The following is a 70,820-nucleotide window of genomic DNA, read 5'->3' as shown; positions in this document are numbered from 1 at the left end:
TTTCACACATACACGCACTCTACCATCTTAATGTGATTTTGTTTTCATTATATTTACATCCTTTCTTTCAGAGGATAAACTGGCCTCCTGCCACATTATAAAGATAACTGCAGAATTTCTTCTGGCCAAAACTCTACTGAGAGATCTTGAGGTCATATTTGTGATATACCAGGACCTGTATATCTTTTGTACCCACTTTTTTAAAAAGGTGCTTCAAAGGGCCAACACACTGCGAAGCTGCTCTAAAAAAATGTATTTCCAGTTAGTCTGCATTGTAAGTGACCTAACATCTAAACCAAATGCCACAAAAAGAACCAAACAAAAAACGAAAAGCCTCAGCTGCTCAGGGGGAACCGAACCGGGACTTTTTTCCTCGGGGCAGGAGTAGTGCTAACCATCGATCCACCGGCTTTGGTCCTGTTGACTCTCTCAACAGGTTCTGACTTGGATGAGTTTGTGCTAGTGTCTGCTTCTTCGTTGAGTGGCTGAAACCACGGCCAAATACACTCTTTACTCCCCTCGAATCCACCTCATCATCTTGTCTTTGTGTATGTGTGCTAGTGTGGTTGCTGGGGTGATGGCAGGGATGGGTAGGCACTCCTCTTTAAGCAGGCCTGTGCGCCCGTGTGTGTGTGAGAGGCTGCGATCTATGCTAAACTGATTTCACCATGGCCGCGCCAGAGAGGCTAACACAATTACCGCTGGCTAATGGCCCCACTGACTGAGGGGGGAGGAGAGGCATCGTGGGTAGTTTTCTGGAGGTCTCTCATCTTGCTCTCTTGCTCTGTTTTCTCTCTTCTTCCTCTTTTTATTTCTTTTTCTTTTTTTTTCCTCCACCAACCGTCTCTGACCTTTTCTTCATCCCTGCTCTCTCACACTTTTATCATAGTTTCTGGGATGCCCGTCGTCCCCGGGGCAGCTTGGTTCAGATGGGTTAAACTTAGCACAAAAGCAAAGTCAACAAATGCAAATAACTGAAATAATGGGCTCCCTTTGTTTCTCTCCCTGTCTCTGTGCTCTGTAGCCATCAGGAGAAAGGAGAACGGCTGGTACGATGAAGAACATCCCCTCGTATTCCTCTTCCTGGGCTCATCGGGAATCGGTAATTCATTGTCTCTTCTGTCACACCCAACCCAACGCTTCAGTTCTCAAAGCGTGTGAAAGAAAAACTCTTCAGCCTCCTCGAAGCAGCAGCCAAAATAAACAGACTGCTTGAATACGTTAAGTTTGTTGACGCATGTAGAGTGTACTCAAACAAATTAATTCAGCAGTTTAATTTAATTACGCTGAAAAGAAACAGAGTACAGTGAACTGCGGAAGCACTCGTCACTTTGTAAACTGTAAACACAGATCAGAGCTAGCTTGTATGCAGTAAATGTGTTTGTCATCAGTGTGTCAAGAATGATGCTCAGGAGGATTCATCTGATGGTAAATGTTTAAAATGCCCTGTACAACAGGTTTAATATAAAGGAACAAAGAGAAAGCAATCATTGATTAACAAATATCTCAGTCATAAACTTCTGTTGAAAGTTGCTCAACAGAGCTAGTTTGTCACCTAAAGGTCGTCCTGTTCAGGTTTTAAGCCACGTTAAGGATGTAAGGATTGGTGGGTCTGTAGGTTTGCTAGTCCAGGCTCAAATTTATATAGCGCTTTTCGGGGCCCTCAAAGCGCTGTACAATTCCACTATTCATTCACTCTCACATTCACACACTGGTGGAGGCAAGCTACAGTTGTAGCCACAGCTGCCCTGGGGCAGACTGACAGAAGTGAGGCTGCCATATTGTGCCATCGGCCCCTCTGGCCAACACCAGTAGGTGAAGTGTCTTACCCAAGGACACAACGACCGAGACTGTCAGAGCCGGGGCTCGAACCGGCAACCTTCCGGTTACAAGACGAACCGCCAACTCTTTGAGCCACGATCGCCGCATAAATATAATTTTAAGCACGTGCGGTAACGATATATATCGCAATATATTATTTTCTTCTGTATAACGTATTTTCCACACTATAAGGCACACTTAAAATTCTTTAATTTTCTCAAAAATCGAGTGTGCCTTATGTATGAATTCTGGTTGTGCTTACTGACCTCGAACCGATTTGGGCGTGCAGAAATCTGTTAAAAATGTTTTGATGGATTGTCAGAGCATTACGGCTGCCATAGTGAGGAGCTTCGCGGAGTAATCTGGGTCCAAAACTCCGTCCGCTTCAGGTCCCAAAGTCAAACGAACACTGAGAGTTAAAAACGGTCTAAATTCTTTCATCTTCAGCGTTCAGCGTAAAATCATCAGCGTTGCTGCTTTACCAGGTGTAACAATTAAGTTTAACATCCAGGCATCCATGAAAACAGAATTTATTAAATTTAACGGAGTTAGAAGTTAACAGGAAGTGAGCTCGCTAGTTTCCTCCTAAACATGACATAGCATGTTCTGACTGAGAGATTAACACGTACAGCTCTGCTACCACTTCCAACATAAATGAAGACAGAAAACTAAACAGCAGTGGCATTTGCAGGGTTACTGAAGTTGGACTACCTGGTATATAATGTTGTGCTACGTGATTGCTAGCGACACAGCTATGTTAGCATAACATTAGCACTGTGAAGCTGGAGGATGAACGCCAACTTTTTTTCCACTCGATAAAAGTTAACGTGAGGGATTCTGGTGGTCAGGGACAAATGCAATCGCATAGCAGGATGCTATACACGGGCCAAACTTCAGTCAGGAGAACAACTGAGATTATTCATCCACAATACAAGGTTAGTTATTAATATACTGCAACAACATGGGAATAGAACAGCTACGAGAGAATTCAACATTAATGAATCAATGTTACAGAAGTGAAGCGGAGTTTTTGGTTTTCCCCATATTTCAAAAGTGCTTCATCTCTTTGCTATGACTGTCGCCCGGCATAATTTGCAGATGATAATGGTTGTAACCACTGCGATGCTTTCGAACAAAACAGGCGCAGCTTGATGACATCATCAACATGCGCTATCGCGATAGAGCGGTATAGTCAAAATCTCTATCGTTGGCCAAATTTATATCGTTTCTATCATATATCGTTTCTATCGCCCACCCCTAATTGACACATACTTCTCAATCTTTGAATTCTGGCGCGCTCTGTCGTAATGCCTAAGGTTTATAAAATCACACACCTAGCCATGAAGGCTGCCTTTACAAACATTTGTGAAAGAATGAAAGAGCTCACTGAATTCCAGTGTAGTCCTGTAAAAGGATGCCACTTGAGCTCTAAGTGATTTTACTGCAGAGTGGAAGTGTTTAGGAACCACAGCAACTCAGCCATGAAGTGTCAGAGAACATAAAGTTATAGAGCAGAGTTTCAGAATGCTTAAAAGTCACAGACACTCTGCTGACTCAGTAACGGCAGAGCTCCATTAACATCAGCACAAGAACCACACCTTGAAGCACCAGCAGCTTCAAGGTGTGGGCTTCTATGGACCAGCAGCTCCTCTATTGTAATGTGCAGGTTGTCCAGTACTGGGGTGGCTGTTGGTCAAGAGGTGAAGCAGGTCATCTACTAACTAGAGATGGGCCGATCCGATATTACGTATCGGTATCGGTCCGATACTGACGTAAATTACTGGATCAGATATCGGAGAAAAATAAAAAAATGTAATCCGATCCATTAAATATCAAAAAAGCACCGCGCAAAACTTGCGACATGGCGTAACTCGGCCCATAACCGTAGCACATCGCAGCAGTACGGGTCACGTGATAGAGCGGCTGTGTGTATTTGTAGCCTCGCTAGCAATCCAGCATTTCATCTCCGAGGAAGTGATCCCAGAGAGAAGTAAAGGAAGTGTGTAAGTTCATCTCTGAATGTTTATAAAGCATTCCTGCGTTAAGCTTAACAACCGATATATGGAGCGACTGCCTTTTCTCTCCCCCTCCCTCTCCTGCTGCTACTTCAATCATGAAACTGATAAATGATCAGCTGATCGGCTTTTCTGTCGCGAGTCCAGAAACCAGCGGCTGAACAACAGCAGCACGTTTAAGCTTGATAAGCTGTTGTTAGAATTAATTTAATATTACTTTCTACACCAGGATCCTTTTCTACCTAGCTGACGGCTGGTAACTGTGCAGGGGCGGATCTAGCAAAGTTTAGCCAGGGGGGCCGATAGGGCATGAACAGGGAAAAGGGGGGCACAAAGACATACTTTTCTTTCTTATTCTCATTTAAAATGTCTAGCTTTTAATAAATAATTATACGAATCTTACACCCAAAGTTTTAATCTGATGTAAAATGTATAGAAGTCCATTACTGTATATAGTAACTATTAAGTCTAATATACCCTAGTAAGCTATAGTACTTTTTCCTTTGGGAAGATACCATCTGTGCAGTCTGCAATTCTGTTGAAGAAAGATGTTGAATCTATTTAATTATTCTTGAAAAATAACTGATTTCTGTGTATTTTTTTTTCACACTGCATCAAATTATAGTTGATTACGTCAATTAAGCATCATGGGGTGGGGGGTGCTTCCCTATTTTTTTATTTTTATTTTTATTTTTTTTTTGCTGGGAGTTTTAGAACCCTATTAGTTAGGTTGCTTAATATTTCTGCTAAGTACTCTTTAAAATACCAGAATAGGGAGGATGGAGTAGGTTTCATTAGATTGATCAGTATTGCTGAATTATGAAATATTTTGGGTGCAGTGTATTTTTTGCATACAGGTATAACAGAATAGCTTTAGTGTTTGTTTTTTTTAACTTGAGTATGAACTTATACAAAAAGCAGCAAGTTATTTAAAAAAAAATGTTTTATTGATTAAAAAACACACTATATCGGATTCATATCGGTATCGGCAGATATCCAAATTTATGATATCGTTATCAGTATCGGACATAAAAAAGTGGTATCATGCCATCTCTACTACTAACTGGACGTTTGGTGGCTTGATCCCCTGGCTGCTCCAGTCTGCAGTTTATCATATCGTGGGCTGTTGTCATGAAACTGACTGATTTGTTTGGAAGTGTGACAGGAAACAGCAGTTCGACAGTTTAAAACACAATCAGCTTGATGAGCACCACAGCTGGCAAATTAGTGCATGGGTGGGACTAACGGTGTCATCAGGCTGTGTGTGATTGGTTAGGGAAAACTGAATCCCCCTGATGAAGAGGAAGAAACGTTAGACTGAAGATGGAAACGCAGTATGGTACTGTTTAGCTAACAAACTCATTTTGAGTTGGGCAGTTTTGATATGTGGATGGCAACTTTGAGCTCCTGAATAGGGATGGTGAGGAGATTTGGTAGTAATATAAATATTCATGCGAAGTAATAGACTCCACCAACTGTACTAGTACCACAGTGTTTATCAGTTAGTACCTGTCTTTGCATGTTAAAGTTTCATTAGCACTGGGATGCCAGGACATTTTTATATCGGCATAATAAAGTCCCATCAAATTTCCAGTCCTTTGTTTACTGTAACCCATTGAACTCTGCATCCACCTGCTTGCAAAACACAGCTGGAACCTCTGTGTGTGTGTGTGATCAAATCAACAATAGCGAGTCGTGTCAGTTAACCGTATTCACTGGGGATGGTGGGTTGAACTGAGACTGACTGTCTGGACATTTCTGCTGCAGCAGATCCACCCCACTGCTCCTCTATCCATGAACGTCTTGAAATATCCTAGAGGATAGATATTAAAGCAAACCTGTGATGCAGAGTGTTGTGTTTGAGCGGGCCAAAGTATCAAAAAGGGGTTCTGCTAATTACAGTTTTGGTGTTAAAGCAGAAAACCTGAGGAGGACATAAGTGGTTAAATGTCCTCAATCATCAGCAAGATTTGGAAGTGTTTGTGTGTTGGAGTGAAGGCAGTGGGAAGAGAGGGGAAATATTAAGGGCCAGATAGATGGCTAAAAAGAGGGAGATGGTGAAATGACAGGGCAGAGAGATAGATGAGGGAGAGACGGTGTTCATATTCTCTGTTCCCTTCAGCGACAAACAGTGGCCATGAGACATCAATATTAAACACAGCAACAAGACAAACACACAGACACACACAGCCTCGTTCACACACACAATCATCATACCCATATGCATAGCAAACACAAGACATCAATATCACATATGAGCATTTATATGCAGAATATTTTACTGGCAAGCATAATGTGTGCTTCTGGAGAGCTGGAGATGATTGAAAGCTTTGTGGAGGGAGGCACTGGGATTTAGGCCAGCACTTAGCGAAGGAGAGAGATTGTCTTTCTGTCTGAAATGAGTAAGCTTGTTTTCCTGAATTCCTGAAATCTCTGCATGCTGATGTAAAGGCGGAGACTGTATTTTTTTTATTTATTGAGAACAAAGTAATTAAATGGTGAGGGGGAGGGACTGTTCCTGTTGCCTAATGACCAATTAAATGATGCATTTGTTGTGTGTGACGGGTTCAATGATGTGTCTCACAGGAAAGACGGAGTTGGCTAAACAGGTGGCTCGTTACATGCACAAGGACATTAAAAAGGTATGTGACGTAGCAGCGTTTGTATAGATACAAAATGCATGTCAAGAGTCTTAATTTGGTGGAATGAGTTTGATTACAGTGTATGCAGTAGTGCTTCTTTTGGAAGTTAACCCGTCCTGTGATTGCAGGGTTTCATCCGCATGGACATGTCGGAGTTTCAGGAAAAGCACGAGGTAAGGCCTCGTTACACACACGCGAAAACACAAAGTATGCACTGAATAAGCTGCTCCACACAAGTTCATTTATTTCAGATGAGAGCAGCTGCTAGCAGCGTCTTCCTGCTGCAGATGCATGGCAGTGATGCATTGGATTAATTCTGTTTATGTAATCGTAATAGATTCATAAACCAAAATTAATGATGTTGGGGGTTTTTTGTTCTTCCCTTTGTGAAACTTTTTGTGATGAATACATTTAATCAGTTTTTCAGAGTTGCATTGTTTTACAGTGTCGTGTTGTCACAGTCACCACAGTGTTTGGACTTTCTCTGCATAGTTTGTGGCAATGAGGAGCTTTATAGATGCTAGAAATCGAAGGTCTGTTGTTATTCAGAAAAGCTGCGTCAGATGCATAAGTGAAACACTGAACACAGCAAGCTGGTGATTACAGCTGCAAAGATTATTATGAACATCTTCAGATAATTTGTAATCAGTAAAATGTTTGAGATTTTCATGGCTAGGATTGGAGCTTGGGGGCTGACATGGACTCTACCATGAAAGGCCCTCTGAGATTAAAGGCAGCAGCTCTGCTTTACCTCATTTGAGATAAGTCTATACATTTTCCTGTCATTTGAAATAATGTTCAACAAAATTGGTTATTGAAGTGCTTCAGAAAACCTCTTTTGGATGCACTGAAAACGTTCCCGATGCAGCAAACAGGATCATGGTGTGAAGCGTGTGGAAATATTGAATTCTCTGTTGCAGAGGGTGGCTGAGCATACTTATTTAGTGTGATCCTGATAAAACGAATCAGCTTGTTGTGTTATTTAGACTTATTGTGCATCTTTTCTCTGTCCGCGCTCAGGTGGCAAAGTTCATTGGCTCTCCACCGGGATATGTGGGACATGAAGAAGGCGGTCAGCTGACCAAGCTGTTGAGGGCGTGTCCTAACGCTGTTGTCTTGTTTGATGAAGTGGATAAGGCCCACCCCGATGTCCTCACCATCATGCTGCAGCTCTTTGATGAGGCGAGCACACAGCTTCTTACGTCCATCGTGTGCGTGTATGTCCGTCTTTGATAAAACAGAAATAAACTGAAACTTTATTTGATTGGTGGTGTTCTTCTTTCAGGGTCGTCTTACAGACGGTAAAGGAAAGACAATCGAATGCAAAGATGCCATCTTCATCATGACGTCGAACGTCGCAAGTGATGAGATAGCCCAGCATGCATTGCAGCTCCGCCAGGAAGCCGAGCAGGTCAGCCGCAGGAAGCTGGCCGATAACCTCGGTGAGAGAAACGCCCTAACGTGTATATGCAGCCTGGCTAATGTGCTCCGGTCTTCACACTGATGACACTGTACAATGTGATTATACATTTCCATCTGATGTTGTGTTAAACGGACACAGAAATTAAATTATCTACAAATTAACTTTGTCATGTTGCAGTTAATTTTCTCATTCTTGCAAAATAAAGGAACATTGTAGCACTGTGATAACAGCTTTCAGATGATTAAAAACCAGAAAGGACATTATTGCTCATCTCCTCCTTTTCCTCCAGAGGATGTACAGAAAAGTGATGACATTAAAATCTCCAGACAGTTTAAAGAATCTGTGATTCGACCAATCCTGAAGGTAAAACACATGATGCACACAAATACGTAAAAACCATCTTGTTTGGTGTAGCTACAGACAGGCTGCAGGGTCTGAGAGGCTCATGGGCCTTTTGTTCCTCTGTAGGCTCATTTCCGGAGGGACGAGTTCCTGGGCCGTATCAATGAAATCGTCTACTTCCTGCCATTCTGTCACTCAGAGCTGCTACAGCTGGTCAGCAAAGAGCTGAACTTCTGGGCCAAAAAGGTACGAGAGCCCAATCTTTACAGTCATTTTTAGTCTCTCTGCTTCTGAGGTTATAAATAAAGAAATTATGCAAGATCAAGTCCTGCTGAGTCTTAATGCAGAAAACGTTACACAGCTTTAAAAATCCTGCCTCGCGAGTCCTTTTATGATTTCTATTTTAACTGATATTAACAGAGGTTGCTGGCAGCACTGATGGGTTGTTTAAGTGCGCCAGAGGAATGCACAAATTTGTTCCAGCTTCCATATTGCTGTTTGGATGCCCACTTTAACAACAAGTGGGCCGATCAGCTGTGTGTGGATCTGAGAGGAGCAGAGGTGGAGTCTCCTCTGGACGCCCGTCTTCACAGCACCACATTTCTAACACAGGTGTCCTCCTGTGGGGACCTGCAAGGCCTCACCCACTTCATCAGTCGCTGCTGAGCTGCGCAGAAACACACACGGATCAATACTGTGTGCCACTGTTACTCCCTGTAATGTGATTACAGTGTTTAACATGTGGAGCCTTCATCAATATTTAATTATTAATATTACAGCTGGTGTCCTGACAGCAAACATGGGCCCTGCAGGCAACAGATAGGGACCCGACTCATTTCAGTTTCTCTGTTTTGAGTGGTGTTGTAGCTCTTGTGGGTCTGATATTTGGGTCTTCATGTCTGATAATGAGTTGTCTCAGTCTACATCTTGAAGCGATGCAAACAGCAGAAATCTCATTATTACTGAATAATCCCACAAGGCTTTTGTTTGTGGCTTGTTTATATTAGACAAATTAAATGTTTAGAGCTTTTATTATTATTGCCTCGCTACATATCGATAGAAAAACATGGCGTCTTATTTACTGATTGAAGTGTTAACATCTGAAGCTAAATGAGCTGCTCTGATCACTACTATTGACCGGCGTTTGATTAAAATGTATTAAGGGCCTGTTGATTAGCGTCAGCAGACATGCTGCTTGACACAGTCTCCTCTCTGCTGCTGTGTCTCTCGCTCGCTCTCTCTTTCCACCCATTTTGACTCTGTTCTTTGTCCTCTCTGACAGATTTGTGTTTTCCTGATATTCTGCAGGTCTCACCCTCGGCCCTATTGTAACATTGCGCTCTCTCTCTCTCTCTCTCTCTCTCTCTCTCTCTCTCTCTCTCTCTCTCTCTCTCTCTCTCTCTCTCTCTCTCTCTCTCTCTCTCTCTCTCTCTCTCTCTCTCTCTCTCTCTCTCTCTCTCTCTCTCTCTCTCTCTCTCTCTCTCTCTCTCTCTCTCTCTCTCTCTCGTCAGGCTAAACAGCGGCATGATATCACTCTTCAGTGGGATCGCCCAGTACTGGACCTGTTAGCAGGCGGCTACAACATGCATTATGGAGCTCGTTCCATCAAGCATGAGGTGTGCAGGCACTGTAACATACGCATTGGTTTTTAGGAGTAACCCTTGAAGTGGTTTATGTCATATTTAAGGCCTCCTTATAGAACAAAATCACAACGTGATTCCTTTATACAGGAAAAATCCTGCACATAAAGACAGCAGTCATATGTTGGAACAGCTTTAGATTGCACCTCAAAAAATTCTTGAATGTGATATTTAAAAAGCCTGACTTATAAATCTGATCTCCACCTGACCTCTGACTCTGTCACTGATCCATCAGGTTGAGAGGAGAGTCGTCAACCAGTTAGCCGCAGCGTACGAGCAGGAGCTGCTGCCCAAAGGCTGCACGCTGCGTCTGTCTGTCCAATCAGAAGGCCAGAAAGAGTACGGCACGCCCAGCCTGCGCCTCGAAGTGGTTGGAGAGGACAGCTCATCCAGAACGCTGGACATCCGTCCACCACTCAGCCCTGAACACTAACAACAAAGGATTAAAAATGCGAGCATACACTGAACAAAAGAACGTGTTGGATTTACTTCATTCAGTAGTGGACATTAGATGCACACAGATGTTTTGCTATGGCAGCAACTTAAACAGAGTTAAATTAACACTAGTTATTCGTATTTAATAAACCTGTGCAATGTGTGTTGATCAAATGTGATTGAAACATTGAAATGTTTTGATGAAGTTTTTCAATTCAATTCAATTCAATTCAATTTTATTTATATAGCGCCAAATCACAACAAATGTCGCCTCAAGGCGCTTCATAGATACAGAGAAAAGCCCAACAATCATATGACCCCCTATGAGCAAGCACTTTGGCGACAGTGGGAAGGAAAAACTCCCTTTTAACAGGAAGAAACCTCCGGCAGAACCAGGCTCAGGGAGGGGCGGCCATCTGCTGCGACCGGTTGGGGTGAGAGAAGGAAGACAGGATAAAGACATGCTGTGGAAGAGAGACAGAGATTAATAACAGATACGATTCAATACAGAGAGGTCTGTTAATACATAGTGAGTGAGAAAGGTGACTGGAAAGGAAAAACTCAATGCATCATGGGAATCCCCCGGCAGCCTACATCTATTGCAGCATAACTAAGGGAGGATTCAGGGTCACCTGGTCCAGCCCTAACTATATGCTTTAGCAAAAAGGAAAGTTTTAAGCCTAATCTTAAAAGTAGAGATAGTGTCTGTCTCCCGAATCCAAACTGGAAGCTGGTTCCACAGAAGAGGGGCCTGAAAACTGAAGGCTCTCCCTCCCATTCTACTTTTAAATACTCTAGGAACAACAAGTAGGCCTGCAGAGCGAGAGCGAAGTGCTCTAATAGGGTGATATGGTACTACAAGGTCATTAAGATAAGATGGGGCCTGATTATTTAAGACCTTGTATGTGAGGAGCAGGATTTTGAATTCAATTCTGGATTTAACAGGAAGCCAATGAAGGGAAGCCAAAACAGGAGAAATATGCTCTCTCTTTCTAGTCCCTGTCAGTACTCTTGCTGCAGCATTTTGAATTAACTGAAGGCTTTTCAGTGAGTTTTTTGGACATCCTGATAATAATGAATTGCAGTAGTCCAGCCTGGAAGTAATAAATGCATGAACTAGTTTTTCAGCGTCACTCTGAGACAGGATATTTCTAATTTTAGAGATGTTGCGCAAATGGAAGAACGCAGTCTTACATATTTGTTTAATATGTGCGTTGAAGGACATATCCTGGTCAAAAATGACTCCAAGGTTCCTCACAGTGTTACTGGAGGCCAAGGTAATGCCATCCAGAGTAAGAATCTGGTTAGATACCATATTTCTAAGCTTTTCAGCGCCGAGTACAATGACCTCAGTTTTATCTGAGTTGAGAAGCAGAAAGTTAGTGGCCATCCAAGTTTTTATGTCTTTAAGACATTCCTGCAGTTTAACTAATTGGTGTGTGTTATCTGGCTTCATGGACAGATAGAGCTGGGTGTCATCTGCATAGCAGTGAAAATGTATGCTATGTCTTCTAATGATGCTGCCTAGGGGAAGCATGTATAATGTAAACAGAATTGGTCCTAGCACTGAACCCTGTGGAACTCCATAAGTAATTTGAGCTCTTGGAATATTTTAATCCTTCACAATTTTCTCACTTTATTCAAACACTATTCAATAACTTTAACCAAATACTACATGTTGGTATTATATTCTAGTATGAAATATACAATTTTCCAATGGAGGCCTTATAACAGATTGTATTTTTCTCTTCCAAGTTGCCAGTATCCACTAGTAACCTTTCAAAACAAAATGTTTAATTTCACTGCAGGTAAAGCAGGGGTCTCAAACTCGTGGCCCGGGGACCACTTGCAGCCCACATCACCCCTACTTGCAGCCCGTATATTGACATGAAGAAATAAATGCAATTTGGTCCTTGAAGTTACTTTTGTTAGGGAGGATTTGTTTGTTGTTGAGTGCAATGTTAAAATAAGTTCTTTAAAAGCAAAAACTTACTTAATATGAAGGCAATATGAGCAGAGAGCACAAACATGTTTACCGATTGACTGTTAGTTCAGTGAGAGAGTAAATTGCAAAGAAAACAATTTTCACTGGCAGTCAAAAACTAATGTGTACACTTATGTCAGCATTTTTATTTTGTTTGTATTTAACAAAATAATAGCAGAAGTGCTGCCACGGGTCTGGCCAGAAAGAGAGTACCAATTTGTTTATTTGGTAGTTCAATGAAAGGCTTCAGTTAAGAGTGAGAAGGAAAAAAATGCGTTCACATTTGCAGTTTTGTCTTTTTATACAATATTTGAAATTTAAAAACACAAAACACTGCATTTTCAGAAATATTTGTGGGGGGTTTTATACTACTTGAACACTAATGTGGCCCTCCAATGAGATGACATTGCCCACAGCTCATTTAAGTTTGAGACCCCTGAGGTAAAGAATTGAACTGACATTACTCCTCTACCGAAATACGTCAGTTTTTCAGTGTTTTGTCGAATCAGTCATGGCACAGGAATTAGGCCTTTTCATTTGAAAAATGTTACAAGTAACCATCTTGGAAGAGAACAATACAAAAAATTCTGCTTAAGGCCTCTGATGTCAAGATTCAGTTAAACAACAATTATAACTAAACAATTTGACGTAATGTTAGTTTCCATTAACTTTAAAATAAGTTACTGGATTGGCAAACAGCTTCCTGTTAACATTCCCCGTTTACCCTAATTACTAAATATATATATATATATACACACACACACACACACACACCCCACTTGCATGTCAAAACCTTTATTCTATAGCCACAAAATAACAGTGATTGTCAAAGAATTCCAGCACTGATCATATTGTGACATCTTGGTTCAAAACTGCATTCTTAGTAGGATTCAACCTTCTTTACTCCAACTGAATTAAACTGAAAATGCTGTTCCACACAGCCCAGATGGGACTATTTAGACTGTACTACTCTACATCTCTTCACTTGTTTTTTAAAAAAAATACAAACAAAAATTGAAAAATGCTGCCAATCACAGAATAACAACAAAGTTTTGGGCTTTTCTCAAGAGTTGAGGTGCATCCAACTCCATGACCACCCTTTGAATCAACCTAAAAGTGTAAGAGAGCTGTGATGGGTAACTCATGTTCAAGGAGTAAAAAAGGCCAAACAGCATGGCTACTGCAAGGGCCACGTTATCCAGATCCTGAAGAACCACCGCACCCTCGATGACGATGCTAACATCAGAAAAGTCATTACCTGTCGTATCTCTGGAGACCTAGATGCCCACTGTTGTTTTCACTCAGTCAGTGGCCACAGTCATGTCCTGGATAAAGATGAAACATTTCTTTAAGATTACCTTTTAAACTAATCTCTTTTGAATGCACCAATTCTAATGCTATAGTTATTTAAACCCATGCCAGCCGCATAGTAAATGGCTGTAGCTAAAGAGTGCCCTGCGAAGCTGCCATTCATGTTCTGTTTCTAAGAGGAAAAAAATAGACAACTTATATTTCAAATGAAGAGCCCTTAAGCTTTACATTAGTTTTTGTTAGAAAGACATTGGCCCACCAGAAAGCCAGGTTATGTCACTCAGAAGATTTCAGATTTTCTGTCAGCCTCACAATTTGGATAGAGCAAGTCTGACTCAGTTTGGCCATTCTTGACTGCCTTGACTGCAAAGGCATGGTTGTGATGTGCTTGAACACTGCATTTTATCTAAAACGACATAAAATTATTTTTAAAATAACAACAGGCACTGTGTGTGGTTGGTCAGTAATCTTTTGGTGAATAAGACCTGTGTTTCCTGCTCTTGTGGGATTTAAAAGATCCTAAGAATTTTGCAATCCAACAACATACAAGTTACAACCTCATTTTTTTTCAAGTGTGCATTAATGCAAGTCTAGTAATCATCTTTCTGACAATATATATAGGTTCAAGTTAAACGTATGGCAGATTTTGGATTTCACATATGTATAAATAAGGTAGCTGGGCAGTGTGTGTATGTGCCAAATGATTAAAATAAAATCTGTATTATAATAATTAAGTTACAGAAACCTTAAGAGAAAACACAACATCCTGTTCTCACCACAACTTGAACCCACGATCCATCAGCTGACTCCAGATGAAATGCGGAATAAAGTTTGTCTCTCAATCTGCAGCAAAAATAAATAAATACAAAACAAGGAGGTGGGGGGGAGGGGGTAAGCTACCTTAATGCCTCCAAAGACAGCTGAGGCTGTTCAATCTCCAAAATCTCACTAACACCACGGTGCAGGTGCAGTTAACACATAATGTAACTGAGCAGTCAGTTGGCAAACCAATTCACACAGAAGATCAAAATATGTTAGGAGCGCCTTGGAGTTAAGTTAAATGTGACATTACGGCTTGCACCAAAAACAAATTAAAATGAAAAAGCGCCAATTCTTTGACAAGAGAGCAAATAAGCTAACGGCACTTATTTAACGTTAACGTTACATAGTGACACTCTAGACATTAAACTAAATTTGACTGAGATTTGGACAATATTCATTCAGAAATTAGGACAGACCAATAAAAGTACCAGTGGGCGGAGATGGCTGCCATCCTCAAGCCACGATCCAAAGTGCAAGAAACGAAATTCCGTGCGGTATCACGAGATTTAACATTGCTACATTATTGAGTTACTTTTTTTCAGTGTACAGGTGACTTCCACTTCCACATATTTTTTTTTTAGCTTTTCAGAACACTGAAAACTAAAATATTTCGAGATATTGTATGACTGCAAATAGAAACGTGGTTTCAGTCCGGTGTGACGGCGTAACAAGACACATGCCAGGTAAAAAAAAACTTTACCCACTAAAATCTTGTTCATTGATTTTTCTAGAGTTAAACAGACGATTGAGTGGGGAAGGAATCACAGGAGGCTGACAAAACGCAAATATGCCTAAAATACAAGATAAAAACAACTCGGCGGGAAAAGCTAACAATGTCGCAGTGCAAGCTAACGCTAACACTGGAGCTGACATATCTCCAAACAATTTGCTGAGAGCTATAGAATCACTCAAGTCGGAACTACAGTTGTCTTCAGCCTTTGATCTGGTGGACCACAGCATTCTGCTAAACAAGACTAGAATATTTAGTAGGCATTAAAGGGAATGTCCTTTTCTGTTACCCCTTTTCGTTGTGGTGTGCCCCAAGGGTCTGTTCTTGGTCTTCTGTTGTTCTCATTGTACATGCTACCCTTGGGCTCTATATTTGACAAATATAACATTTCTTTTTTTTTTTTATGCTGATGATATTCAAATCTATTTTTGTCTGACTGATGGTACCCCCTCTTCACTACACTGCTTTCTTGATTGTATGAGGGAGGTCAAAAGCTTTTTATCGAGTAACTCCCTTTTTCTAAATGAAAAGAAAACGGAAATTATTGTCTTTGATAGCCACATCCCTCGGGGACAACATCCCTCGGGCACAATTAGCCAATATATTTGGGCCCTTTGCTACCTCCCTCTCTGATACAGTACGTAACTTAGGTGTTCTTTAGGACAGCTCCTTTAAACTTGATAAACAAGTGTCCTCTGTAGTACAGTCTAGCTTTTAAAAACTACGTCAAATCTCTTAGGCTAGGCATTGCATACCGCGAGTGGATCTTGAAAAACTTATACATGCCTTTGTTACTTCAAGATTAGACTACTGTAACTCCCTTTACCTGGGCCTCCAATCTGCCCTTCTTCATAAACAACAACTTGTCCAAAATGCAGCGGCAGCTGGTACTAGAAGGTTTGATTCTATTACCCCTATCCTTGCTGACCTACATTGGCTGCCCATCAAATATCGTAAATAATGTTGCGCCTTGCTATTTAACTAAACTTCTCAACCTGTATACTCCTAGGAGAGCACTTCGATCATCGAGTCAAATGCTCTTAGTGCAACCTAGGTCCTTATTTGAGTAAATAAAGTAAATAAAGTATTGATTGAATTTGGCACCTGCGGCCCGGCTCACCAGAGAGAGTTTCAGCCTCTCTCCATACTTTCAGGAGATTGAGGCAATAAATCTGCGTGGCCCCTCCCCTGTCTGACCATGCAATTTCATAGTCAACGTCCCCCACTCACCGTGTGAGGTGGGGGGTCCTTGCCACTTGGCGAGTAACTTTAAACTAGAAGAAGGGAGTAATACAAGCACTTTGTCTCCCGGTGAAAATTGCTTGAGTCTAGCCCCTCTGTTATACAGGTGTTCCTCCCAGTTTTCTTTAATTAGGTCGAGCACCCAAGGCGTTTTAAAGGGAGGAAATCCTGTGGAGAACTGGGGCACCTCCCACACTGCAAGTAACAGAGGGTCTAGCCAGTGATCCCGATTGCGTTCACCCTCATGTATGAACTTCCAAATCATCGACTTTAAAGTCTTATTCAGCCGCTCCACCAGGCCGTCAGTCTGAAGGTGGTAGATCCTGGTGTGAACAGATTTAATGCCCAGTAATTCATACAATTCCTTCAGTGTGGGAGACATGAACGACGTGCCCTGGTCAGTCAGTATTTCTTTCGGAACACTTACTCAGGAGATAACCTAAAACAGTGCCTGCTCCACACTATTTGCAGAGATGGTACGCAGTGGCACTGCTTCCGGGTATTGCATTGCGTGATCCACCAGCACTAATACAAAGCGATAGCCGCGTGCACTCCGGTGAAATGGCTCAATGAGGTGCATGCCAATGCGCTCAAACGGGACCTCCATCAATGTTAGCAGGCGCAAAGGCGCTTTTGGAATGGCTGGCTGGTTAACAAGTTGGCATTCCGGACAGGATGCACACCAGCGGTGCACATCCGCTCGGATGCCCAGCTAATAAAAGTGCGCCTTAATTCGCTCCAGATTCTTATCATATCCCATATGCCCTCCCATGGGTTTTATAGTGAGCCACCTGGAAAATCATTTTCCAGCAGCTTTATGGCACCAACTGGGTGTGTGTATCCTCCGTGCGAGCTCTGGTGCAAAAGGGTCTGTGTAGAGCCCGTGTCCACCAAAGCATGGCGTATACCCCCTTGAGTCCTTACCGGAATGCTATACATCCCTCCCAGACTTGGGAAGGGTGCCGGAGCACTGGTGACACGGAACACCTGTCCCACTTCCATTGGCGGACAGTCCCGCCTCAGGTGTCCTGGCTGCCCGCACTTCTAGCACCCTTGCCCCAGTGTCTCTGCTACTCTCCATGGCTCTGGAGCAGTGCTGATTGCCTCCCCAGGGACCGGAAGCAAAGTGGGAAAAAATGGGTTAGTGGGACTCAGCGCAGGGGCCCGCCCTACCGGTGCGGGCGTGAGGACCCTGCACCTAGGCACTGGCACCTGGGCCTGCCTTCCCTGGGCTCCTTCACTCTAGCAGCCAGGTGGTGTTCTGCCAACGTGACCGCTGCCTCCAAGCTCATAGGCCAGTGGCACCGGACCCACCTCGCTGTTTCCACCAGCCTCCAATGGTCCAAGCGGCAGCCATCGCGCCGCTGTGTCGTGTAATTTCTGGGCCCACACGAACGGGCGGTCCTCCCCTGTCAGCCTGCAGATCCGGAACCACCGAGGATGATCCTCTGGGGAGAGGCCCATACAGTCCAGCACGGCCCAGCAGATGTCTGGGAAGCTGCTCTGTGAGGTCGGTGGCAGACTTAGGGCAGCCGTCTGAGCCTCCCCTGACAGCAGTGGAAGCAGCACCCACTCTGCAGGAGGCCACTGGAATGCTTTTGCCATGGCCCGGAAGGTCTCCAAGAAGATCTGGGGGTCATCACCGTCCCCAAATACAGAGCATTGCCACCGACAGTGGACATTTGTGCTAAGATTTGCAAAGGCTGGGTGGGCGGCGCAGCGTGTGGCTCTGGCATCCCAATTCCTGGGTTTTGACAAAACTTGTAAAGACAGACTCAACACACTGTCAGATTTATGAGTTTTATTGCCACTTTTCACAGGTAGCGTCTCTCCGTTCACAGCCAGTCTCGGGACACACCCCCTCCTCCAGTGTCCAGCTTCACTATAAGAAAAGAAACACCCGATTAACCAGATCATCACCACCTGTGGCCTCATCTGCTTCCACTGGCACCGCCTCCTTGAGCTCACTGCACCATCCCTCCCCTGCAGCTGAGCCAGGGACCACACCTCCACCACACCCACTTTAACAGAAAGTGGGCCGATCAGCTGTGTGTGGATCTGAGAGGAGCAGAGGTGGAGTCTCCTCTGGACGCCCGTCTTCACAGCACCACATTTCTAACACAGGTGTCCTCCTGTGGGGACCTGCAAGGCCTCACCCACTTCATCGGCCGCTGCTGAGCTGCGCAGAAACACACACGGATCAATACTGTGTGCCACTGTTACTCCCTGTAATGTGATTACAGTGTTTAACATGAGGAGCCTTCATCAATATTTAATTATTAATATTACAGCTGGTGTCCTGACAGCAAACATGGGCCCTGCAGGCAACTGATAGGGACCCGACTCATTTCAGTTTCTGTGTTTTGAGTGGTGTGGTAGCTCTTGTGGGTCTGATATTTGGGTCTTCAGTTTTTGAAAGTCTGCATCTCTGGTAATGACTTGTCTCAGTTTGCATCTTGAAGCGATACAAACAGCAGAAATCTCATTATTACTGAATAATCCCACAAGGCTTTTGTTTGTCGCTCGTTTATATTAGACAAATTAAATGTTTAGAGCTTTTATTATTATTGCCTCACTACATATCGATAGAAATACATGGTGTCTTATTTATTGAATGAAGTGTTAACATCTGAAGCTAAATGAGCTGCTCTGATCACTACTATTGACCCACGTTTGATTAAAATGTATTAAGGGCCTGTTGATTAGCGTCAGCAGACATGCCGCTGTGTCTCTCGCTCGCTCTCTCTTTCCACCCATTTGACTCTGTTCTTCATCCTCTCTGACAGATTTGTGTTTTCCTGATATTTTGCAGCTCTCACCCTCGGCCCTATTGTAACATTACTTCCACTCTCTCTCTCTATTGTCAGGCTAAACAGCGGCATGATATCACTCTTCAGTGGGATCGTCCAGTACTGGACCTGTTAGCAGGCAGATACAACATGCATTATGGAGCTTGTGATTTATGCCATATTTCAGGGCTACTTGTAGAACAAAATCACAATGATGTGTTAGGGCCACATTAAGAAAAAAAATTAAGCAGACCTACTTCTAGGCCTGTTACCCGCAGAAGTAATTGACATTGAGGGCATTTACCTGTTTAATGTGACGATAATAGCCTGCGAGAAAGTTATTACAAGGAACTGGCTTCAAATGGATCTTTTGAGATTGAAGCCATGGCGAGATGTCATGGAGGAAATTTCCACGATGGAAAAAATAACTTATTACTTAAGACTTGAAGCACATCGATTCGAACAACGATGGAAGACATGGAATCTTTATAAGGCTCGACCAAACACAGAGTTTCTTTGATGTTTAGGTAGCACCACACAAGTTGTTTACTCTTTCTTTTTTTTGCCATTTGTTCTCCCTCACCCCTTAATTTTTTTCTTTTATTCCCTCCATTTATTGTAAATGTCTGAGGAAAATGAAAAAATAAAGTTAAAAAAAAGCAGCAGTTTTGGAGCCTGTTATCGAATCTTTATGGAGGGGAGGAAAAAATAGGGGAAAAAAGGTATTTTTTACATATTAACAAATGTGTGTCTGTCCAATCGGAAGGCCAGAAAGATGGCACGACAGCCTGTCCTTTGAGGTGGTTGGAGAGGACAGCCAGTGTAAAACACTGGATATTGTATGACTGTTATCGAATCTGTGTGAAAAATAAAAATAAAAAAAAAACAAACTTATATTTATGGGACACATTAATAACAGCAACTTTCTTATTTTCCTGTGAAGGATAATCAAAGATGATTTGACTGTCTTTTAGCACACTATTCACATCAGCAGAGGCACGCTGATGAAAATGTAAACACAACCTGCGTAATCTGTTCTCTCCAGTGAAGAATGTGTTAGTGGAGAGAGTGCATTTGAAGCATGGTTGATATAACTGGCTTGTAAGTAGTTTCTGTTGATGCATGTTAATGTAAAGAAGTCTATCATAGCTGCGAGCGAGCTCTGGTGCTTTCGTTTGTGTCCCTCTGACATTAAGAGGAATTTAGTCATAAAGAGAAAATATTCAAAGTGTTGCATCATAAATGTTTGAACAGCACGCTGCCAAGGCGCCAAATGTAATCGAGCGACGTTTGTCATTCTTGTATCCGAGTCTCCGCTGTGTAAATAAAGTCATCACAATCAAAAGGGAATTCCTTGCTTTTGTTGTTGTTGTTGTTCCGTTTGTGTCGCACTGACACCCCTGATGGATAGATGTGTGTGAGAACCTGGGTGGGAATTCTGCAACAATAATACTCATCCGCCACGTAAAACGACATGACATAGGAATTTCCTTGGAATTCTGATTCTGTGTGGGGGTCTGCGTCGGACGCTGGGAGGGAATGCAGAAAGAATCTCTCACACATGCACGCAGCCTGCAGGAATGTCTTCTCCATAGGGAGGAATTAGCATTGCAGGGAAAAGACACATTCACTCTTACTGTGCTCCGCCTGGACCCCCCAACAACACACACACACACTCACTCTCTTTTAGTTACACACAGAGTCACAGCTGTCTGTGAGGAGGAAGTACCTGTGCTGTTTATAAATCAATCCCCTTTAGCCGCATCTGTACTGCAGTCATTTTCTTGATTTAAGTGAATTTTCAACACGAATAACAGAATATTTGCAGCTTCCAGCACTTTTTGTAATCTGTCATACTGGTGCACAAAGATGGAAAGGTGAAGATGTCTCTCTGCGTTTATGCTAAAAATGCACTTATCAAAATATTTTTTTTCATTTTGTACATTTGTTAAAATCGCCACAGTTTAAAGGCTAAAATGTCTCTTAGAAGCTCTCTGAACTGCCTCCCTGTATACTTTAGGATAGAAGAAATCAAAAGGGCATACAAATTTTAGCTGAAAATTTGGTTGCCACAATTTGGTTGCTTTGAGTCCTCAAAAGATTTCGTATGTGCCTCCTCTGAGCTGAAATAAGGGGGAATATTCTCTCCTCTCTTTGATGCCTTCTTTACCACCCACCTCCCAGTCATTCATCAGTGTGAAGCATGTGGGTTGGTGGGGGAGATACCACTCACGAATCTAAGATTACTCTGTGGTTGTATAAACTGTGGGTTGTGCTAAAAATGAACTGCCAAATGCCTCAAATGTCATCTGCATGAAGCTGATGCCTTTAAACTGTTGACACCCACAGACAAAACAGCAACAGGCCAGCAGAGGTTTTTTTGTATTTTTTTAAGTGAGACTTAAAGTGGCTTCATCTGGACTGTAGATCAGGTTTTGCTGCTGTGATACCTCCAGGCTTTTTCTCATCTCTTATAACCCTCAAACACATCTACACTTTATGGTTTTAGGAAGGGGGAAAGTGTGTGTGTGTGTGTGTGTGTGTGTGTGTGTGTGTGTGTGTGCGTGTGTGTGTGTGTGCGCGTGTGTGTGTGTGTGCGTGTGTGTGTGTGTGTGTGTATCCATTTACCCTCCCCGGAGGAAGACAAGAATAAGAAGAGGAGGAGAAAGAGAAGACGCTCTTAGTCTGTCTGTCAGGCTATTTCTGACTGCTGCCATTTCTCTGATTAGATTATGGAGAAACAGAAACCTGGCCCTCCATCGTCCTAACCTCCCTCTCTCGCAATCTCGCTGCATTTCCCTCACTCAACCCTTCCTCTGCCTCCAGCTTCTCCACCGTCCTCTCTCTCTCTCCCCCCCTTCCTTCTTCCTTGTCTGTCCCATCTGTCCATCTCTCCCACTTCCTGCTGCTCATAAAGATGGACGTAAGTCCAAGATGCAGGCGAGATACAAAAGGTAAACCTGTGGGGGAGGGGTTACAAGGGAAGATGTGCATGTGGAGGGGCTCCTGGTAGCTCTGGGGTTAAAACAAACAAACAAACAAAAAACAACAACAAGAACCCACCAGCATGGACTACACGTTGCTGTCCAGGATAAAGCTTTTACACAGAGAGTTTCTAATTCACTGAAGCTCAGCCAGCAGCAGCCAGGTGGAGGTGGTGAATGATAAACGACTACTAGCGGCTCTCCAATTATCATATCTGTCCCTGCTCTTAACGGGGGATTTTCATCCGTGTCCCTCCGCGCTTCTCTCATCTCTGCCTCTCCTGCCCTCGCTCATTGTGCTCCCCTAGGAAAGCGATCGATTTCACCTCCATTAGGCTACCTCAGTCCACTCAGCTCTTAGTCTGAAGATGCTCCCCATTCATGCAAAGCAGCGCAGTTACCACTGCCAGCACAGCACCGGACCTCGCATGTTCGTTAAAGTAACACTGCCGGGTCTCTTCCTGTTAACCCCTGACGCCGCGGAGGGTTCGGTGGAAGGGATGCTCGCACCGGCCCGTTACCGTAAAGTAATCACGTGACAGTCCCCTGGGAGAATTAGCATAAAAGACAAATAAAGGACCCCACCAAAAAAAAAACCCTCTCTGACACACACACACACACACACACCAGTCTGTCCTCCTTTCTTTTAAAGAAAAGGAACAAATCCATTCCGCCTAATTCGAACCTTGCTCAGGGACAGCTCGCGTGGCAGATTGCAGCCTAATTAGTTTAGAGGGAATTTAATTCAATTAACTTTCCACAGCTCCGCGCGCCCCGCCGCTGGGCTGCTTTCAGAGCGCGGGGCCAGAGCTCGAGATCTAATTAGCGTGTTTGGAGAAGCTCTCCTGCGCGCGGCCATCCCTCGCCGCTCCAGCTGTGGTGTGCTTGTATCTGTGTGTATGTGTGTGTATGTGTGTGTGCGGTCTCCCGGGACCTGGTTTTTATCCTAAAAAGCTTCTTTTTTAAGTAACATGCCGTTATCCATTAGGATAATACAGGTCTGGTGCTGCAGCAGAGGTGTACGCAGCTTGTGAATAACCGCAGCTGCTCTGCGTCATATTCTGCCTGATGAATGCGCGTTCACTTCAGGTTAGAGCGGACTTAAATAATAATGAGCGTAATGTGATGGGTTAAAATTAATGGCCATGTTTCGAGGCAATTTTTTGGCAACTCCATCCTGATGAGCCTTTGTGCCGGACAGTCATTTTTTGGCTCATAAAGGTTTGTCTCAATCTGTCCCAGTCGGACTAGAACCTGACAAGAACGTGGATTTCTGACTGTGCTGCGCCAAATTCCACCGGGTATCTAAACGAATATGCTGCTTTTTTAGTGCACTTAGCACCCTGTGGTTTTTCCACCTGTGCGCACATTTTATGCGCAAAAAATTCAGATTTTATGAAGCCATTTTCCGTCATATAAAGACAAAGCTCAGATCTTTGTCAGTAGCGGTGCAGTTAATTAAGGAGCCATGTCTTTTACTTCTCCTCTCTCGGTCTGTTTACTCACTGCACTCGCCACATAAATGGGACAATGCGCACTGAAAATTAGCTCGATTTAATATTTCAAAACTATTTGACTATATTCTTATTAGATCTATTTTCTCCTCTAGAGTAGACTCCACACCAGACTGTGATTGTGATCTAGCACACAAGCACCGGCTGACTGAGGACTTAGCCGTAACTTGCTGCCTCTCTAACGCAGTTAGACGCGCGCTATCTTCTCTCGCCGGAGCGTCACGGTATATTCGGGTAATTGGGGACTGATATGCGGAGACAGCCTGCACCGACGGGACCCCCACCCGGGGGGGCCCACCAACCCCCTCCCATCCAGCTCCGTCTCTCATCCATCACCTTGCAAATCAAATGTGCACACCGCCAGCCTCGATTGCGGCCGTGAAGACGCAGGCCGATGTTAACGGCAGGATCCGCGAGCTCTGATTTTATTTTATCCGCAATCAAATCGACCTCCGAGGGAAGAGGATCTTAAGAGGGGCGATGACACGACACATTTTAGTCACACTGCAGGTAGCAGGCCAGCTGCTCGGCTGTTTTGACTACACAGTCACATTATGAGCAAATGGGGGAAAAATACAAAAGTAAATAACAATAATCACGAATCCTTAAAATCCTAGAAGTACGGGCTCTTTAACAAAGGCAAAACAATGCATTGATCGATTGATTATCAGTTACATAAATCACTGTTGGGACATTTAGAATTATAGGGACAAAGAGCTACAGACAGATGATTGCTCAGTTAGCAGCTGAGTATTTAAAAATATGGAGACACTTGGTGATACAACGCGCGTAGACTTCTGTCCAAAGAACCCACGCACGTTTTAAATCACACTAACTTTTACTTTACAGATAAGTGTTCATATTAAAAACAACGATTTACTGCAACACATTCCTTTAAAAGCAGAATTGTGAATATTTGTTGAAACGATTACATTAATCCGCGTGTAATTTCCCATTAAATCAGGTCAGCGTGACCAGATCCCAACAAACTAAATGTGGGACCCGTTAGTAATCAAATATTTACCATTTACCAACTCTCTTGCTAAGTAAAAACAAGAAGAATAGAAAAAGAAGCTGAAGTTTGCTCTCATGGTATCATGTAATGGTTTTATATACTCCTGTATATCGTGGGTTTCAGTGGGGATGCAGCCATAGATTGGCAGAACGTATTTGACTCATATCTGACAATTTCAGCCATTTTCAGCCAGTTATCACACGCATGCTGCTTCATTCACACCAAATTTTCTACTTTGCAAAATAAAGATAAAGAAATATCTTGACAATGAAGATAAAAAGCTAAAACAAAGGGGGAAAACGGTAAAACTCTAGTGGCCAGTTGGCTCTTTTTCTTTCTTTCTGATAGTTCGGGGTAAAATCCAGACTTCGGAAAACCGCATGTCCTGCAGAGCCGGTCAAACAGGAGGAGGAGGACTAAAAATGCTGTGCAGTAAAACCTAAAGACGGGCACCTGGTCACCCTAAACCAGGCAGCGAAGGAGGGTTATCGCCTGCCTAAAAAAGCATTTCTCTTGGTGCACAGCCATCAGCTGGATGTAGCTATGCTCACATCATGTAGTGTAATATTTATTGTACTCTAGACCTTGGCACTGACTTCAGTTAAGTCGATGAAATAGTGTAATCTCTGCTTTTATTTGAGCATTACAGCTCTTTTTCAAAGCTCGACAAAGAGGAGGTTAATATCCAGCCCTGCGAATCAATAGCTGCCTGAGTCTGGAGCAAGAAAACTGCTTTGAGCACATGGGACATGTTCTTCTTTGAGCTTCGGTGATGGATGGATGGACCTGGCAGTCTCCCTCTCTGACTGACAGCCTCGCTTGGATGTCAGACCCACCGCCTGTCACAGAGACAGAAACCGGACTGGGCCTCCCGGGTGGCTTTTCATCACGCCAGTGTCGCCGCTGTCCCATCCTTCACTCACCCCGTCTCCCCCGTCTCTACCCACACACCTCTCCATCTCTCCTTCAAAACTATCCATCCATCCATCACACAGGCCGCCCTTTTCATCCGTGCGCCATCACCGCCAACAAGGCGCACACACGAGTTTCCGACCGCCCTCTTCGTTAAGGCCAATCTGCATGCAGCCCTGCAGATCTCCAGTCGGTGTCGTTAGGGCAGGAAGACCATCACAAGGAATTAGAGCAGCAGGAAAGACGGGAGCAGAAAAAAGAAACGCCGAGAATTTAATTTCTCTGCGGATCATCCCCCTTTAGCGGGCAGACAGGACAATTAATGTGGCCTGAATTTTAAAAAAAAGAAGAAGCAAGCAAAACAAAAGAAAACATGCAGGTTAATGCGCTCTGGGTAATTTTGTGACCTCAGTAAGTCCCTCACTGAGAACATGAAGTGATTGGGTTAGACTTTAAAACTTCTCCCATGAAACCTTGAAATACAATAATTGCGATTTTATTATTATTATTATTATTATTATTATTATTATTATTATTGTTATAGACTTCGAGGTTAGCGCATTAAAAATGATAGCTTTAGCTTCAGCAATAAATGCAATTCTATTTAATTCTATTTTATTTTGTAGAGCTGTCATTTACAGTTTTATCATCGGTAATTTGAATGTTTATTACCAGATAATGTTACCAATCAGTCGCTGAAAGGAGTCAGTCATACTCTGATTACAAACAGACAGCACGCTACGGGCCTTCATTCGCTTTTCCCTAATAACCCACGGGCCTATAATCCTTATAGTCGGGGTTCCTCTCTCAGGGGCTCTCAGGAGCCTCTAGGGGACCATTGTGTGCCCCCTCTGTTGACTCAGACGCCATGAATGCCAAAGCTCCCCGTTACTGTTTCCTAAAAATCGCCCCATGAATGTAAAAGTCCAAAGTTAAAGCCTTCGCAGCAGAGAAGTCTCCCCCTGCGCCGGAGCACTATAGGGCGGATTAGCGGCCTGGAAGAGACCGGTCCCTTCTTTGAAGGGATTAAAGTTTAAATGGTTTAAAAGCGGGAGAGCTAGGGTCGTTCCTGGCTGCGCTTTTTTTTTTGGAAGGCAGAAACGACCCTGGAGAGTTTAACTTTGAAACTGTTTAAGTTTCTCGGTAAACTCACCTCTGAACCCAGCAAAGAGAAAAGCGGACATACAACAGACGGAAGGCCTGGGAGCTGACCGGTTAATGTGGAAATCCAACAGAGGAAAGAAAAACTCACACAATGTAGGGCTGTATTTATTTAAGTGCCTTAAATGTTATAAGAGTTGATGCAGGTTATCCCTGTTAGTTCACGCGTTAAGGAGGTTCGCTGTGATTTTGTTTAAGGATTTGAAAATCGTGTAAAGTGTCGTGAAGCACACACGAAGCAATAAATGAAGTGGTCCATAATTAACTTTTTTTCTTTATTAATATCATGTGTATAGTCTTTCTCCTGAAGTCAAAAAGACCTTCGTGTACCAGCTGCACTGAGCTGTAACGAATGCGTAACGATACTTTGTGACGGCGATGCCCCAAATATTTTCAAATGTGCATTAAATCGGTGGTTTTGATAAGTAGCGTATTGTAAAACGAAGTCTTTGAGTTTAACAATTTCTAGAAAAAATCGTAAATAAAATAAAATCGTATTATACAAAAGAAGAAAAAAAAGAGTTGGGTCCCTGTAATGACAAATCAGCGGCCTCAGACTTGTTTGTCTCGTGCGAGCCTCATCTGTGATGTTCAGGCAGCATCTAGCATCTGAACACAACTAGCCCCGCGCGCCGCCCCGCCTCGAACTCCATCACACGATAAACACCGTAAACAAATCTGATTATTGTCGCTTATTTGTAGTTTAAGCGAACGCGGAGAGGCGAATGCGCGCATGCGCGCGTGTGCAGCGGGTTAATGTCATTAAGGAGCATCAACAGCATCATCATCAGGAGCAGCTGCAGCGTGTGCAGCCTGTGGTCAAAGGAAGGCAGGGCGCGCACGTTGAGCCATTTTTATGCGTGCACGCAGGCCAAACTTAATAAATTCCTCGCGTACACGCAAAACCTAATTTTGGTTTGTGGATTTTATTATTTGCTAGAACTAATGAAATGCGTGTTAATTTCACGAAAAGCAGCGAGAAACCCCCTCTTTTTTAAAATGGCACCACATTTGGCAGCTACGTGGAGCGCGCCCGCGTCTGCCTGCCTGCCGGTTTCAAAGCCTCCCCGTTTGTGCGCGCGCGTGTCTGTGTAATGGGGGCCGTGTGGGATATGACTTATCACATTGTATGACACCGAACAATAAACTTAAACCAATTTATGAAGCTTCAATGCGTTTATGGTTAGCCTGTCGTGGTTGCTCGGTTGTCTCCGCAGCCAGCTCCCTCTCTAGTCCTATACATCAAACTGACGCTCACTCTGGTGACATCTCCGTAAAAGTGATCGGAATCAAATCAAAGCTTTTAATCTCACCAATCACCGTCACATCTGGACGTTTCCCCTCACATAAAGACTTCTGTGGCTGAGCCGCGGATGGTTCCAGGAGCTCACAGGGACACTATTGACCGGTTATGGAGCATTATTATTATTATTATTATTTTATTATTATTATTTATTATTATTATTATCATTATTTGGGGGACGAATCAGTTTGTGCATATTTCAGTCGCCTGTGACGATATTAAGCAGACTGTTATGGCTTAAAGTCGTCACATATGTCTTAATATCGCAAAAAACCCTTCACTAGAACCTCCCAGAACAGCGAGGATGTCTATCCCGAGGGTGTATTTCTCAAGCACGGCGCACATTTTCTTTATAAAATTAGCTTCTTTGTATTCACGTTTTAAAAATAAAATGTTTCCATGCTTGTAGGCCTGATGTGTTGTTTGGCTACATTCGTGCTTTACTTCAGTTCCTAGAAGACCCATCCTAAATAAATAAATAAATAAATAAAAAATCACAGACAAGGTTTCCAAAGCGATCATGCATATTCTGTAAGGTCCAAGTTTTTTCAGAGCGAGTGGTTTCAAAATATAGCTAGCAGTAAAAAAGGAATAAAAATGTATTCATTTAGTTGTTCAAAAAATTTCCACCTGTAAACTTTATTCACCAGCTGAATTTTTCATTTAAACAGCTGGAATGAATTAAGCTAAGCACCTACATTAATTTCATTAATAACACCTGTGTTCGCCCAGGCGACAGGTAGGCCATTACTATGACGTAAACACTGATTATAGTGACGCGTCAGTAAAACTCTGAAATAGTGACGTTCGGTTTTGGTCACATTACGGCTGAAAGAAAAACTCTGAACTCACCGGAATCACAAACGTCCGATTAAGGATGCACGCGCGTTATAGCGAGCTGTAATTGTTTTTAGACGCGCGCGATTTAACTCCGCTGACACCTGCTAGCTCGCGATGCTGTGGGCCGCGTGGGCGGTGCAGAGAGCGGTGGGAGGGGAGCAGAGGGGAGGGGGGCCGTCCGTGTCCGTGCTCGCTCACTGGTGGCATTGTCATGGAAACAAGACCACCGCCTTCGCTATTGTCTCGCGCTCTGCCAAGTTTATTATAAACAGCGCGCGAGCCGCTGCGCGCTGTCAAACGGAGCGCGAGCGCAGAGCGAACCTCAGTCCAGGGAGGGGAGCCGAAGAGACGGACAGAGAGAGGGGAGAGTAGGGAGAGAGAGCGGAGCTGCAGAGAAAACATCTGGATTACTTACCAGCCGCGTGACGGTGACATACAAACCTTAAAGCCCACAAAAGCCTGGAGAAACAAACCAACCGCGTCAGGAGATTCTGGAGAAAAAAGTCCAACTCTGACTGGTTTAAACGACTCACAGCAATCCCAGAAACTAACAGCAGCCTCAGACCCGACTGAAGCCGCCCTGACCCGAGTTTCCAGCGCACTTGTTCACAGACCGGTGTCTGCGCCGGCTGACCTCCATGTATAAGATGGATTACTCATACCTGAACTCCTATGACTCCTGCATGGCAGCCATGGAAGCGTCGGCCTACGCGGACTTCAGCTCCTGCAGTCAGGCCAGCTCCTTCCAGTACAACCCGATCCGGAGCGGCCCTTTCTCCAACCCTGGCTGCACTCCCCTCAGCACGACCAGCTGCACGCTGGGAGCCCTGCGAGAGCACCAGCCCACACCTTACTCCTCAGGTACAGGAACCTCTCCTTGTGTTCCCGTTTCAAGGTCTCCGCAAGATTTCATTAAGACACCAAAAGATCAGCAAGAGAAGGGCGAAATATATGATCATATTTAATTGTCAGCTATGGTTTTTTTTAAATATATATGACACAAATTTTAAATGACTAAATTAAATATCATGCTTATGAAGGAGATGATGATGATGATGATAATAACAATAATAATGATAATAATAATAATAATAATAATAATAATAATAATAATAGAAAAGGCGAATCATTCTTTATTTTCAGCGGGGATAATTATATCATTATTTAAACAAGTATTTAATGTTTGTTGTTCCGCAGTGTCTGTGGATTTTAACTGACTAAAGTGCTGGAGAATCTTATAGTTTCTGTTTGCATTAACAATCTTAGACGGCGAATTATTTTTGTGGCAAAACTCTGTATAAATTAATCCAATAATCCGGCTTATTTAAGCTTATAACAAGGCGATTTTGATTTATTTTTTAGTAAGGAGGAATCGTTAACACTTAAAAATGGGTAATAATAACTTTTTAAAAAAGAGAATAAACAAACAGTTAATGGATTTTTCCCACTAAACATTTTATTATAAATCAACCGATTGTACAGCCTCCCGGTGTCCGGGTTGGTGTGGCCAGATGTCAGCTACGGATGGGTTTAAAACCAATTAATCAATTAATCCTCTTCATTCAGTAACCTTACAAGAGCTATTTTTTAATTTTAATTTTTAATAACTATTTTAAGAACAGAAAATTTCCCCAAAATTTTTTACAAAACAAAAATAAACGTAAATATATATATATATATATATATATATATATATATATATATATATATATATATATTTTTTTTTTTTTATTTATTTATTTATTTATTTTTTAAGTTAAATAATAAAAAAAATGCGGCGAGATGAGCCGTGAAATGTTTCGTGGCCTCTGCGACTCAGTGCTCGGCCTCCGCAGTTTTACGCGCTAGTTTAGCCCTATTAAAAAATATATATATATTAAACGGAAACAATTATTCCCTTTCAGTCCCTTACAAGTTCTTCTCGGACCCATCTGGCCTGAACGAGAAGAGGAAGCAGCGGCGCATCAGGACCACGTTCACCAGCTCCCAGCTGAAGGAGCTGGAGCGCGTGTTCGCAGAGACGCACTACCCGGACATCTACACCCGGGAGGAGCTGGCGCTGAAGATAGACCTGACCGAGGCCCGAGTACAGGTGTGCCATCAGGCTTTTAAATCTTCAGCATGACAGAAATGAAGTGAAAGTCAGGACGTCTGACACTTATATAACAAATAAAACTGTGTATCCGCCTAATGCCCCGTCTTCACCTGTGTATGTGTGTTTCTGTCAGGTGTGGTTTCAGAACAGACGTGCCAAGTTCCGTAAGCAGGAGCGTGCAGCCAACGCCAAAGCCAACAGCTCTGCTGGCACCACAGGCAGCAGCACCAACAACAGCTCTGGAGGGAAAAAGGGCGGGGAGCCAAGATCTTCATCAGATGATGATGAGTCTAAAGAGTCCACCTGTAGCCCCACACCTGACAGCACGGCCTCCCTGCCGGGATCAGCCAATGGAAACTTGGGGAGCCCTGCAAGTCTGAGCCCCAGTCCGGCTCCTGCCAACAGCAGCTACACCAACACCTCCAGCTCTCCGGTTCTCCAGGGGCTGAAGCCTCCCAGCTGGTCCAGTCTGGGGCCCTCCAACCCGGCCGTGGCGCAGCCCGCTGCCCAGACTCAGGAGATTCTGAAGGCCTGGCAGCCAGCGGACAGTATGACCGGGCCCTTTGCCGGAGTCCTGTCCTCTTTCCACAGAAAACCCAATCCCACCATCAAGACGAATCTGTTCTGAAGAACAGAGGAAGACAAATGAGAAACAAACTGTAAGCGAGAGGAGTTTCTAGCCTTTGTGGAGAGAGACAAGACTTGCCCATTAAAACACTGAATCCGTTGCTGTAGTCTGCTGCGGTCCAGCAAGGTTCTCAGTTCTTCTCTAACCGACTCAGAAAATAAAATCACAGGTCTGCTCACCATCTGCCGTCCAAAAATATTATGCAACAGTGCACACTGTACCTGTAAAATCTACCTTGACACGGGCAGTTTCCTCCCTTTCCTGCAATGACTCCACTCTCACTCCCCGATAAAACAAAGAGAAATACTTTACTTAATAATGGTAAACTATACAGGCCCTTAAACTGTCCATATTTGCATCGTCTTTTTGGTCTCTCTGGTGCACTTACATTCCCACACTCACTGCACTGCAGCAAACTCGGTGGTGCATGGCAGCAGCTCTGATGAGTATGGCGGTCAGGTACGAGTTTAAAGCAGAAATCTAAACATCACACTCCGAAATCTGCTGGGGAAGCAAACTTTCACCCTCAAGCACAACTTCCTCTAAGCCCCCCCGACACACAGGCTTTCACCAGTCGGAATAGGTTCCCCCCTAAATCTCTTTGCCAAGCAGAGCAGGGGCACCCAAAAATCCAATTAGACCTGCCGGGTCTAGACCAGACATCCCCAGTTCACCTCACGCTCCCCCCTCCTTCTTTACTGTATCAAGTCCTCCAGAATCCCACACTCTCGCCGTCCCATCATGCCTTTATCTATCAAACAGTTTGTCAGACTTTTGCAAGGCAAAAAGTTGGAGACTTTAAGGTGTTTCGACTCCATTTTTAGTTCATATGCTGCTACTTTCTCCCCCGTTCTTTGTTCGGAATAAAGCAGATTGTAGCCTGATTATATCTGACGTCTCTGACCGGACTGAAGCGAACAAATGAGTTTGTACAGCAGGTCGCAGTCCGGGTTAGGGTCTTTAGCAGGCTTACGAGTCATACGTTTCTCTCCCATAGGTGACACATGTGGGGTAATCTGGCAATACACTGAGAGATGGAGTTTTGTACTGTATCCGCATTAATACTCAGATTTTGTTTCTTCTTTTTTTTTTTTAGCTTGCGAGAGTTGCTTGTAAATCACCTCTATTGCATTTTGATGAAACTCACTGGGTTCTGAGGAAGAAAAAAAAAGTATTTATTAATATTTTTATTATGTCAGTGAGAAACCTGCGCATTTATTTGAACTGCCCCATAAAGTTTTGTGACTGTAAATTCTGTAATTAGTAATATAAATATTAGGTAGGCTTTGTTTTTGGTTTTTTGCTTTACAGATCCATTTCATTGCAGAGCGCCTGTCTCACGGACCAACGCGTCAACGACAACTACGGACTGACAGAAAGCTCGAGTGAATGAGATGTTATAGCACTACTCTGAATATTCTAATAAATCTACATTATGGAGGCATTACCTGGCGCGCGTGGTGGTCTGGCTTCTTGTGTGTGGCATCACCATAACAGTGTTGTGTTTTATGTGCGAACATATACAGGTTATCATACAAATCTAATTCCAAAAAAGTTGGGATGCTGTGTAAAATGTAAATAAAAACAGAATGCAATGATCTGCAAATCTCAATCTCAGTTAACAACAGAATAGAAAAAACAAACATAAGAAATGTTTAAATTGTGACTATTTTATAAAATATGAGCTCAATAAGAATTTGATGGCAGCGATGCATCGCAAAAAAATTGGGACAGGGGCAACAAAAGGCTAGAAGAGTCAGTGGTCCTAAAGAGAAACAGCTGAAGGAACATTTTGCAACTAATTGTGCTAACTGGCAACAGGTCAGTAATAAAAGATGATCAGGTATATAAAATAAAGCATCTTAGAGAAGCGATTCTCCAGTCTACAAATTGCAAAATGATTTTCTAATAATCTTCCTGAACATAAAATTGTGAAGACTTTACTATCTCACCATTCACGGCACATAATATCACCAAAAGATTCAGAGAATCTGGAGAAACTTTGGATAGCACTACGTTAAAAACAGGCCTTATTCTCTCATGGAGATCACAGCATGGGCTCAGAAACATCCTGTGAGCACCGTGCCATTCACAAACGCAGGTCAAAGCTCTATCGTGCAAAGAAGACGCTGCATGTGAAGATGATTCGGGGGAACAATGCACATTTAAAATGCGCTGTCATCACAAACTGAAACGTGAAATGCTGCATCCTCTGGATGAAAGACAGGAAGATATTTTCCCATCTAGACAACGTCCTTTTCAGAGAAGGCCTTGCATATTTTAGCAGGATGATGCTAAACCGCATACTGCTGCAGGACTGCAGGTGCTGAACTGGCCTGCCAGCAGAACTTTCACCAAATATTAAAAAAAAAAAAAAAAAAAAAACACACAAAAAACAACCCAAACAAACATCTGGAGCAATGAAACAAAAACTATGACAGAAGAAGGACTGCTGATCAGCCAGAATCTGATATCAGACAAGAACGGGACAGCATTCCCTCCCAGAAGTCTGTCAAGGTTTACGGACTGTTGTTAAAGGAGGAGGTACAGGATGTTAAACGCACTCCTGCCATAAAATCAGAGTGATCTTTTTTGTTCTTAAAATGATGATTTTTCCCCCTCAGTTTAAATAGTTGATATGTTGCTTTTATGACATTTGTAAACCCAGCTCTCTCTTTTTTGAAGCAGGTCTACAGCTCACAGCTTCTTCTGCTGACGACAAACCAAGAGAATAAGTTCATGTTTAAATATGTAAGGGTATTACAATTTAATTGAATAAAAATACATGGGTGAACAACTTACATTAATTTAACACAACCGACGTAGACTGCATGAAGAAACAACAAGAAATGGAGTGTCAGATAAAACAACAAGTCTCTTTTTTCCACTTACACACACACACACACACACACACACACACACACACACACACACACACACACACACACACACACACACACACACACACACACACACACACATCACTGAGAACACTGAAAAGGCTCAAAAAGACTTAAATTTAACACAACTGAACGACAGATCCAGAGTCTCTGTGCTGTGACAGTTGGGCCGTTAAAGGATTAGACACATGTAAAAAAAACAAACATAAGAGGCGAGTAGAGTCAAAGGTTATAATTCAACAGTGTATTTGGGTGGGAGGGGGCTCTCTTTGAGGCGTGAATGAAGGTCTCATTCACAGAGTTAGAGATGAATGCTTTACTATGTTGACAGCAGTAAACACACATGACATTCACATCTTAGTGTTGGTGATCCCCCTTAGAAGAAGGCAGGTGTCAGGCATGTGGAGGTGACGTCACATCTCTTTAAGGTCTTTTCTTTTTTTAAATTGAAATTATGAACAAATAAAACTATCCGACTTTTAACTGCTTGAAAACTAAATCTAAAACCAAATTTGACTAAGGAGTGTAACCGCTTTTACTGGCATACTTCGTCCTGTGTTCCGCAGGTTTCCAGAGTCAGGTTTGTGGCGCAACAGCGCCATCTGCTGCTCACATCCAGAAACAGTAGCCCTCACGTCGCACCTGACCTGCAGAAACCTGAGTTTTCTGTTTTCAATCAGTTGACAGCGTCTCCCATAAAAGTAAAAGGTGTCATGATCCTAAAGCTAGGCAATGCGTTGAGTAATTTAAGAAAAAAAACAAACTAAATGACAGTAAAATGTCAGAGAGAAAACAAATGTTTTGGTGTTGAATTAGTTCATGTATTTGGCTACGTTAACCAATTTGCCTGAACGCTGCTCCATTTATATATTTGAAAATGAAACGCAGAAAATATGCTGACATGTTTTCAAGGCAACAAACAATAACATACATTTTCTTCTGTGAATTCAAATTCAGCATCTTCACAGGCAACATGTGAGAATGAGAAATGTACTTTGCTAAAATCTTTGACATATTTCACCTTGGTACAGCATTAATTACACCATTTAGCCTCCTCATTTTATTGACCTATACTGACTGTTTCAATAACAACCAGCTGCAACAGGCCACTTAAAAAAAGGCGACGTGACAAGTTGATGGCTAACACAGTCACCTAACATGCTGCACCCAGGTGGAATACACCTTTAGCTCCAATGGGGTTAATTTGGTTTGCTCGATATTCCCTTTATCATTAAAAACATTCATAAAACCATAAATACAGACAGACACTCAGACAACACAGGCGTCCATTGAAACAACAGCGGCCTGCACATCATTAACTGAATACACAAACTGAAAAGAAATTTGAGTTTATCTCACTTAAGCCTGACTTTCTAGTTTCCTTTCGATCACCGCTTCCTGCTCTCCTCCATCACACAAGTTAAAAGGTTCCTCCGCCCGAGCTCTGGGGCGGATGTTACTCCCGACTGTTCTAATTATTCCCACTGATGTCTTGTTGTGACTACGAGTGGGAGGAAGAAAAATCGGAGACTCGGAAGAACCCAGTGTTGTTAAGAGTCCAAAGCGAGGGTGCGCAACACAGGTGGTGTGTTTTCAAAGCCCTCTTTTCTCTTTGTCAAAGTCATCCTCTGTTAGAGGATTCTCAGGCCAAATGGAAATAAGCTTTAAACTTGAAGCTGCAGGTTGGGTCTGATCTGATCTCCTCTCTGGATTTAAAAGCCAAAGTTATGTAGTGATGCTTGAAGGACTGAAATGATTATCATTAAATAAGGCCACGTGTATGAGGACAACACACATAAAGTACATGTGAAAATCAAAGGACGTATGTTCAGAAAGTGTTTTTGAAAGTACAAATGGAGTGCAATTTCTCTCAGAAGGCACAGTCTGGCATCGATTGGCACGTTGCAGCTCGGTTCAGCTGAGCTGAGATTGGGCCCGGTGTGGTACCAGGCCGGTTTGGACCAGTCATGGACCAGTTTGATGCAGTCTATTTCTGCTGCTGCTGCTGCCTGAGGCTCTCAAGCAGGATTCGCTTGTGGGCGGGGTCGTGCACTCCCGCCTCCTCCAGGTCCTCCTCAGTGATGTCACTGGAAAAAGGAGGGAAAAAAAAAGGGAATCTAATGATGAAGAACTGCTTTCATTTTTATTTATTGTTGCATTATCAGAGGAAATAAAAGTCTAGATCTCCATGTACCTGAGGAACTCCAAATCGTCCCAGCCGTTGTGTAGAAGACCCTGCTCATACCGCTCCAGGCCCAGCCTCTGCAGCCACTCGCCCACTGACGATTCCCCCACAGACAGAGATGAGCTACTGCTGCCCCAAAGTGCCTGCGGAGGAGAAATGCAATGCAGGAGCCACTAAATGCAGGAGCCACATCCGCCATCATTTATGCTAACAACATTACTAAGAGCTTAAGACTGCCTCTACTTTTCTTCACTCTAATAAGGTGACACATCTTACAGTAAAAGGCTTTGATATTTAACACCAAAGTTGAAGATATTCGTGTTTTTGTGAGAAACTGTACAAAAACTGGAGTCACCTGAAAGAAAACTATGCAAAAAATCACAGCATTGCTTCTTCCAGCCTCTGAAACTGTTTTACACTGAACAGAATTACTTCCCATGAACCGCTTACCTCCTCAGGCATATCCTCTGCTATACTTTCTGTGATGGGATTTCTAGGTGGGAAGGTGCGGCAGGCATCCAGACCTAAACCCATCGGCTGCCCTCTGAGAGGAGGCGGTGCTGAGGGGGCACGAGGAGGCTGTCCAGGAAACTCACTGTCACTCAGTGTCTTTGCCATCTGGAGCACAGAGCACGACTGGTCGTCCAGCGCCCCTGCTCCAACTCCAACTCCTCCTCGCCTGAAAGCATCTCCGTGGGCAGCGGGGCCAGCTGCGGGGATCCTGACCTCAGCCAGATCAGGGTAAAGGGAGCGAGGTTTGGTGAAGGGGGCCTCGGGAACCATCTCCAGGGCTCCCTTTGGTAGAGGAGGTGGGGGGAAGTCAGGAGGAGGTCGATTCAGTGTGCTTCCAACACCTCCTCCCTGTGCCCCAACAACACAAGCACCTCCATCGTCTTCTGAGGAGCTCTCCTCGCTAATGGCACGAACCTGTCTGCGTGGGTGAGGGGGCCCCGAGGCTGCGCCGGGGGGTTTGGAACGCGCCCCGGCAGAGGGAGGAGGGGGTTTAGCTGCCTGGGGGTTGGCTGAGGTAGGAGAGGGCAGAAGCTCAGGTGAAACGGCTGCAGCTGACTGGTTGGGAACGCCCTCCAGGATGTAGTAGGCAGGATTATTGTAGCTGTTCTTGCTGATGGATGGATCGCTGTCTGATCCGTCCTGTTTAGGTCTTCATTATAAACACAGAAACTGTTGTAAAAACTCTTTTCATCAACAATGCATCAGACGATCTAACCTAACGTGATAGTTAAGTGCTAAGTGAAAGTGTCTGTCATGAGTACCTTGCAGCAGTCTCCTCCTTGCTGTTCCTTTCTCCCTCTTCACTGACCTTTCCCAGCTCTCCGAGTGGCTTACGAATCACAGATGGCCTGTTTTCAAAACACATCGTAACAAGTCAACAAGCGGGACAAAAGAGAGAAGTCACGACAGTTTCAGGACATTCCTAACACGATGTTTGCAGGATGTTCGAATAGATAAACATACATATGGAGAGACTGCAGCCTACAGGTGTGTCTAGTTGCCATTCTGACTCAATGTTATAGCGTGTGACACAGCAGACTATCAAAATGTGCGAGGTCTGTTGACACCATCTTTTGTTGTTGAGGGCAAACAGCTAATGTTCAATAACTAATGAATGTTGTTTAAAGGTGCCGTAGCGGTACTTCTGAAGACTGCGTAAAGATTCACAGAAATCATAAAAGACAAAATTTTATAATAAACAAAACAAAAACATGAACACGTGGTTTAAAATGTGTTTTGTGTCGTACTCAAGTCACACTGGGCAGGATAATCAAGCGTCATCTTTAGCAGTGTTTTTTTAATGCAGATATTCAATATAACACATAAATACTAGGGGTGCAAAGATACTCGTATCGATATTGAACCGTTCGATACAGTGCTTTCAGTTCGGTATGCATATGTATCGAACAATACAAAATTTTTAATTTATTTTATTAACTTTTCTTCTGACGATGCTGTCTGTGTTGAGAGCTCAGTGGATCTGCGCTCGACTACTCCGCCTAGGCTGCACTGTCGAGCGCAGATCCACTGAGCGCAGCGCAAGCTAGCAAGACAGAAGCTAAGCTCGTTGCAACATGGCAAATTGAACCTCCCCCACCCTCATTCAAGTGGTGATTTTATACCTGTTGATCTATAATCGGTGCAAGTCACCCACTCAAGAAGAAACCCACTCAAGGTTAACCCTGAAGTTACCCGGCTCAGCTGTTCAAACGCATTCATCAACAAACTCACAAAAAGACCTGACTGCTACGACTCAATCCCTTAAGGTATTTAAGCATCGATATTTAGGTACATGCCAGCACATCATCAACATACGCTATACAGAAAAATCCCCACTGACGTGTGGGAACTCTAAATAAAAATCAAGTGCAAAAAAAGGAGAGTGTACTGACTTCACATACTCATGCCCCGATCTGCATACCACAGCAGATTTCCCTTTAGGTCCACTCGTCTCATCCTTATCCACGCTGATCCACTCTGAAATACAGCAACAAAATCAGTTTTAGAACTAAACGTGACATGCTTCTAACCCTAGATCCATCACTTCCTGTCTGCAAATTTGAAAACATGCAGGCAGGAACTGTTCAAGTGATGGATGCAGCAAGCTTGAAAGACATTTAGCATCTCCTCTCTTTGTAGGTAATTGGTGTTAAGGTGGAAAGTGCATTACCGTACAATCGCTCCCTGGTTCCCATTCTTTCAGAAGGGACTCTGACCCTCATTGACCCTCGGATATTTCCTGTTTCCTCCCCACGGTGAGACAGGTAGGTGTGGAACTGTTGTGCTGTGCTGCCAATCATCGACTTCAGAGCCAACACGCACTCGCCTAAAAAGAGTGGGGGAGATTTGTTAGATTCCAGCAAACTAGATTCCCTTTAAACTTCAAAGGACCACAAGCACAGACAATCTTTATACCGTAGGACTCGTATCCATCCAGTGATTTCACTGTTAGCAAGAGATGCTGATCCTGCAGGTACTCGATCTCTGACAGAAGAGGTTTGAGTGTTGTTAACTGCTTGTTGGACCAGCCCACGCGCAGGAAGTTCACGTTATCGCTGCTCTGACTGTCGTTTTCGTAACTCTTCTTAAACTCTAAGGATTAGAGACAGAGAGAAAGACAAAGAGAGAGAGATGCAGGGACGAGAGGAAGGGGAAGAGGATAAAGGGAAGACGGTGGGGAAAAGAGCGGGGTGAGGATTCAGGTACCCATTGCATTTTAATTTAAAAGTACATGGTGGACAGGTGGCAGGGGCACAACACAGGTGAAAAATGGATTTTATGGATTCTAGTTTAAAGGTAATACTGACTGCCTGAGACCAGGAGGGAGGGAGAAAGATACAAATAAGAAGAAGCAAAAACATTTTTATTGCATCCATTCTGGGTCACGTTGCTTTACCGCAACTCCTTCTGTCGGACTGCTCATTATATTTATGTCTATGAGCATTCACATTCACCTCACCTTCCAGACAAGTGGAGTAAAACTCAATGAAGAACTTGGTCCTGCTCGCCGTCTTTACTATGGCCTCAATGCTCTCGAACTCGATGTAGGCCTGCTCTGAAGACTTTGGCAAACCTGTGCAGAAGTGTGTGGACAGGAGGGAGGAGGAGGAAGATGGAAAGAGAAGGAAAGATCTGTGTGGGTTGTGCAGACAGGCATGTATTTAATTACTCACTTCTAAATGTTACTTGTTGAACACGGAGCGCTTAAATAACATGAACAATAACAATAATGAACTCCAAAAAGATTGTGGGAGGAAGAAAAGCCAGATAAAGTGAGACCAGGAAGTAGAGGAAGTGACAGAAAGGAAACAAAATTAAATTTGTACCTTTTTTGGAGACAAACTGGGAGGTCACGCCCACCTCAAATGTAGCAAATACAGGGGAATGATCACTGGTCACAACATCGTCTGTACAGCCTGGCAAAAAAACAAACAAACAAAAAAAACAACAACTTTAATTTCTGTCCACTTAGCATTATGAGGTGAAATTATGAAGAGGCTTTCTTCTTCTGATGATCCTCACCATAGGAGTTGCAGACTATGTGTGTTTCTGGGTAAGACTTCCACAGAATCCTATCGCACCACGATGGAACATTAGTCCTCATCTGGGACAGACGGAAAAGCAGAATTATCAGGACGAGGCACAAGAACAGAAAGAATTTATCAGAGGTGGCTCTGACGTAAGAATGGGAACGTACCCCTGTGGCCTTCTGCTTCTGCCAGACATACGTGTCTCTTGAGCCTCGCTCGTAACGGTAGGTGGGCGGAAACGAGATTTCTTCCTCCGCTGCATGCAAAGAGACACACATCCACTTCAGTAAAGGGTCGAGGTTTAGCATTTCTTCACAATATTTATAATTTTGATATAACAGCAGGTGCGATTCACAGTATTTATAACCCCGGGTTAGCAATCATGACCAAGTTCTCAGTAATCGGTTTGTAAGGATTTATTACATGGCATTATGGATCACTGGATAACATTGCAGGGCAACAGCTGATTTTTAGTTACCTACTAAAACAAATAATCCCAGTGATATCACACACTGATCACAGTGTTGACGTGCAGACGTCATTGCATTGAGTTAAGATGAAATAATATTTAAAAGTGAAAAAGGCTTCAGCAGTGAATGACTTGAATTACTCACTTCAGAAGATAAAACAAGTCCACACACTCTATTGTTTGGATTAATCATTAACATTAAAAAAGGGTCCAAGTTCAATTCCAGTGTAGCAAATGTCAGCAAACAGCCAACGTCGGTTCATTTTCTCAGTAAAAATCATAACTATCCAACTTTGTTTAGCTCCACATCCTCCCCCCCGGTTACACCCCCTCCTGCAGTGGCTCTGTGCCCCACCACGAGGGCACAGCCCACAGTTTAAGAACCACTGAAGTCTGGAAAGAAAAACCAGAGCTGATGGTGAACTATTCAGGGAACAACAAGAGTGCTGAGCAGGTGCTTTTGGTAAGTGTGAGTCATCCCTTCGCTTGTGTTTATAAGACCACTGAAACTCTGCTTTAAGGACAGGAGTCTTTTGTCAGTGTTGACTTTTCACTGGTATTACTGTTATATTTCTGTACACTGAAACACATCCTGCTCTGACTCGTGAGGATATTCATAAGCAGCACTAACCGAAGCGTAAAAACACTTTATTCTTCTCTCTCTCCAAGTTGAGCTGGTCCACTTTCAGCAGGGGGTCAAACTCCTTCCTGTTAATGTAGTTTAAAATCTCCTGCACACGCAAATACACATGCAAAAAACAGGGTGAGACAGAAAAGTTTCATCCACGTTTTGGAGGCTGCCTGTATTTATTTCTGCTTCACCTGTATGTCCATATCCAGCCTGTAGTTAAGGTCTCCCAGCCAAAAGAGGTGCGTGAAGCGCAGCGAAATGTCAAAGGAGCTCAGCTGTTTGTCTCCCAGTGAAAGCAGCCGCAGGATATCAAGGTAGTTCTGGTTCCTCCTGCAGAGTTCAAAGGTCACACATAAAAAGACATTTAAACAAGCTTTCACCAAATTATAATGAAAAACCAAACCAAGTTTACACTTATGGCAAACAGAAAGCACAGCCTCTTTCAATTACTATGATGAATTATTAGATTAAGTATTGATTAATATTATAAATATTACCCAGTGTCATTATTGATTTGACAAGAAAGACAAAAAGCAGAAACTATGTGTGAAAAACAAAGCATCTCTGATTCTGAAGCTTGTGGATCCAATTTTAGCAGCAATGAACTTGCAGTGATTGTGTTTGTATGATTGTACACGTATACGCTCATCTCTTTAAGGTCCTGCCACGGTATTTAAGTTAGGTTGAGGTCTAGACTTTGACTGGGACATCGCAGCACCTTCATCCTTCTCTTTTTCAGCCATTCTGTTGTAGATTTGCTGCTGTGTTTGGGATTTTGTCCCGTGTTCTAAAATAAATAATCAGAGTGTAACATGTCATGTGCTGCTGTTCATCTAAGGTTGTATTTACCTGATTCTAAGACGTGCTAAGGACCGGATGATTTTTTTGAATTATTTCCTGACCTTAGAATTAAAAGGGGGTGTGGTTTCTTTTGCAGTAGGAATTCTCTGTTGTTGATATTGAGAGGTTTAAAACAAAAAAATAATAATAATAATAAAAATGAGAGCGTGTTGGGCACCTGGCAATCTTTTCATTCCCTGATGTCAAGTGACAGTTGACAAAGCCAAACGACGTCCCATTGAACATGAAAGACACGCCCACTGCTCCTTTGTTACCTAGAAACCATCAAAGCAAACATTAAATCAAAATACAGCAAATTAGGTGCAATTACAAGCATTACTTAACAGAAACTTTTAAAGGATCGTCGGGCATCTGGCTGTGATTAAAATTAAAGTTAAAATATGAGAAACAATGAACGGCTCCAGTTTGCTGAGCTGAAGGAAATCTGTATTTTTTTCTCTTATGAACTCAAGATTTTTGTGAAAGTTTAGATTTTAATTCACATTTTCTTACTAATACAGGTCCCACATTTTTTAATCGACTAACAAGTGATTCAGTCATGAACACTGCTCAAGGAGGCCATTGTTAAGACAGGAAATCAGAGCTATTTCCTCCTACATTTGAAGCAGGAAGCAAGACATAGGAAGGAATAGCAGAGACTGAATACAGAGTAGAGCCGTTACCCAGGGTATTGGCGATGCCCGTCTTGACACTGGACATCCCAACGTGGCTTATCCGGTTCTCGTGTTCAGGTTTCACCAACACAGCAAGTTTTATGTTCCACAGAGTCTGCACGGCGATCTGTAGACGAGAACGAGACACAATGAGGAACCTACAGTCATCATTTCTGTTTTCGCACCATGCAGAAATAGCCTTTTCCCCCCTCATCTTCAGTTTTTTTTCCCTTCAAACTGGGTCATTTTTATGCAAACCACAAAAACTTCTGCTTGTTTAGAGACAGTCCTATACTTAGTTCTATATTTGTTACAGGAACTAAAGTGTGGAGAGGATAAAGGAAAGTTGTGAGGGGTCATTTGTAACCTCAAAAGTAACTCTGTTTTTTAAGGTTTTGAAGTTATTGTATTTTTTTACAGGAATTTTTGTATAACTGCGCATTACAATAAAACAATTTTCAGATATTTCAGTAATTGAAAAACCTGAAACAGAAGCAGTCACCAGTTTTATGTTTTGGTGATGAAGTCATGCAAGCATAAAGTTTTAAAATGTTTCTTTTCTCATATTAGTCAAACATAAAAATGCAGTTCTGAAAAAATGATCAAAAAAGAACTAATGTGGGAAATTTGTCTTTTTCTAAACATGATGACATGCGCATAATAAAAAAAAAATCAACTTTTTTTCATTCAAGTACAACAACAGCACTTGGTCAGTTTAGTAGTTAAAACAGCTTGGTCGCCTGAGGGTTAACCGCAACACCTCCTTATGTTCTTCATACACATTCATCAAGCCATAAACAGTTGGCTTTCTTTCCTTACCGGCTTATAATCCAGTTCTGTCTGTTCTTTCAGCAGGGCGCGCAGTGACTCCACCCACTCCCGATCGCACACTGAATTTTCCTGGCTGCCAAACACATACAGGTCATGAGGGATGGTGACGGTCATCTCGTCCAGTGTCTTCCCGAGACCACGACACAAAACCCACGACGCCACGTTTTTGGGTGCAGGTACAGAGCCTGAAACGACAGGGAAAAAAGGTCAAACTGTTTCCTTTCTCTTTGAACATTTTCAGATGTATTTGTAGCCATTAAGGAGAGTCATTCAGTGTGACTAACCCATATTCCAGGTGCCTATGAAGATGGAGATCATGTCTGGCTCGTCCTGGTTGGAATGCTTGTTCTTCATCAGCTGCAGCAGCTGGCAGAACGCCTCCCGTTTCTGGCACAAACACACATCAGTGAGCGGATGATGCCACTGACAGCTGTCATTCTGAAGTTCCTCTGAACATCTTTATATTCTATACACTTACCAACCACGTCACTGGTTACACTCTGCTAATAATACCAGCTTGGACCCCGTCTTGCTTACACAACTGACTTAATTCTTTATTCTTCTCTTTTTCAAACCATTATCTGTAAACCCTAGAGATGGGTTCGTGGGGGAAAATCCCAGCAGATCATCAGTTTCTGAAACACCCAGATCTGGCAACAATAATCATGCTATGTTCAAACTCCCTTAAATCACCTTTCTACCTTGCTCTGATGCTCACTTTGAACTTCAGCAGGTTGTGATTATCATATCTACATGTATAAATACTCTGAGTTTCTGCCACATGATTGGCTGATTATATATTTGCATTAACGAACAGCTAAACAGGTGCACATTACAACATTACCTCACTGATTAACAGCAGGTTTCATAGCAGAGAAATGCATATAAGCCTGTGCAATAACTCTGGCAATGTTACTGCAAATCTGAGTACGTACTCAGGCAGAAAAGGGATATGAGAGAGTATTTCTGCCTCAGTTTGAAGGCTGCATGTTAACTGTAAGTTGTCTGCAACAGTGAATAGCTGTAAAATAGCAGTTTTATGTGTCCATTTGTTTCTTGTGTGCAGACCTTGGCGCTAGCAAAGATGAAGTCTTTCCTCTGGCTCTTATCCTTCTCCTTCTCAAACACAATGCCCAGTTTATTCTGCACCCGCTGAGACTTGATCAGCTGACGTACTGAAAGACACAGAGGCCAACGGACAGCGGGTTAGAGATGGGAAGTTGCAGATAAATTCAGGGAAGAAAAGGTCATGTAACAGATTTGGAGGGTTAAAGAAGGTTCAAGTTGGATGGTGAGATTAAAATCCTATAATGGACATACTCTTTTCTGTGTGAATGGTGCCCCAATCCTTACTTTTGTCATGTGTGTAGGTGATCCAGTCCTCTTGATTGTCCTTCACCTTCTTCATTACTACCAGCCTTCCTCCCTCTACGTCCACAGACAGCGTGTACTTCTGACTCTTTCCGATCTTTGTCAGCTCCGCCAGGTAAACGTCGAGCTTCACCTGCAATGAGGCACAGGAGAAAGTTTAAACTCATTTAAACGCATACTGAGCATGCTTCTGTAAACCCTATGTGTCTACTGAGATAATCTACCGTCCACCAGGGGTCTCTAAAACGGAGCACAAACGCTTGCTGCTTCATCTGCAGTATTAGATCTACTTTAGTCATACGCAGCCTCGAAGATGAGAAAACGCATGAATAAAATGTTGACGATCATAGTAAATATCCAAATTCTGGTTTTAGAGTCATATCCACCAAGAGAGGTGATCTGATTCTATTCATAGAGAAACTTTTTTTCACACATCAGTTATCTGGGGCAATTTGAGGATCAGTGTAATGCCCAAGGACACTTCAGCAGACAGACTGGAGGAACTGAGAAAGACGGGCACCAAACTGCCAACCTCCTTTAGCAACACACCAGCTTCTTCGCACACGCATTTTGACAAAGTGCGCTTTTTTTTTATGTATAGGTCTTACTAAGAACCGCAAGACTGGAAAAAAGTTTAAACAGATGGCGTGCACTCACTCTTACTCTGAGTCACTGAGTGCCTCTGTGTTTGGGTGTCACAAGGCGGATCAGACGCCGCATCTCCTTAGCGTAGCACTTGTGTGCAACAGGAAACTACTGAAAGGATGTCACCACAGAGAACGCAGGCTTAGCCAACAGCCAATATTTCAATCAAGCATCTCTCGACTCATCTCTCAACTCTGTGTGTCACCTCCTTCCCCCACGTCCTCCCTGACATTTTTTCCTTCTACCCTTTTCACACTTAGTTCACCACTTGTCATTTATATCATCTTAACATGTTCCTTTTTTTCCTTTTCTCAGTCGTCCTTCAGCATTAACATTTGCACACCATGCAGCTGGTACTTTTCATAATAAAACTATTACAGTCTTATACACAGCACATCAAAACTGCCTTGCTTAAATTCATGCTTTTACAAGGAAATGTGATCAAATGCTGCGACAGTGACGACGTAAGCTGGAAATGCATTTCAAAAACATTCTTTTGGCCTCACATCACATCTGCTGCTAAAATTCCTGTGCTGAGACTTTTTAGCCTATTTTACTTCAGTTTATACCGTCTGTCATATTAAATTCCACTGCCTGACAATAACATTTCAGAAATTAAATACAGAAAATAAATCTCAGGGTTTTCTACATACAAAAAAAGCAAGGAAAAAAAGATTGTTTAAAAAGATGCTTACCCAAATTGGCAGAAGGGAGCTTTAATGTCCACAGAGCAATTTGACTTTAAGGGCAATACTTAATTTCATGTGTCATAATATTGACCTGCATCACATTGCAGTGAGACAGCCGGTAATGAAGTACAGTATGTAGGCGTGCATGTTTGGTGGATGTCGGTGCATACCTCGAAGGCCTGCACAGGAATGGATTTGCTGTGACGCATGGAGTGCAGAGGAGGGGGGGAGCATGGAGAGGTCAAACTCATGTCCTGTAGAGCTTTCAGGGCCTGAGGGGTGTCAGAAAGAGGCAAACACGCAGGTGGAGAAACAAATAATTTAAAGAACAGAATAAAAAGAGAGTTGGAGGATAAGAATAAGGTACAAAAAAAAGAAAAAAAGAAAAGAAAACTGTAACATTTTCAGTCTCAGGGTTTGTGTCAGCTTGAAAAGGTTTCCCATTTCCTGGATGTGATCTAACAGGAGCAGGGAAGGTGGAACCAGTATCACCGTCTGGACATGTAGCCTTACTACATTGAGGCCATTTCCTCCCGAGCCAGTGAAAGCCTCCCCCACCCTCAAGTTAAGACAAAGTAGAAAACAGTGCACCTTATAAACAGGAGGTTTAATTTATTATTAGTATTATTATTCTCTTCTTCTTCTCTTTATAATGTGAAACGAAGGCATTATCCTTAATACAAGAGTCTTAAACCTTGTGTTTTAAAATGTCTGCCAATAGGAAGAAAGTTGGCTTAAAAGGAGGAGGAGATAAAGCACTTTGTTCCAGACAGAGGAGGAATTTAGTGGCTGCACCAAGGGCCTTTGTAATATAAATAAGGGTTATTTTGAACTGTGAATCATGGACAGTTACTCTAGCCGACTCCAAGAATAAAAACAGTAACCTGAACATGAGCGTATTGGGTCCACTTTCCTACATGTAAAGTCTCAGACTCTCATTAACACATCAGGTCTTTGCTGACTTGTAGGGCTTCTAAAGGGAAGTCGAGCGATATTCCAACCCTGTCTCTTTCCTTCTGCGTGGTTTACATGTGCTGTATGTAAAAGCCTCAAAAGGAGAGAACGTCACATGCTGCGCTACAAGCACAGCCTGCAGGGCTTCTAGACAGATGATCCATCATATGGAGAGGGTTATCCAAACAAACCATCTCCAAACTACTAGACTAAGTACATAGAGAAAAAAGAAAGTAAGGTGAGAGCACACCGATCTTCACACTCAACGCTCACTTTTTCATTTAGATTTTTTACTCTAATCTCAACTACAAAGCAATAAAGTTTCATGACTTCATCTGGCACCACTGAACTCTACTGTGCTGACAAACTCTTGTTTACAGACTGCAGAAACACCTGTCAGAGGACTCAGAGCCGTGGCAGATCCTGCTACTGTACCACATTTTTTCCTGATGACTCACAAAGTGAAAACAATAGCCGCCACGTTGTCCATCACAACTGTTAAATGTGCCGTCTGTGCGTACCTTCTTTTCTATGGAGGACAGCAGGTCTTTGAGAATCGCCAACTTGGTCACAAGGTTCTCCAGTTCCTGGTCTCCACCCTGATTCACTGACTGATGGAGACAAAAAAAACACATTAGAGTCCATGTAATCTGTAAAAAGAGTGCATGTAAAAAGAGCAACCTTAAAACTGCACACAAACACACTTACTTATATACAGAGCAGTCTTAAGGCTATTCAGTCTAAACCAGCCTAAAATCTGTTTTTATTCAAATTTTAGTCAAACTCATTGTCAGTCCTTGCTTGATGACTAAAGTGACTCCTGAACTTCAAATCGAGGATCTTGCTGGGCCACTAATCGGCCCTACTCTCTGTCCAACCACACGAAAATGTTTTTAATTACAAAGAATAACACATGCATGCAAAATATCAAAAGAACAGCATGTGTGATTCAAGTGTGTTAAAGTTAGGTACGCAAAATCAGATTATATTTTTTATTTGCCTGTTCTGTATACAGAAGCTTTCCTTAATACTAAGTTTCTAGCAGGAGCGCTTCCGGGATATTTAAAGGACATCACGACTCACACTCTATCTTCTCTGAAACGAAGCGTAAAGCACACCACAAGCGAGCAATCCTCAACTTTACGGGTTGGCAAATATAACAATTTTGGCTATGGTCTGGAAGAAGCTGGATAATCAGGACTTTAATAACAACGCTGTTAAGTGTTAAGAAGTTACCAAGGTTCTAGAATTGAGAGTACGTCAGGAGGGGGTTGCTTTTACATGTGTGTGAGAAAGTGAGGGAAAAAATAATAAAATCACCGCGTGTAACAGTTTGTTATGGGATATGGGATAATAAAAAGGAGGGTAAGGTTCTGCGATTGCGCAAACAAAGACACACACAACCACACACTTTTAAAAAAAGCGAAGAGTACCTGTACCTGTTGGATCATTTTGGAGACCATGAAAGCGCTTTGCTGATCAAACACTTTAGACAGGATCTCCAGGCCTGACAGAACTTTATCCACCTCTCTATTTGAGGGAGCAGAGAGAGATTCACATATTTACCTCACAGCTTCTTTCTGCACTTATGTCTTCATACAGTAACATTTCTGAAATCAAGCTGATTTCCTGCGGATCATCACAGTGTTTAAACGTGCAAAAAAAACCCAAAAAAGCCCTAGAGCTGATTTAAGGAAGTAGATAGCTCTGTGGGCCGAGAGGTGTGAATCTTTAGCAGTCAGTCAGGAAACCAACAGAATATAACACTGCATAATGTACAATGCTTCACAAGTTTATTAGACCACCACTAATGTAAGGTTTATGCCACAGATGCCCTAAATTAATTATACTCATAATCACCAAAATCATTTTTGTGTGTCTTTTAATGCACAACCCACCAGTCTGTACAAGCTCTTTAATTATAATGATATTTTTAAATAACAAAATGCAAAACAAAACAAAAAGAGGAACAGCTATTAAGTGCATTATTATTTTTAATGCCAAATTACAGATAACAGTGTTTTTTTGCAATCTTATATTTGATTAATTTCTGACTTTTTCAGTCGACTGTGCTCAAATCTGGGTATAAAATGGGAATTCAGTGTGTTACTTGCCTAACAAATACCAGTATGATTTGCAGTTTTAAATTCGTTTTGACAGCTTTCTAAAATATTGCACATGTGCAGATGTGCTGCTGCTTACCCATTAAGGCGTTTGCAGGAGGCCACTAGTGTCTTGTTGAGATGAGGCAAGGATGAGGCCCCCTGTTTGACTGCTTCGAGGTCCAAAGCGTAGCTGCCCTTCAGATACTCGTGGGAGATGGTGCTCAGGCCATTAGCTGCTGGAGTACTAAAACATATTCAAAGAAACCATTTATAACCATTGCCACCACATGACCATGATTTCCAAATGCTGGTATGTGTATGAGAATACAAAGAGGCTTCAAATAATAACGATGCATTAGTGATTTAAAGTCCAGGAAGGCACAAATGGTTTTGGTGTGTTCAGGGAAAAGAAAACAAAATAAAAAAGTTTTAGTGCCGTTTATTTCAAGTGATTGAGAGAAAGCTAGACTCCTTGATGTGTCTCCTCTGGGCTCCATTTAGAGCTGGGCCATATCATACCGTTCACGGGAATACCGGTATAACGTTGGGCAACGATAAGCAGAATGAGAAGGGCGAAAGCGGATCGTTGAAACGGATGAACCAGAACTGGTTTGTAAAAATGCTGCAACTTCAGTGGTGTGGAACTGGTTTAGCTTTCGTCCGTCAGATACACAACAAAGCACTATTTTTGGTAGAGCATGCTAGCGGGCCGTCGTTATTACCGTGTTGTTTGGAAAATACGGCACACTTAAAATCAATCCTTTGATTTTTCTGAAAATCGACAGGGCCCCTTATAATCCCGTGTGCCTTATGTATGAATTCTGGTTGTGTTTACTGACCTCGAAACGATTTTATGTCGTACGCGGCACTCGAACATGTGTCAAATGTTTCAGTACGACTTTGCTAAGCTGATTGATTGATTTGATGGATTGTCGGAGCATTACGGCTATCGTAGGCAGGCGCCTCGCGGAGTGATACGTGCTGTGCTTCAACATAATATTACCGTATTGTGTGTGTATAACCTTTTTTCAAGTTTTGTGAATATTATACATGGTTATGCTGAGGATATGTCGGCCAATTTCCACTGGAAATGCCTTTCGGTTAAACTGTCAGCAAGGAATTTGCACTGTTACATTTTTATATAACTTTAATGCACATAAAAAAACAGCTGCTTGTTTAAGTGAAAATACATTGATGTTTTTGGGTTTTTCTTTTTTTTTTTGCACTAATAAAGTTGAGGAGTTGTAAAGTATTTTGTCTCGTGTCAATTATATCGTCAGTTATATCGTTATCGCAAATTTTCAAATGTATATCGTGATAAATATTTTTGGTCGCATCGCCCTGCTCTAGCTTCATTTTCTGTTTTTTTTAAACAACACATTAGGTGAGAGGTATAAAGTAGCGGTGAAAGAACAGTAATACAAACAGGAAACCAATGTAGGACGCAAGCTGCAGTGGAACAAAGGCCAAGAATTACTTATTTCTATCCATACCTGTGGGTAGGAGGGAGAGCTTCAAGACAGGCCTGTAAATTTCCACATTTCGTCTTTTATAAATTAACACCTACTGCAGCTTTGACATTTTATACACACACGTTCTCCACTGCCATGGGCAAAGTTGCACCATAGTAATTCTGTAAAGGCATGACATAAGCATGAAAACATTTTGGGGCCTACTTAGAGCTTGTTACCGTTCAGTTTTTTGTCTGCCATATTTCTTGATTTTGTTTATTTGCTCTGTAGTATTACATTGATGCATTTACTGCTAGAAGTCACACGGAGCTATTTAAAGTTCCAGGTGATACCTAAAAAAAAAAGAATAGTTGCTAAATCTGCAGATGCTCCACACCCCTTGGAAAGGAAAATAAAGATGGACGTCACAGTTTGCCAGAAGTAGGATGGGTGTGTGCGCCCGTCGGCAAAAGAGTTGGCATCTGTGTAGTTGTGACTTTTTTCTTTTTTAAAGAGTCACATACTTCCTCTGAGCTAAATTATGCCTGCCTGAATACTCATAGACACCCTGGACCACGTGAACTGGAAAGAGCCAACCTATAAAAAATAAAACACCTTTTACAGACTAATTTTCAGCATTTACAACCCTTTCATACGATCCACACCGTGGCTGCAAACCTGAGGATTTTTAAAGGACATGCATGTGTGCCCCCTTTACTTCCTCTAAACTGTAATGCATTTTATGCTTATTTTGCATTGTTGATTTCCTTCTATGGCAGCTCGAGACAGGACAACTGAAAGAACTGAAAGGAAGATATTGTTTCACTGGCTGACACTTTAACCAAGGTTGGGTAATGCATACGTTTCTGTTACTTCACCAACTGTTGTGTGAAGTGGTTTGGTTCCCACTGAAAAAATTGTAAAAGTGTATTTATTTATCACATACGGCAAATGTCAAAAATAGTGCGCATTAGTAGTATTATTAACTGACAGTGATTTGAAATGTACGCATCTGTGTGCGCCCGACAGCTACAGCCCGCACCTCATCAAAGCCGCACACCATCCGTGAACAGCGTGGTTTCGAGCAGGATGTGGTTTACCTTCTTAATGCAGACAGAGAGGAAGTAATTGTTAATGAGCGTGCATGAAGTTGTGTGAACGAGTGCTTTTAATAGTTGATAATCTGTGTGCGCGTGCGTGTGTAGCCATATAAACTGGAACAAACAAAGTCACTGAGTAACGTGTGTGTTCATATCACCACAATAACGCTTCCTTATTATTTTTGTGAGCACGTGTGAGATTATATGATTTCCAATACGTCTGTGACATAATTCACAATGAAGCGACATACTTCCCCTGTGTGACTTCCGTGACTTCCGAGTGACGCGGTTGGTGGTTGCAGGTAGTTTGTGATTAAGCTCCCTACAGTTATAAACAGGACACAATCAGATGTTTCTCTCTGTGGACTTTGTACCTGTCTGTGGGTGTGTCTGGTCCAGGGGGAGTGGAGGTGGAGGAAGAGCGAGGGGGGAGGGGTGGCTTCTCATCCTCTCCATCTACCAGTCAGAAATACACAGAAGGTCACGGTTAACATGCGATGACGAGGGCACCCCATCTGGGCATGTGTGTTTGTGTTAGCTCGGAAATTACCGGAATAGTCCCTGTCGTCACTGACAGCTGTCTCCTCTCTCTCCACGGGGTAAAGCAGGGTGGTGACCAGACCCTGGCTGGGCTGCAGGTACAATGACACCAGCTCTGGCAGAGTCTTAAACCGCTTAGGCTGCACGCCCTGAGAGGTCTGAGAGCGCGAGGAAGGAAGGGAAACAAGAGACAGATGCATTAAGTTCATCCAAACACCGTGGCTACAAGAAGTCACATTGCCCAACCTTCTGGTAGCCTCCATTGTTCCACAATGAATGTTTGGTAAGCAATTGCAGCCCTGTAGGCTAAATATAATTCAAACCAGGAAGAAGCCACAAACTCAATCGGATAAATTAAAATGAGACTTTTCAGCGTCACAGCTGAAGACCCCAAAACTCATACAGCAGTGAGACAAGACAGCTGTGCTGTGGCCACATGATTCGAAGCCCTGTGTTGTGTTTCGCGTGTGTGAGGTTGCTGGTAGCCGGTATTCACAGCTGTTGAGCACAAGGCACAAAGACCCTGCTGTTGGTGTGTGTGTGTAAGAGAGGGAGCTCAGAGCCAACGAAAGCATCTCTGCCTGCCAACTGCTGCTGAAAGCACAAGTGTGAGAATGTCTTTACTGTACCTGCACTGCCAGAAAACCTTCGTCATCTGGTAATATCCTGTATGTGTGGACGTGCTTCTGAAACCTACAGGCAAAGAAAGAGAGAGTAAAAAGAAGTGAGGGGAGCTGAATCAAAGAGAGGACAAGGGCAGAGAGTGGCAGCAAATGACGTGGAAATAAAACACAGGTGGACGCAGAAGTACAGAGAATTGTTTCTATTTTTTATGACTCTACGTAAATTTGAATATCTTTATTTTCAGTTCACACACACACACACACACCACTGTACTCGACCTTAGTGGACAGCATGTGTGATTGTAAGCATGGGAGTGAGGAGGGTTTAGACGGCGTAGCTTAAACCTGTTGCTGTCTGTCACAGTGAGCATGCTTTATACTTACAGTATCACGGTACAGTAAAGCAGAGCTGAGTGTTTGTACATCATAAAGTATTGATAACAGTTAAAAACACAACTAAAATGGAGTAGACGTCAGAATCTAAATGATAAATTAAAGTCCGCCTCTGTTGCATTAAACCACTGCAAATCAGACTGATTTGACTGAACCTCAGGCTCCTTTTTCTCCCCCATCAACCAATCACAGATCAATGTTCTGACACTGCGGCTGGCCCAGGCGTGACTACACGCCCACAGCCACAAGCTAAAGCTTAATGATTTTCATGCCTGTGCTTCTGCCGGTCCAGTGGACCGACCGCAAAATTTTTGATTTGCCAAGCAAACATTGTGGTTTTTGATTCATTAGTGTTCTCAGTTCAGAAGTTTCGACGTTTCCAGCCTAACACCAAAGTCTTTTTTTTTAAACTTCTGCTTCAACACCATGCTTATTTACAGTATGTGTGTGTATAAATGGAGGGAGGGATAAATCCATGTTGGGAATTCAACACCCAGCTGCTTTTCCGGCTTTTCCAGGTCAGTGTCCTGCAAGAGCTAAAACTGGAATAAAATATAAAATGATCTCAACAACAATGTATAAGAAAGTTAAAAACTAAACTTTTTGTTTGGTGATGCTTCTCACATCCCACTCAGACCACCATGGAAATGGTTTTGATCATGACCAGATCCCAACGAGGGTCACAGTCTGCTTGAGCTGTTGGATGTTTAACTTGGTTATTAAATAGCATTTGTAGGAAAATGATTGGGCCCGTATTGAACTTTTAATGGCATCCTAAAACAAATCATTTTGGGAGCTTCATCATTGTCATGCTGCAGAATTACCTAATGATTTTTGATTTGCACTTGCAAAATCACTATTATTTTAAACCTCTGGACTTGGTTGTTAAATAAGCGATTTAACTTTCGTCTCACAGCAAGACAGTCCTGGTTTGAACCTGGCAGGACTGTCCTGTGTGGATTTTGCATGATTTCATGCTTGTGCAGGCATTTACTAGGACACTCATATTCTCCCGTTTATAAAAAACAAAAACAAGAAAAACTAGGTTAACGCTTCTTATCACGGAGCAAGAAGCTCTCGTAAAAGAGATTCTTTATCTCACTTCACTTCCTGGTCAAAAAATAAAAAATTATATAAACACTCCATTTAAGATCAACTTTAGTAAAACAGATTATTTTACACACAAGCGGAAAAATGCAAAGCTACTCTAGTAATATCCAAAAACTTTTAAACTTAGGCGCTGAAAAGGAGCAAAATATCGAACCGAGCACAAGTTCCCACGTTGACCGAATTCATAAACAGCGCGTTGTTCTGCAAATTGTTGCAAATAATAGCTCCATATCAGCTCAAACTAACGGGACCAGATAAATATTTGTTCCTCTAAAATCAAACCCACATTCAATCGTGTCACATTTTAAACACAATAGCATGAAGACCGAGTGGCACAAAATCCATACGCAAGCGTCACTGCAGTGTACAATGTGTTTGTGTGCCTCTGTGTGTTTGTTTTCCTGTTGGCAGCTGATGAGATTCTCTGCAGGTCTGTGAAGTAAATACTATTGTTTCAGCGGCCGTAAAGTTAACAGAGGGGAAGGGGGTCAGAAAAAGAGAGTGAGGGTTGTCGTGGGCCAGAGATATGCTCACAGTATACAGCTTATGAGTGTTGTCAACAATGGCCTGTGTGAAAGGATAAGGACTACCCTACTGGCTCACTCTGTTCTGTTAGTTTAGAGGGAAACCTCTTCTAAGAATATACACAGCGTGAATCTGTCTTCAAAGCTCAAACAGAAGCCTATCTTGGCAAAACCCAACTAGGTTTTCCTTGAAATGCAACAATCAAAAACTAAGATTACTCCTTACAGCCTTCTCCCTCCTTGTCGTCACGTACTACCAAAAGTGCAAGAGGCCATTCCTGAACAAGCACAGTAAATACTGTGTGTATTACTGCACTACAGTGTGACTTACACTGACGATTCATTTCCTGCTATTACTGTATTGCTAACAATAGCACTATGGAGAGGTTGTTTTTTGATTAAGACACTTCATGGAGCATGTGATTAACAGAAAAAAAGAATATCTGCATAGAAATATTTGGTATGAGCACAAACAATGGATATATGCATACTGCTTTTTTTCCCCCTTCATGTATTTGGCAGGCATGTTGCTGCAGCCAACTTGGGAAATTACCATCGCTCTTCTGGATTTAGAAGAGTAATGAATTTAGATTTAGGGTTTAGCCTCAGTCTCTTCTGTCTGATCACGTGACCGCTAAATACATAATTAATACCCATTCATGCACCGCAGCCCTGAACTACCAAACAGAGACGTATGTGAGAATGCAAATGTCCCACTCATTCACTTAGGACATTAAATGGCCTTTAACTTGCCAGCTAGCCACTGGAAAGTCTGTGTCATGTCCAGTTGCCCCCATGTGAGAAAAGTGGAAGTAATACTGCGGTCAATTCACAGCTAGCGAGAGGGAAACATTCAATTCAATTCTGTTTTATTTATATAGCACCAATTCACAACAGCCACTTCAAAGCACTTTACAGTGTAAGGTGAAGAGCCTACGGGATTGAGAGAGAAACCCAACAATCAGACGACCGTCTATGAGTGAGCACTAATCAATAGTGGAAAAGAAAAACTCGCTTTTAACAGGAAGAAACTTGTGGCAGAATCAGGCTAAAGGAGGCTTCTCTCCTGAGAAGTGTCTGAGGCAGACCATCTCCTTTCCTTTCCACTATTGCCAGGTGCTCACTCAAAGGATGCCGTATGATTGTTGGGGTTTTCCTGCTATTATTCTAGGGTCACTACCTTACAACATAAAGCGGCTTGAGGCAAACGCAGTTGCAAGTCCACAAAGACATGCAAGTTAGGCTACCTGTAGGTATGAATGTCTCTGTGACACCAATGTTAAAGACTGGGGGTATGCCCCATCTCTCGCCGCATGTCAGCTGGGATTCGGCACCCACACTTTACTTTAACTGACTAAGCAGAAGAAAATTAATGGATAGATGAATGTGCGTAGCCATAGTTGGTAGTAATAGCAATGACGGTTCATTTGGCAGGCAACGTCAAGTACAAACTGATTACCATAGCAAAACAGAAAATACATGTGAAAGTGAACTTGAGTCTTGTTTTCTGAAGAAACTGACAAGCTAAATACATTTTATAAAAGAAGAAGATGTGGTTGAGGAGAAACGAGTCTCTTTCAGAGGGATTTTTCACTCAATGACAACTGACATAAGGACAGTAAAAACGAAACAGCAGATATTGTTTCAAATTACTTAGATAGGCAATATCAGACTAAATGGGAGGGGATTCTCTGTGTACTGGAAAGAAGTTTAGAAAAAAAAGGAGAGATTTGAAAACTCTACAAAGAGCAAAACACACTTTGTACGTGAGGAATGTCTGCACACAAACCTGTACGTTTCAAATGCACGCACGCACACACACACACAGGCACACACACACACAGGCACACAGAGGCATCCTGAACCCTGGCAAGTTAAGACGTGTTAAACTGATAGTAACGACCGTATTCCTGACAGCAAAAACAGAAAACAGCTGAGAGACAGGGACTAGCATACACTCAAAACTATTAGCATATAAGCTCATCTCACTGCCGGCACCTTTCCTGTCTTATACAGAGTCTTAAAATGTGTAAGCCAATGATTTTACGGAACTGTGTGCTAATCATTGACAGCTTTAACATGCTACATTGGACTCGTACTGCATTCACGCAAATTAAAACATTCATAGCTCACAAATACTAAACACGAGTATTAAACTTGCATGCAGACGCACAAAATCCAAAGTCACTATAAGAGGAAGTGAAAGGCTAATGCTTGGCTAACGAAAGTATCAAGAGTCAGCCAGTCGAAACAAGTGGAAACACTTCCTAAATGCACCGGGGTCTCCTAGGACCTCAAAAAGGAAGTGTGTGTGTCCCTGTCTATAAGTCACACGTCCGAGTTTGAAAAGACTTGAACATGTCGGGTAAAATAACAAACAAATCTTTGGTTTGTGCATTTCGTGGGTGTCCACTGTATATTCCACTGAAAGAAGTCACATTCGTACTCAATTCTGTATAATAGAATTAAAAGCACCATTTCAGTGGATTAAGTGGGGGGTCTAGTGATCAGGTGGATGTGAGATAAAGAAAACATTGAGCGGATGTGCTTCACTCACATCAGCCCTCTGAGCATCCAAAGTGGCACGCTGGCCCTGTGACAAAAAAAAAAGTGTGCCGTTCGATGGTTAAACCTTTCCACACATCTGCTGATTTACAGTTTACTTCCTAGAAACGCTGGTTTACACAGCAGCGAGTGCAAAACTTGACAAAGGTGACAAATAAATGTCTTGTCTGACCATCGAATCGTTTTCTCTTTAGCTGGAGGCATTACTGGGAAACACCAAGTCATCCGTGTTCTCGAAAAGTGTGCCACTTCTTTCTGGTTTTCCTAGCAGCACTGGTTCATCTCTGTGAGTGGCCTACAAGGGTGCTTTGCAAATAATGTTCGATTAATCAGTGCGATTCGCACTCACAATAAAATTCACAAAGAAAATGCTTTACAGCAAATATGCTCCACCTTTATTTTAAATTGCACTTTCATCTTCTTGTTTGTGGGTAATATAATATAATTAATGCTCAAGCTTGGGTTTCTTGGCAAGCAATGAATCGCAACAACTGTCACACACGCCACTAGGAAAGCATAATTATTGAAAAGATATGTGTACATTTTGTCAAGCTACTTCTGACATTCCCGATTTACACTCAGAATCAAATTACTTCTCTTTTTTTTGTTGCTCGTGTGAGTCATTGTATTCAAATACAAGGAATTTTTATTCTCGGATAGTCATCCGTCAAAGGCCTTCCTCTAAGCTGGAAAAAACCCTCCGACTTACCACTTGCTCTAATTACAGCCAACGTGGGAAACGACGGGTGTACAATGTCAACAATGAAAAGTTCATCTTTGAAGATTATAGCACTTTCTGTTCGTGTTAGTGCCAATTCTTGCAGTAGCTGTCATTTGTCTCAACGGTACGGTAAACTGTGAAACTCTGTCATCTTATTTTTGTGTTTGTGAAAGCAAAATTCTGGATTTAAAAACAGCATTTGCATTGTTTGTCTGTAATTTGCCTGGAAGTTGTTTGTCGTTTCGGAGATGAAACAAAGTCAGTACTGTGAAAGGTGAAAGGGGAGAGGAAGGGAGAGGTGGAGGCAGGAATAAATCTGGAAACTAATGATACATGGATGTGAGGAACGCTGTCGGTCACAGCAGGCACGTGCGGGGGGGGGGGGGGGGGGCGGGGGGGCTAGAGGGGCTTGAGCACCCGCCCCTTTCCTAATGGAAAAGTGCCCTTTTGTTGAGGCAACTTTTTAAAAACATTTTTTTTTAATGTGTGCGTGCGTGCGGAGTCCTGTCTGTGCCCCTCAACAATAATATTTAACTATTAATCACAGTTTTGCTAAATAAAAGGATCTGGCTTGCATCAGTCACATGATCACATTTAACCAATGATCGCCCTTGACGGCAGAACGCGCTGGTTACGAGCTGGGAACGAGCTCACAAAGAGCACGCGCATTTTTTGCGGTCGGGAGCTGTAGGAGAAACACAAGTTAACTCAGATACACAGACTAATGCGACAAAACCAGTAAGTAGGTGTACAGCGTACACTGTAGTATATAGCACACAGGAGTATTAGCTTATTATGTACACGTTGGTCAGCTGTCTTGTTGCAACTGACGAACTGAAACAAACGAGCGTGCTGTGTTTGCAACAGCGCGACAAACATTACCTGTCCTTTTATTAACTGCACAAGTAGTGCTGGTCATAGCTGCTGGCTACCTGTGTAAGGCTGTCATGGGTCTGTAGCTCTGTCAACCGTTTTAGGGAACATATTTAGTTTTAAAGTATTTAGAACATATTTAGTTTTAAAGTAAGTTTCCGGGCTTTTCCTGCCTTTCTGGAGGGATTATATTTCACAAAAAAACGATCTAATATGCATGTCCACATAATTATGCATTATTATAATTATAATATATTAAAAAACACACACTGTATTTAAAAGAACATACATTAAGAAGCAGATTATATTAGATTTATATTTTAAATAAGACAAAATTTGGATTTTACAGCAGTAAAATTATTGTATCTCTACAGTTTAAAAATGTAATAAGCTTTGCCACTGCAGAGTGGATAGTGAAACAAATGGAATCATCATAAATACATTATTTCATATTTATTACTTCCCCCTCCTCATTGCTTTATTATTGTAGCTCTAGTAATAAATAATAATGTAAGGATTCTGGATCAGCACAGTGATGCCCATAGTATATACAGTATTCTGAAGAAGGTCTAAAATGTCACTGTGTGTGCGTGCATGTGTGTGTTTTATTTAGATGGATTTAAAAAAAAAAAATTACTCATGATATAACATTGTCCAGACATGCCTGGTAAGGACATGAGGAGGAAACAGTTGGAGCTGTGTGAGGCTACTAAAGGCAGTGCTATAACATTTTTCTGTCATCATTTTATTATAGATTAAGTGCAAGAGTTGTTAGGTGTGGATAATTAAATTATAGTTTATTGCAATAGCAAGTTGTGCCTTGTTCTCAGATAGACAGCAAGTGGAGAGTGATATATGAAATGATGGGATGGAAGGAAGAAGAGAAGCAAAGAGTGATTCAGACAGAGCCTAAATTATTTCTCACATTTTTTGTTGCCTTTTGGTTCCAAGCGCTGTCACCAATCTTTGCATTTTGTTATTATCTCATGACACTTGTTTAATCAGCTACCATCTCTCCTATGGACTTTTTACTGTCTACAGTCTCAGATCAACACAGCCCTGCCCTTCCCATATTAGATTCTTGATGAATGTGTGTTGTTGTTATTCAGCCTGGTTCAATGTGCCCCTTTTTAACTTTGAGCACCCGCCCCTTTAAACCTCTCTGCACGGCCCTGGGTCACAGAGTGACCCACTGAATGACGAGCACGATTAGCTCTGACATATCTGACCTACTATACGCTTTTAAAAGAGATGTGAGAACGCATGACCATAGCAGCAATCAGTTTACATAACTAAAAAATATTGCATTATATAGCTGCACTTTCCAAAAGCCCAAAAAGATATTTGATATTTTTGGTTGACATCACAGAGGAAGCACTATAAGTTGTGATTATTTGACTTGCTTGCTTTAAAAGAAGTTAGTATTCAATTTTTTGTGGATTGAACAAGCTCACTGTTTCAATTCTTTTGCAGTCCATCAGCAGGTGATGTATATGAGCTGTATACTACATGTATAAAAACTACACACACAGGATTCAGCATGGGGTAAACTTATCAGATAGGGGATGTAGGTGAAGTGAATGTCAGGGGCCTGATATTTCTCTGAACCTGAACAGTGTGTATTCTACGTGTGTGGCTGCAAGTCATTTTAGTCATTTGTAGTTAAACACCCCTTTGCCCTGGTTCATTTAACATTGCCTCAACCACTGTTGACACTGACAGCACTGTTCCTGCATCAGTTCCTCAGGTGAATGCACTGTTGTGTTACTGTTACACATGTAGGTGTTTGGTGGAAAAGTCCCCATTGTGTAATGAATGGGCAGTCTTTCATCATTTATTTAACAAGGTGGCTGCCCTAACTCCCTCTAAGTACAGACGCTCTTAACTTTCCTATGATATTGTGTCATTTCATGATATACTATATTATGTACAACTCCTCGGATAGGCCCATTCTTTCACCACATCTCCGACCTCAAATTAAAGCAAAGCTTCACCAGCCCATGCATGTTTATATTTACCTCCACGACCATTCAGTTTAATGCCACTGCTCACAGCCCGCAGGCTGATTGCAGCAGAGTCCTGTAAAAAGGGCGCTGCAGGCGACCACATCAGACACAAGACAGACAGGGACAGCCCTAAAGTTGTGTGCCATGCTGGGGTTTCACTGCAGGGCAGACAGGCAGTCTCTCTCTCCCTGTCTTTGGCTTCCAGAAGAAAGTAAACAAACAACTTAACGCTTTGCTAGGCACGCTTCAGCTACAGTTTGATTTTGATACTGCAGAAAAGTTAATGACGGAGTAAAAAAAGAGAGGAGCTTTTAAAGTTTGCAGAATTACAGAGAACACACCATGACCCCTTTTGGTCATGTGTGCTAGCTAAAGCCAAGGTAAACAAAGCACAACGAGGCCGACGAAGTTACTTACAGTACACACAAAGCGTAAGCCCCGTTGACACTCTCACTGTCCCGCACCAGGAAGCTCCCGTCCCTACCGGCTCGGGCAAGCAGCTCCTCGGCCGCCGCTCGACTCAGGTCCCGGTGATACCACATCGGCGGTGCGGGGCCCAACGGAGAAGCCCCACTGCCGCCGCCACCACCACCCCCGGCCATGGCCACAGCCCTTCCAACCGGGTTAAACTCAAGCTGCTTCCCGTCTCCTCCGAAAAAACTCCCAGCCCTCCTCCAGTATAGGAAAATGATCCAGCGAGAGAAGCGAAGAGAGCCAGAAGAGCAGAAAAGCAGCCGTTATTCCGACAGAAGGCAGGAGGCGCCACAGAAGCGACGGCGAGCACACAAGTTGTTAATTTGTTAAGTTATGCCGTTTGCGGCTGCTTCCTCAGTTCCTGAAAGGCTCACCGCCCTCCCCCTTCTCTTCCCAGTCCCACGGAAATCAGGGTATGTAAATCCACAGTGGAGACCGGGGAGCAGCAGCAGGACGAACTCGGTCAAGTCACCGTGGGGTCGAAAAAAAAGCATTTCCTTTTGGGCGTTTCAAAATAAAACAAATTGTGGGCGAATTTCCACTGGGTCATTTTATTGTAAAGAAAAAAGCACGTAAAGTGGGTTTCACCTTCATGTCTATCACTAACGAACTTGACAAAGAAGAAGAGATGAAGATCTCATGTGATAGATAAACATATAAAATGAGGAAAGAAGATAGAGAATAAGTGAGCACAAGTATAAGGTAAATTCATTTTAAGCTTCTTTGCGCCTCTCTCCACTTCAAGAGAAATATTTGGCTTTACTCCACTACAAAGCTTAAGATATTGGTTTTATACACATCAATAAACAGTATATAATGCATTAATACAGTATATTATGGCTCAAATGATCGGCACCTTAACAAGCTGCAATCTTAAAGTGCTTTGTAGACCTTTGAGGTAAGTATCATAACTACTAAACACTTTGGGTACAGTATCAGCTGTATCAGTTGTACTTGGATAAGTTTTTCCTATGAGATTACTAACATTTAAAATGTGGTTTAGATGTTTTTTTCCAAAGTGATGAGTAGTAGGTTTTCATTCAAATTATTAAAAAGCTTTCAGTAACTGAAAGACACACTCCTACTCTTGTGTCCTGGTCACTTAGCCTACATAGTCAAAGCCTTGACTAATGCCAGAGGGCTTTCCTCTTTGAATATCAGTGTGACCTACAGCCACTGAGGAGGCCCAGCTGCAGTCATTTCTCAGCCCAAGCTTAAATCCAGTTATGCAATCCTTTTCTTTTCCAGACCACACACATTCACATGCACTCCCACAAGGTGTAACTGCCCACCTAAGGGCCAGTCTTACAAACCACAGGAGTAACCCAGCATTTTGAAATATTTGCTCGTTACTCTGATTTAGCCTTTTTCCCCTGCCCAGAATCAAGTCTGACTCTTGAAGGATGTTATGGAACAAGCAAGAATATAGGCATAAAGTGAGAGAGAGAGTGAGAGTTGGGCAGAGCAACGTGTGTTGCCAATGACCTCAGAAAAGCTGAGTATTAATAGCCACGGGGACAGCAGCCATCCCAGTGCTATTTCTGGTTATGGCATCACACTGTGTGTGTGAGATGAATGTGAAACTGTAAAAGTGTGTGGCTTAACAATGTGTCTGCATGCGGCGATCATAAAAGCGTATTGCAAGATGTCTCATGAGTTTAAAACTACACTGTCAGCAAAATGTAGCGTAAATAACTCATTCTTGTCTTTTTGGCTAACCACAATTGTCTGCTGCAGTTGTTACAGCACACAGCACACCAGTAATGGCCATTGCTGGGCAACACAGGAAAGACAACTTCATAGACACTTGATTCTTGAGATTTTGAGCCTGTGGAGGCCAAATTACTGGCTATTTCTTAGTACTCCACAATGTTAGCGTCATTTGTTATTGTAATTCATTGATGCCACACTTTTAGCTTTAGTTTCTCTGTTTACTCTTTGATATTCACATGCAGAATTCGCTGACGTTTAGAGAAATGTATCTCCTTTATTATCTGCAAAACATTTTGTCTTCCACTGACTGTAACTCTGCTGCTTTGTAGGCATTAATTAGCCCAGTTTAGCTGCGTAGAGTAGCTAATGGTTGCTGGTGTCAGGGTAATGTTGCAATTGGTATCATTTTTAACATGATGAAATTCAAAAGTCCATTAATATTTCAAGAATGGCTTTTTAAATTCTTTCTTAGTGGACTGATTGTCTTTATACTGTCTTTATACTCACCTGCAGTCACTTTATGTACACCTGTTCCACGGGTTGTGAACAAAATGATCTAATAAGCCCATCATGTGACAGAAGCTCAGTGTGTTTAGGCATGTAGGCATGATCAAGTGGAGTTCAAGCTGAACATCAGAATGAGGAAACAAGGTGATTTAAATGACTTTGAATGTGGCATGATTGTTGGTGCCAGCTAATCTGAACATTTAAGAAAATGTTTTCCCCACATAAACGTCTCTAAGGTTTGCAAAGCATGGTCTGTAAAACAGGAAATATCCAGCCAGCGGCAGTTCTCTGAGTGAATGTCAGAGGTCAAAGGAGAGTGGCCAGACTGTTTTGAGCTGAAGGAAAAACAATAACGAAATAACCATTCGTTACACATCGGATCTTGACACCGATGTGCTGCAGTAGCTAAAGAACACGCTGGGTGTCACTCCTGTGAGTTAAGAACAGGAAACTGAGGCTGCATCTGAGGCTTTACACAGTGTCAGCAAAATTGGACAAAAGAAGTTTGGAAAAACATTTAGATCATGGGATGGATCAGTCTCTGGTCTAAACATCATGAAAGCATGGATCCATCTGTCATGGTCAAACACTGGGTTCTTTGGTGTTTATCAGTCTCATCAGTCACTGTTTAAAAGTAGCTGCTCCCAGCCTCCACCAGATTATCAGCCTCCTCATCAGGTTGTTTTGCAACACCTTTGTTAACTTACGCTCTCAGTGTGTTAGTGCTCTTTCGCCACATTTCCACTTCCTCCTGGCTACATATGTATGCATAATTTTCTCAGGGATTAATAAAAGTCTGATTCTGGCTAAATAAGTGGTTTTCTCATCTGCCGAACAAAACTGTTTCCTTTCTGCTGGTCAACTTCTACTGTAAAGCTCTTTTGGAGCTCTCACCTCATTTCACCATATGCGTGCTCTCCTCTATCAATGTCCACCTCTCCTGGAAAAGAACCAATGGGCAGACTCCCCAGGGTCCCCTCAGCAGTACCCCTCAGTTACAGATTCCCTCTGAGTGGTCAACAATCTTTTGGGTCCCCTTATAACTATTGGTCTGACCAGCCCTTGGTACCATCCTGCCTCACATCAATGGTTCAGGGTGCTTTTGATAACTTAGTGGTGTGGGGGATAGTTCCTTGGCACACTTTGGCATCCTTAGTACCAACTGAGCACAAATTAAACACCACACCCTTCCTGACTATTGTTGCTGACAATGCCATGCCTCTTTATGACCATGGTGTATCCATCTTCTGATGACTGCTTCCAGCTGGACAATGCTCCATGTCACAAAACTCAAGTCATCTCAAACTGATTTGTATAGCATGACAAAGAGTTCACTGTGCTCAGAGTCCCTCCACTGTCACCAGATCTAAATCCAATAAAGTACTGTTAGAATGTGGGATGTGGTGGCACAAATCTGCAGCTTCTGCATGATGATGTCATGGCAATATGTACCAAAATCTCTCAGGAATGTGTCTTTAAAGCAGTTGTGATTGAGCGGGCACTGAGTGTACTTTGTTTACCATAAATAACCAACATAATTTGGCAAAAACTTGGCAAACCGTCTTCTGTAATTCAAGCTCTTATATACAGAAGTTCTGTGGGTGTTGTTTATGCTGTCAGAAGAAACAGGAAAGACTAGGGTGAGATACACAGACTAAACTCGATATGCTAAATTAACAGTGGTATCACGAGGAAGGGTGTTGTTATTAGTATGTTAAACACAGCAAGTTATAGTTATAGTTTTTTCAAGTACTTATATGAAGTCTTGATTAAGTACAGGGTACATAAAATATGCATCTCAGTTTGATCCTTAAGCCTCCAAAGGCATCTGTGGTTACATTTTAACCAATCAAAAGCCTTTATCAGAGACCTGATGGAGCACATTCACATGCGGCATTGACAGGCACACATCAAACACGTGTACACATGGAGGGAGTTAGGCTCTCACTCTTTTTCTCTGTCTTTCTCTCTCTGCCACAAACACACACACTCAGGGGACTGGAACCCCATAATTACCGAGCAGCAGAGCCCACTAACCACTGGCTGGCCCCGGACTGATCATGTGATGGTGCGATCACTGGGGCCCAGCACGGAGAAACATTTTCCCAGGGTCAGTTTTACAGTTTCCCTCCTGGTCATTGAGGTTGTGAAGGGGTTATTAAGCTGATCCATAGACTGCACTTAAGAGAAATATCATTCCAGAGCTGTGCAGTAATACAGAATGTGGCATGTGTCTCTTCATGGCTTCTCCAGGAGCACAAGTTTATTTTTGTTTTATTTCCCCAGTCCGCACAGATCTTTGATTGTACAGCACTTGTCTGGACACAAAATTGCTGTGTTGGCTGACGAAATTATAATCTTGTTCTTTATGTCTGTTTTCTCTTTTACTTATTCTGAAGAGGAAGACAAAAAAGGAGAACTGCCAGCTGCTCCCCACAGTAATGAGAGTAGATGAAACAAGTTTTATGCATTGAGCATTATTAACTGATTTGGACTTCTGATGGTGATTATGCTGCTGTTTAAACTAATTACCCAGTATATTCCCAAGCAGGTAACTTTTGTTATCAGAATATTTTTTGTATCATCAATACCTGACATTTTCTAGTTGATGATTTTTACTAGAATGCCAGCCAAAGGGGTCTTACTGTATAAGAAGTGGCTCAGGGACTGACAGAAAGGTTTAAGAAATCTGTTTTAATTCAAGGTGATACAGCAATGGTCAGAAATATTAATTTTAATGAATCATTACAGAGAGAGATGTGACAGCCAGGAAGAGCAGTGTTGGCAGAGCAGAGCTTTGCTGTTGCTGCCCATTGTTGAGGTAGTACTCAGCAACCTTCTTGTTGGGGTTTGTGCCGGTGAACCAGAGCTGCATGCATTTCCCAGAGGTTTTGGTGTATGTGGTATAGATGTAAGAGTTGGACCAGATTTTTTCACACATGGATTTGGGTGTGGGAAAAAAATCAGTCCACTTACTGCACTTGCTACCTTCAGGGCATTTGTTGATACCTGTGACGGAATTGAATGCATTTGATAAATGTTAATAGTGTTGTTTCTGCATAGATGTAAATGTAAAAGCAACAACAACAAAAATCTCTGTGTGAAAATGTCTTTGCAAAACTGGGAATATGCTTGCTGTGGTTTATAAGAGAAATGCAAGCACAAACATGCATGTCTGCTTTGTGTTTTCCAAGTGTGGGCCCCACCTGAGCTCCAGTCCCATCCCTTGTGCCAGTTATCTTTGCAGGTGATATCATTCTTGCAGTCTTCCCACCAGGTTTCACAGTCCTCCTTACATAAAGGCACATCTAAGATGCGCTCCTTACGCCAGCTCTGATCCACCTACACAAATGCACACCATTGGCTGATTAGTATAATCAGTAATAAACTAAATAAGCCCCTTTCCCTCATAGTTCTAACTACTGCGTATATATATATATATATACATATATATATAAAAATTCTGTTTCATCAGTTTGAACAACAGACCATTTCTGTCCTTTCAACTTCCTGTGCTGCCATCTAGTGACAAAAATTTAGACAAACATTAGACACTCAAATGCACACGTGGATGAGAATACTCACCGGTTGTATCCAGGGTCCCAAGTGTGGTGAGCACTCATAAAAACAAGTGTCCTGGATGAAATGTTTTTTGCACTCCTTGCTCATAATACCACAGTGATTCCAGTTGAAGTTGTAGAGATAAGAGGCATCGTCATGGGCTTCTGCAGAGGTGTTGGCTGTGCAGCACGCATTATCTCGCCATGGAGAGCACTTGAAAAAGGAAACCAGAATCACTTTATGGATTTAGAACTAAACAAAAATGTTTTTTCCACCAAGCTCCTTGGGGTTTAAATCAAGGCAAGAAGGGAAGCGTTAGCGACAGTGCTATGTTTGCAATTATCACCTGCTGGTACAGTTGTCCCTCAGGTCCAGGCTCTGTTTTGTGATGTTTTGCATCCATACACATGTTCAGTTTGTCCAAAGACATGGCTCCACCAGAGAGGGCAAGCAGCAAGGCCAGGACGGACCACATGACTGTAGGGGAGGGAAGCATCAACAGCAGGTTGTGGGAAAAATCTTAATACTGCTTATTAAGAGGCCAATAGTGGGAAGAAGGAAATAGTATGGGATAGCAGCCAACTCCCTGTGACCTCTAACCCGAGTCTGATGAACAGTATTTTACTGACCTTGGTTAATTTTCTACCATCAACAGGCAGGTGTCTGGATTGTTTGGTCATAGGTACTAATTTAATATTTTAACAGTATTTACAGTATTTAACAGCCCTGGTGTAGATCTCTTTCAGTAACAGACCTAGTGACAAAGTTTAGCGTTTATGGTAATCCGGACAGTACATATCCATATTTTTATATCTATGTATAAAAACAAAGCTGACACTTGTGAGACTTTACCAGAGGTGTAAGCATCACAGGAGATGCCTCTGTGTAAGTGGGGATAAAACTTAGAAAAACATGAAGGATATTTTCTTGGCCTGGCTTTTTATAGCAGATAACCTTTAAAAATATTCTGCAGTAGGCAAAAGAGAAGAAAACAATGAATCAGCAGATGAACATTACCTGATGCTGAACAAAGCAAAGCAAAGTTACAGAGGTTTTATTAGAGAGCGTTTTGCAATTCGACATAATTTTAAGAAGTTTAAATTTCTTTATTGAACAGCAGAAATTAGGTTTTCTTGTTGGAGGTCATTTTTGAAAAAAAACAAAAACCAAAACAAACAAACAGCGGCTGACAGCACTGAACACAACGGTAGACTGGTGCATAATAAGCAAGCGAATAATGCAGAAAACAGAGATATTTCGTGGTAAACTGGTCTCTTGAGTACACTGAGAAAGAGAAAGAGCTGTGCAGGAAGTTTGATTTTATTGTGGTGGAAGCAAAACAGCAAAAGTAAGAGGGAATTCATGACGATGTTTATCAAACGTGAAGCATAGTTTTGATCTTCTTTTGCAGCTGGTTCAGTGAATTGTGGGCAGAGAGTAATGAAACCTCCAGCTTCATAATCTTTCAGATGTCGGTTTTCAGCACCGGCGGCACACACGTGGACATGATCCACACTTTGTGTTCACTTCTTTTTGTTCACTTCTTTTTACCTGAACTTTGTGAACTTTTTATCTAGAAAGGTGCTATATAAATACAATTTTACTGTGGTGAAAATTCATTTAGAGACAAAGTAATAATGAACAAATTCCCTTTACCTTTGGATTTGGTGATGACTCCTTCTTGAAGGGATGATCCTACAAAGCTGTATCTGCAGATGCCCTTTAACACACTTCTCAAGACCAAACAAGAATTTCCAAACACAGATTTGTGCCTGACTGCGTGTTTGTGTGTGCGCACGCGTCTGACTGTGTGGGTAGAGTGTGAGCGAATGAATGTGAAAACATGCTGTGCTTTTGACTAATTAGTTTTCAAAGTCCAAAGTCCATATGAAGTGTGTGTGTGTGTGTGTGTGTGTGTGTGTGTGTGTGTGTGTGTGTGTGTGTGTGTGTGTGTGTGTGTGTGTTTAAGATGAAAGATGTAATGGATAGACGTGACAAATTCAAAGACACCCCCACCTCCAATGATACGGGTATCCAGGTCTGGGTCCCCTGGTCCCTTCAGAGTGGTGGGTCACTTTAAATGACTATAATTACCATGTTCTCAGTTATCTCCATTATCCTATGATGAAATACTTCTGACCTGATTGGACTAGTATTCTTCAGGTGATTATGCCTGCATCTGCAAGGTACAAGAGGTCACTAAACTACTCTCATAATTATGAAAATGAAGTCAGTTATATTTTATGGCTTTCACAGTCACATGCACTCAGTCAACATCTATGGGAGATTTTGGACCACCATGTAAGACATTCCTCTCCACTGCCATCATAAACAGTCAGCAGTTCCTGTGAGCATGTGATTTTCCAGTTTTATAACATCTGGCCATGAAGAATATCAGTCTTATCTCAAGGTTTAACCTGCTCACCACCACCCTCTCTTACAGACACACAGACGCACGCACGCGCGCACGCACACACACACACACACACACACACACACACACACAAGCTGTTGTGACAGGGCAGCGTGACCTGGGATGACAATGAGAAGATCAAAAGGATGGTAAGTGAGTACTTTTAGTGCTCTCACCATGACAAAGAAAAAGTAAACTTTACAAACACCCTCAAGAGAGTAATTTCTTTGCATGTGCATGAATGTGCTTATACTTGAGGTT

General features: G+C 42.5%; 4 protein-coding genes and 1 pseudogene across 7 annotated transcripts in view; 2 read left to right on the top strand and 3 right to left on the bottom strand.

Annotated features, from left to right (window-relative positions):
- clpb (ClpB family mitochondrial disaggregase) overlaps window positions 1–10,514 on the top strand; it is a 34,766-nt gene extending 24,252 nt beyond the window's left edge. The window contains exons 8-16 of the mRNA XM_006799941.3: window positions 1,025–1,102; window positions 6,423–6,478; window positions 6,607–6,651; window positions 7,499–7,660; window positions 7,764–7,920; window positions 8,191–8,264; window positions 8,370–8,489; window positions 9,755–9,859; window positions 10,119–10,514. Coding sequence (XP_006800004.2) covers window positions 1,025–1,102; window positions 6,423–6,478; window positions 6,607–6,651; window positions 7,499–7,660; window positions 7,764–7,920; window positions 8,191–8,264; window positions 8,370–8,489; window positions 9,755–9,859; window positions 10,119–10,316 — 995 coding nt within the window. The 3' untranslated portion in view covers window positions 10,317–10,514. The remainder of the gene's footprint in view (window positions 1–1,024; window positions 1,103–6,422; window positions 6,479–6,606; window positions 6,652–7,498; window positions 7,661–7,763; window positions 7,921–8,190; window positions 8,265–8,369; window positions 8,490–9,754; window positions 9,860–10,118) is intronic.
- Window positions 10,515–17,206: 6,692 nt separating this feature from the next.
- On the bottom strand, window positions 17,207–18,012 carry LOC148098832 (uncharacterized; annotated as a pseudogene).
- An 11,200-nt stretch (window positions 18,013–29,212) lies between these two features.
- Window positions 29,213–33,100, top strand: phox2a (paired like homeobox 2A). The gene is made up of 3 exons (XM_006799942.3): window positions 29,213–29,786; window positions 30,830–31,017; window positions 31,154–33,100. Exons 1-3 carry the CDS (start codon window positions 29,564–29,566, stop codon window positions 31,646–31,648), a joined length of 906 nt encoding a protein of 301 aa, XP_006800005.1. The 5' UTR covers window positions 29,213–29,563; the 3' UTR covers window positions 31,649–33,100.
- Window positions 33,101–34,390: 1,290 nt separating this feature from the next.
- Window positions 34,391–62,829, bottom strand: inppl1a (inositol polyphosphate phosphatase-like 1a). 3 transcript variants are annotated; one of them, XM_087850845.1, is made up of 27 exons: window positions 62,309–62,829; window positions 53,706–53,769; window positions 53,087–53,234; window positions 52,911–52,992; window positions 50,083–50,229; window positions 49,314–49,410; window positions 48,402–48,491; window positions 47,097–47,198; window positions 45,575–45,725; window positions 45,290–45,396; window positions 44,506–44,608; window positions 44,210–44,406; window positions 43,400–43,517; window positions 42,895–42,991; window positions 42,068–42,206; window positions 41,877–41,976; window positions 40,944–41,032; window positions 40,769–40,850; window positions 40,573–40,662; window positions 40,206–40,319; window positions 39,662–39,838; window positions 39,417–39,572; window positions 39,139–39,223; window positions 38,008–38,094; window positions 37,184–37,895; window positions 36,743–36,876; window positions 34,391–36,635 (listed from the first exon to the last, which is right to left on the bottom strand). In XM_087850845.1, exons 1-27 carry the CDS (start codon window positions 62,491–62,493, stop codon window positions 36,536–36,538), a joined length of 3,753 nt encoding a protein of 1,250 aa, XP_087706971.1. In that variant the 5' UTR covers window positions 62,494–62,829; the 3' UTR covers window positions 34,391–36,535. The 3 variants fall into 3 exon arrangements, with proteins under 3 accessions (XP_087706971.1, XP_087706973.1, XP_087706972.1); XM_087850847.1 differs by having other exon boundaries at window positions 39,148–39,223; XM_087850846.1 differs by having other exon boundaries at window positions 49,320–49,410; window positions 62,309–62,828.
- A 4,442-nt stretch (window positions 62,830–67,271) lies between these two features.
- folr (folate receptor) lies at window positions 67,272–69,961 on the bottom strand. Of its 2 annotated transcripts, XM_087851493.1 has the most exons (5): window positions 69,803–69,961; window positions 68,493–68,623; window positions 68,171–68,359; window positions 67,792–67,927; window positions 67,272–67,594 (listed from the first exon to the last, which is right to left on the bottom strand). In XM_087851493.1, the coding sequence occupies exons 2-5, from the start codon at window positions 68,619–68,621 to the stop codon at window positions 67,320–67,322; spliced, it is 729 nt and encodes a 242-aa protein (XP_087707619.1). In that variant the 5' UTR covers window positions 68,622–68,623; window positions 69,803–69,961; the 3' UTR covers window positions 67,272–67,319. The 2 variants fall into 2 exon arrangements, with proteins under 2 accessions (XP_087707619.1, XP_087707618.1); XM_087851492.1 differs by lacking the exon at window positions 69,803–69,961 and having other exon boundaries at window positions 68,493–68,642.
- Between the last annotated feature and the right edge of the window lie 859 nt (window positions 69,962–70,820).

This window comes from Neolamprologus brichardi, chromosome 14 (genome assembly GCF_056152115.1).
Source record: "Neolamprologus brichardi isolate AB-2024 chromosome 14, ASM5615211v1, whole genome shotgun sequence".
Taxonomy (NCBI): Eukaryota; Metazoa; Chordata; class Actinopteri; order Cichliformes; family Cichlidae; genus Neolamprologus; species Neolamprologus brichardi.
Note: the sequence above shows the minus strand (reverse complement) of the source record. Positions and strands in the feature narration are given on the sequence as shown.

Coding starts and splice junctions, on each gene's coding strand:
- phox2a (XM_006799942.3), top strand. CDS start 29,564: ATGTATAAGATGGATTACTCATACCTGAACTCCTATGACTCCTGCATG. Junction 29,787..30,829: donor GCCCACACCTTACTCCTCAG/GTACAGGAACCT, acceptor ATTCCCTTTCAG/TCCCTTACAAGTTCTTCTCG. Junction 31,018..31,153: donor TGACCGAGGCCCGAGTACAG/GTGTGCCATCAG, acceptor TGTTTCTGTCAG/GTGTGGTTTCAGAACAGACG.
- inppl1a (XM_087850845.1), bottom strand. CDS start 62,493: ATGGCCGGGGGTGGTGGTGGCGGCGGCAGTGGGGCTTCTCCGTTGGGC. Junction 42,992..43,399: donor GGGCATCGCCAATACCCTGG/GTAACGGCTCTA, acceptor GATGGTTTCTAG/GTAACAAAGGAGCAGTGGGC. Junction 41,033..41,876: donor TAAAGTGTTTTTACGCTTCG/GTTAGTGCTGCT, acceptor CTTTGCATGCAG/CGGAGGAAGAAATCTCGTTT.
- folr (XM_087851492.1), bottom strand. CDS start 68,642: ATGCTTCCCTCCCCTACAGTCATGTGGTCCGTCCTGGCCTTGCTGCTT. Junction 67,928..68,170: donor TGGGACCCTGGATACAACCG/GTGAGTATTCTC, acceptor GCATTTGTGTAG/GTGGATCAGAGCTGGCGTAA. Junction 67,595..67,791: donor GGGATGGGACTGGAGCTCAG/GTGGGGCCCACA, acceptor ATTCCGTCACAG/GTATCAACAAATGCCCTGAA.